The sequence below is a fragment of the Equus caballus genome, chromosome 12, assembly GCF_041296265.1.
Source record: "Equus caballus isolate H_3958 breed thoroughbred chromosome 12, TB-T2T, whole genome shotgun sequence".
Taxonomy (NCBI): domain Eukaryota; kingdom Metazoa; phylum Chordata; class Mammalia; order Perissodactyla; family Equidae; genus Equus; species Equus caballus.
This window is the reverse complement of record NC_091695.1, coordinates 24,880,122-24,952,210: the sequence shown is the minus strand read 5'-3', so window position 1 is coordinate 24,952,210 and position 72,089 is coordinate 24,880,122. Positions and strand designations below refer to the sequence as shown.

General features: G+C 39.1%; 1 pseudogene; it reads right to left on the bottom strand.

Annotated features, from left to right (window-relative positions):
• Positions 1-24,009: 24,009 nt before the first annotated feature.
• On the bottom strand, positions 24,010-64,122 carry LOC100066643 (fatty acid desaturase 2-like protein FADS2B; annotated as a pseudogene).
• Between the last annotated feature and the right edge of the window lie 7,967 nt (positions 64,123-72,089).

The window sequence follows — 72,089 nt, the reverse complement described above, 5'->3', positions numbered from 1 at the left end:
CACTTTTTCCTCTTTCACTGTGGTAGCTGTTGTCATTGTCACATACCATGAGGGCTCTCTGGGGCCCTACACAGCCAGGATCCTCAACTGAAGCTCTGCTCCAAGATCAGCAGACACATTCACATGCCTTCTTAACTTGATTAACTCCATTCCTCACTTTATTCACCTTGTGGTAGCTATTAGAAGACAGTTCACAGGCATTACCCTGTAGTTCTAGACCATCATTTCAGAAAGCTTTTTATGTATCCTTCTTGAGCTCAATTTCCAAGTGATTCTCAGAATTTAAATCCCTTCTCCTACACGCAGTAGATCCCCTGTCAGGGACTCTGGCCGAACAATGAGAGGTTATTAGAAATTTGTGTTTTACTGCCTACTCTTCTTATATTCAGTGACCTCCCAGTGTTTATCATGAAGTATTAAATGGGTATCTTTTTCCCTGGAGGCTGGGCAAGCCAATAGGCTCTATGGCATAGGGGTTTAAGGCATAAACTCTCAGAGTCTTTCTGCCTGCATTCAAATCCTGGTTCTATCACTTATTAACTGAGGAAACACTGACAAGTTACTGAACCGCTTGGAGACTTCAGATTTTAGGTTTCATGGGTTTAAGGACTGTATCACGTATTCTATTATTTAATCCATGTTTAGTAAAGTGTTTAAAACATTTGAACCTGTTGCCTGAATATCTATCAAGCAGCAGGCATCATTGTCTACCAGTAGCCAGCCCTGGTGGTCTAGTGGTTAAGATTCAGCCTCTCACTACCACAGCCCGAGTTCATTTCCCAGTCAAGGAACCACACCACACATCTGTCAGTAGTCACACTGTAGCGGCTGCATGTTGTGATGTGGAAAGCTATGCCACTAATATTTCAAATACCAACAGGGTCAGCAATGGCAGAGAGGTTTCAGTGGAGCTTCTAGACCAGACAGGCTGGGAAGAAGGACCTGGGCACTCGTTTCTGAAAAAACTGTCCATGAAAGCCCTATGAATAACCATGGAACATTGTCTTATATAGCACCAGAAGGTGTGAGGTTGGTGCAAAAATACCGGGCAGGGTTCTGCTGTGCTGTAAACAGGGTTACTAGGAGTTGTAATCGACTTGATGGCACTAACAACAACAAAGCAAGCATTATTCTAGTTGCACTTTGACCAAATGCTGACAGTATTAGAAGGATAATACACATTGAACACTGCTAGTGGTGACCATCATTGCTTACCATGTTTCACTCTCATCAACTGTCCCACCATATCTTGATCACTGGCTGTGCATAATCACTTTTGCATCAAATCTTAGAGCATGCCTAAAAGGAAATTTAATTTCTCAGTTCTAAATCTAATGAGGACTATGGTTCCCTTCCATTCATCATATTTGAGCTTCTAAAAGTGGTTTTGTTTGAATGCCTCATAAAACCCAGTTAATTCTACTTCTCTTTCATATGCTTCCTAATTTCTGTCTCCATATGCACTGCCTTAGTTCATATGTTTGCTACTTCTGCTCACAATTACAAACCTAACTTCCTAATGCACCTTCTACTCACAACTCTAACCTTCCACAAATCCAATATTTCTTAAATGCACGTCTGCTGATGTTATCTTCTCTGACTAAATTTTTTCCATGATTCCTCATTCTTTCAGGATAAAGTTCAAACTGGCTCAGCACACAAGGTTCTTCACTATTTGTCCACTGCTTTCTGCTCCAAATATACCAAAGGAACCACTGCTGCTCTTCAATCCATGGTGTTTCCTACAATGCCTTCTGAAAACCTCTGTCCCTTGCTTCCCTCCACTTTCCTACAACTCACTATTCTTCTGACTACTTCATACTCATCGCTTGACTCTTGGTTCAGAGAAATGTCCATCTGCTTGCTCTCCTCACTTGTGACTTAGATCTTTCTCTCTTTCTTCCCATAGCCAATAGGTTTATATCTATTCTTTATCCTTATATACTAAGTACCAATGTGAATCATTTCTTTTTGCAATGGATGGTAAGCTCCTTGAGGACAAGTATACTTGTTTGTATTTGTGTAGGTGGTGCCTGCATGGTGTGTAGAACCAGTATGAATTCCCACCTCCATGGAATGAATAAATGAATGAATGTGAATGAATGATGCAAGATCTTTGATAGAGAAAACTACACCTTCTACTTTATAGTGATGACTACTGCGAGCTCAAAACCAACACTGGCAACAGTAATAATGTTTATTGAAGACTTGTCATTTCAAGACATTGAGCTGAAAGGTTTTATATGTATTATCTTGTTAATCTGCACACAATCCTATGATGTAAGTGCTGTTATTATCTGCATTTTGCAGGTAAATGATCTGAGGCTCAGGGACATGAAAGGATTCAGACATGACCACGTGGATAGCAAAGAATGAAGATGGAATTCAAATAAGTCAGTTGGAATTCAGAATTTAAGATCTCAGTCATCAGGCTGGACCAGACCCAAGTTTGAAAAGAACTAGAATGGAGAAATCTTCTGTCTTCTTGAGGAAAAACATAAATTCAGTGATTCTATGTTAAATTATATGGTAATGCAATAGATAGTACTAGTACCTAATGTGTGCCTGGCAGTGTTCTAGGCACTGTGGACACACAGGAAACAGGAACAAACGGCTATGACTTTCACAAAAGTTGCATACTAGTGTGTGTGGAGAACAGAGTATAAACAAGGAGACTCACTAATAAGCAAGATAATTTCTAGCAGGGATAAGTGCTAGAAGGCAAATAACATACTATGGAGTGAAGGTGCCTGAGAGGAGGCACCACCTCAGTCAGGAGAGGCCTCTTTAGAGAGATGCTACTGTGGGAACAGCAAACCCAACTGAAGGAAAACATGGTTCAAAATCTTTAAAGTGGGAATTAAAATGAGCTTGGCTTCTTCGTACGTTCCAAGGACAAGAAAGCAGCCAGGAGGGCCTGAAGGAGAATATGTTACACATTGGGTCAGAGGCCCAGGCAATGGTCTTATCGTATATGGCCTTTGGGGTCTTGGTGAGGAGTTTGGGTGTCATTCTAAGTGTGACAGGGAGTCATTGTAGGCTAAGTGGGGAAAGTGACATTAGATAGATCATTGCACTGGACAGATTATTCTTGCTGCTGACTGGAGTCTAGATTATAAGAGCAAGAATGGAAGTTGGGAGACCATATATGAAGCTCACGCAGTCGTTCAATTGAGAGATAACAGTGGCTCATCTAGGCTAGTATATGGGAAATGGAGACAATGATACTTAATTGTACTGTTTTGAGAAGGTAGAGTTTATAGGAATTGCTTTTGATTTCAATGTAGGAAGTGAAAGAAAGAGAGAAATGAAGTTTGACTCTAGACTCTTGTTCTAATTAATTATGTGAATGGTGGTTCTATTTAAGTGTGATGGAGAAGATAGAAGGAGTAGGTTAAAACACATTGGAGATAAATCAGATAAGACATTACCAAAATACCCTACAAAAACAAGCCTCAGTATAATTGCAATATAAAATGGATTTCAAAGGCTTTGTAAGGGACTTTGTCAAAGCTGAAGATGGTGAAAAGCTGCTAACAGGGTTCCAGAGGGGTCCAAGGAGACAAAAACTAAATTCCTTTGGCCTCTTTTCAGAACTTCTCAATAGCTGAGTCACAGAGTAAACAATCCCCAGGAAGCCTACTGCTGAGGCAAACAGAAAACAAACAGCAAGCAACCATTCCAGCTGACCCCTTAGCTGCTTAAACTACCCTAGGGAAGGTTAGCTGAGTCCTTTCCAGCCTCCTGTGGAAATTGGCAGGTGACCCACAGTGAGACCAAAAGCTTTGAAGGAGGAGGAATAGCTGGTTTCCATATCCCTTCTTTTCTGACAGTTTATAGTCTGTTACTGAGGCAGCATAAGTAAGGTGCATTGATCCATTTCAGCTGAAACATCTGCCTATTTATTAATACTCCATACTACTATACAAAGAATGTCAGGCTCACCTGGACACTTGGCTCTGATTCATTTTGTTCACCCTCTTCATGTCAGCTGATACTATGCTGTAGCCCAAATTCCTAAAATATCTTTTTTCTTTTTTTGGCGAGGAAGATTGGCCCTGAGCTAACATCCTTTGCCAGTCTTTGTCTTTTTTTTTTTAAACTTTTTATTAAGATTATGATAGTTTACAACCTTGTGAAATTTCAGTTGTACCTTATTGTTAGTCATGTTGTAGGTGCACCACTTCACCCTTTGTGCCCTCCCCCGACTCCCCCTTTCCCCTGGTAACCACCAATCAGTTTTCTTTGTCTATATGTTTAACTTCCACTTATGAGTGGAGTCATACAGAGCTCGTCTTTGTCTATTTGGCTTATTTCACTTAACGTAATAACCTCAAGGTCCATCCATGTTGTTGTGAATGGGACGATTTTATCCTTCTTATGGCTGAGTAGTATTCCATCGTATATATATATGCCATATCTTCTTTATCCAATCATCAGTTTATGGGCACTTAGGTTGCTTCCACATCTTGGCTATTGTAAATAATGCTGCGATGAACATAGGGGTGCATGGGACTTTTGGAATTGCTGATTTCAAGTTCTTTGGATAAATGCCCAGTAGTCGGATGGCTGGGTCATATGGTATTTCTATTTTTAACTTTTTGAGCAATCTCCATACTGTTTTCCATAATGGCTGCACCAGTTTGCACTCCCACCAACAGTGTATGAGGGTTCCTTTTTCTCCACAACCTCTCCAACATTTGTCACTTTTTGTTTTGGTTATTTTTGCCATTCTAACAGGTGTAAAGTGATATCTTAGTGTAGTTTTGATTTGCATTTCCCTGATGATTAGGGATGATGAACATCTTTTCATGTGTCTGTTGGCCATCTGTATATGTTCTTGAGAGAAATATCTGTTCATATCCCCCAGTCTTCCTCTTTTTGTTTGAGAAAAACTATTACTGAGCTAACATCTGTGGCAATCTTCCTCCATTTTGTATGTGGGTCACTACCACAACATGGCTTGATGTGTGGTGTGCATGTCTGCACCTGGGATCCGAACTCAAGAACCCTGGGCCACTGAAGTGGAGCATGCTAACTTAACCACTATGCCACTGGGCTGGCCCCTAATATATCTTTGATAGGGACATTTCCTAGTTTCATATCACCATAATCATTTAAGTAGTTCTATGAACAGGAAAATGTACGATTTGTAGTGATACTGTTTTACTGGATTTTTCTGTTGTCCAAAATGATTGATGCCTCATAATTCCTAAGTGGCCCAGTGATTTTGTTAGAAAAGGTGGAAGAGGCTCAATCATTCAATCATTAAACAGATATTTATCAAGTACCTGATTTGATTCTGCCACAGTACTGAGGATGTGGTAGTGAAGAAGAGAAAAATTCTTGACTCTCAAGAAGTCTGCATTTTGGTAGGGTTGCTATAGGAAGTACTACTGAAATTATTAATGCAAATTTGCAAGCATGTTGAAGGGTGCACAGACCTATAGGTACAGGATAATCCATCTGGCTATAAAAATTATTAGAGTGTCAGAGCTAGATGAAAACTTTGCTATCTCCCCATCTAACTTCCTCATTAAATTTAACACATGAGAAATCCAACACACAGAGGCCAAAGCCCAGTAGGGATTGTTGTCTGTGCCTTCTTATTCTGGAAGACCACACTGACTCCTTCTCTGAGTTTTAATTGTTGCTATCACATCATTTTTAAAATTTTAAATCTGATGAATTTCTTGTCAAATTCAGATGTAAAACTAGTATTTCTGTTGTTTTTAAGAACTCTTACATTTTACGTGAATATTGAAATATTTATGAGTAAAATGATATGATATATAGGAAATGTATGAAAATAATCAGGTGAGGGGACTAGAAAGGGTGGCAGAAAGGAAGATTGGTTATGAATTAAGAATTATGGGATGTGTCAAGATGGCAGTGTAGGCAGATTCTGAACTCACTTCCTCCCATGGACACAACAAATTTACAACTCCTCTTGTAAACATTACCTCTGAGAAAGAACTGAAAACTGGATAAAAAGAACCCCCACAACAACTGAGATGGGGTGAGGCAGAAATTTTCCTCTGGAGAGAAAAAAGTCACCTTTGAGAGGTGGCGCTTCATGGTCAGCTGGGAGCAATCATAAGGTATGAAACCTTCCCTGCAGGAGTGGGGGACCTGAGGGGAAGCGTTACCACTATAAGCAGCTTTTGAATTCAGCACAACCAAGACAAGTGTCATATCTGGATTTGCTGGCTATTAACTACAGTCAGGAATATCCCTAGAAAAGCTTTCAATCACAAGGGAAAAAAAGTCTGCTCTTAAAAGGCCTATGCACAAATTCACCCATTTCAGGAAGCAACCTAAAATCACCAGGAAGAAAAGTGCGTAGCCCTGTGGTGAAAAGAGACTCACTTGATAGACTCTGGGTATGAAAGACTAGTGGAAATCACTGAAGCTGAACAGATAAAAGATAAAAAAATTAAAAACAACAAGGACCTCTGGGACAACATCAAGTACACTCACATCTGTATTATAGGTGTCCCTGAAGGAGAACAGAAAGATAAAGGGGCAGAGAACCTATTTAAAGAAACAATAGCTGAAAACTTTACTAACCTAAGAAAGGAAAGAAACATTCAGGTACAGGAAGAACAGAGAGCACCAAACAAGATAAATACAAGGAGGCTCGCACTGAGACACATTATAATTAACATGTCAAGAATTAAAGATAGAGAATCCTAAAAGCTGCAAGAGACAGGCAACAAGTTACATACAAAGGAAATGCCATAAGGCTATTAGCTGACTCTCAGAAAAAATATTACAGGCTAGAAAGGAGTGGCACAATATATTTAAAGTGCTGAAAAGGAAAAAAGGTACAGCCAAGAATACTCTACCTGGCAAGGTTATCACTCAGAATGGAAAGAGAGATAAAGACTTTTCCAGACAAGCAAAAACTAAAGGAATTTATCACTCAGAAACCAGACTTACAAAAAAAGCTAAAGGGACTTATTTAAGTGGAAAGAGAAGACTACGAATAAGAATAAGAAAATTATCCAAAAAAAGCAATAAAATCTCTGGCAAAGGAAAATATACAGTAAAGGTAGCAGATCAGCCACCTATGAAGCTAATACGAAGGTCAAAAGACAAAAGTACTAAAATTATCTATTTCCATGGTAAGAGGGCACTAGATGCACATGCACAATAAAAGAGGTTAGACATGATATCCAAAACATAAAATGTGGGAGGAGGGGAGTAAAAGAATAGAGCTTTAAGCAAGAGGTCAAAGTAAAGAGACCATAAAGTTAGTATAGATTGCTATATACATAAGTTATTATATATGGACCTCACGGTAATCACAAACCAGAAACCTGTAATGAATACACAAAATATGAAGAGAAAGAAACTCAAACATAATACTAAAGAATGCTATCAAACCACAAGGGAAGGGAGCAAGAGAAGAAGAAAAGAAGAGGGGAGAACTACTAAAACACTCAGAAAAAAAGTATCAAAATGGGAGTACGTACATTCTTACCAATAGCTATTTTAAATGTCAATGGGTTAAATGCTCCAATCAAAAGGCATAGGGTGGCCGATTGGAAACAAAAAACAAGACTCGTATATACTGCATACAAGAGACACACTTCAGACTTAAAGACAGTCACAAACTGAAAGTGAAGGGATAGAAAAAGATATTCAATGCAAATGGCAATGAAAAGAAAGTTAGGGTAGCAATATTTATTACTAGACAAAGTGGACTTTAAGATAAAAACTGTAACAAGGGAAAAAGAAGAGCACTACACAATGATAAATGGAATAATCCAACAAGAGGATATAATACTTACAATACGTGTAAATATCTATGCACCCAACATAGGAGCACATAGAGATATATATATATATATATAAAGCAATTATTGGCAGACATAAAAGGAGAAGTAGACAGTAACAAAATAATAGTAGGGGCTTTAATACTCCACTTACACCAATGAATAGATCATCCAAACAGAAGAACAATAAAGAAACATTGGCCTTAAATGACACAGAAGACCAGATGGACTTAGTAGATATATACAGAACATTCCATCGAAAAACTGCAGAATACAAATTCTTTTCAAATGTACATGGAACACTCTCCAGGACTGATCACATATTAGGCCACAAAATGAGTCTCAGTAAATTTAAAAGATTGAAATAATATCAAGCATCATTTCTGACCACAAAGGCATGAAATCAACTACAGGAAGAAAATCAGAAAAGCTACAGTTATGTGGAGATTAAGCAAAATGTTACTGCACAATGATTGGGTCAATGAAGAAATCAAGGGAGAAATAAAAAATTACCTGGAGACAAATGAAAATGGAAATACCACATGCCAAGCTGTATGGGATACAGCAAAAGCAGTTCTTAGAGGGAAGTTTACAGCAATAGAGGCTTTCCTCAAGAACAAGAAAAATCTGAAATAAACAATCTAACAGTGCCCTTCAAGGAATTGGAAAAAGAAGAACAAATAAAGCCCGAAATCAGTAGAAAGAAGGAAATAATAAAAATCAGAGCAGAAATAAATGAAATAGAGACCAAAAAAATAGAGAAAAATCAATGAAACGAAGAGCTGGTTCTTTGAAAAGATAAACAAAATTGACAAAGCTATGGCTAGACTTACAAAGAAAAAAATAGAGGAAGCTCAAATAAAATCAGAAATGAAAGAGGAGAAATTACAATGGACATCTCCGAAACACAAAAGATTATAAGAGAGTACTATGAAAAGCTATATGACAACAAATTGGATAATGCAGAAGAAATGGATAAATTCTTAGAACCATACAACCTTCCAAAACTGATTCAAGAAGAAATAGAGAATTTAAATAGATCAATCACCAGTAAGGAGATTGAAACAGTAATCAAAAACCTACCCCCCCCACCCAAGAAACATCCAGAACCAGACAGTTTCCCTAGTGAATTCTAGCAAACATTCAAAGAAGACGTAATATCTATCCTTCTCAAACTGTTACAAAAAGTTGAAGAGGAGGGGAAACTTCCTAACTCATTCTATGAAGCCAATATTAACCTGATATCAAAACCAGACAAGAACACAAAAAAAGCAAATTAAAGACAAATATCAGTGATGAACATTGATGCAAAAATCCTCAACAAAATACTAGCAAATAAAATACAAAAATACATTAAAAAGATCATAAACCATGATCAAGTGGGATATATTCCAGGGCTGCAGGGATGGTTCAATATCTACAAATCAATCAACGTGATACACCACCTTAACAATATGAAGAGTAAAAATCACATGAACATCTCAATAGATGCAGAGAAAGCATTTGAAAGATACAGCATCGATTTATGATAAAAACTCTCAATAAAATGTCTACAGAACAGAAGCACCTCAACATGATGAAGGCCACATATGACAAACCCACAGCTAATATCATTCTCAATGGAGAAAAACTGAAAGCTACCCTCTAAGAACAGGAACCAGACGAGGAGGCCCACTTTCACCACTCTTATTGTACATAGACTTGGAAGTCTTAGCCAGAACAATCAGGCAAAAGAAAAAAAAGAAAAAGAAAAGGAATCCAAATTGGAAAGGAAGAAGTGAAACTGTCACTATTTGCAGATGACATGATTTTATATATAGAAAACCCTAAAGAATCCACTAAAAGACTTTTAGAAATAATAAGTGAATGAGGTAGAGTTGCAGGATACAAAATCAACATACAGTTGCATTTCTAAACACTAACAACCAAGTAGCAGAAAGAGAAATTAAGAATACAATCCCGTTTACAATGGCAACAAAAAGAATGTTACCTAAGAATAAACTTAATCAAAGTGATGAAAGATCTGTACACTGAAAACTATAAAACCCTGTTGAAAGAAATAGAAGACACAAAGAAATGGAAAGACATTCCATGCTCTTGGATTGGAAGAATTAACATATTTAAAATGTCCATACTTCCTAAAGCAATCTACAGATTCAATGCAATCCCTATCAAAGTTCCAATGACATTTTTCACAGAAATAGAACCAAAGAATCCTAAAATTTACATGGAACAACAAAAACCCCAGAAAGCAAGCAATCCTGAGAAAAAAGAACAAAGCTGGAGGTATCACACTCCCTGACTTCAAAATATACTACAAAGTCATAGTAACCAAAACAGCATGGTACTGGCACAAAAACAGACACATAGATAAATGGAACAGAATCGAGAGCCCAGAAACAAACCCACAAAACTATGGACAGTTAACTTTCAACAAAGGAGCCAAGAACACACAATTGGAGAAGGAAAGCCTCATCAACAAATGGTGTTGGGAAAACGGTACAGTCACATGTAAAAGAATGATAGTAGACCATTATCTTACACAAAAAATAACTCAAAATGAATTAAAGACTAAATGTAAGCCCCAAAACCATGAAATTTCTAGAAGAAAGCATAGGCAGTATGTTATTTGAAATTGGTCTTAGGAGCATATTTTCAAGTGCCATATCTGGCCAGGCAAGGGAAACAATAGAAAGAATAAACAAATAGGACCACACCAAACTAAAAATCTTCTGCACAGCAAAGGAAATCACCAACAAAATGAAAAGATGACCTAACAACTGGGAGAAGATATTGGGAAACCATATATCTGATAAGGGGTCAATATCCACACTATATAAAGAACTCATACATCTCAACCACAATAAAACAAACAACTGAATTAAAAAATGGGCAAAAGATCTGAACAGACATTTCTCCAAAGAAGATACACGGATGGCCAACAGGCACATGAAAACATGTTCAAGATCATTAACTATGAAGGAAATGCAAATCAAAACTATAATGACATATCACCTCATGCCCCTCAGAATGACTATTATTAAGACAGGAAATAACAAGTGTTGGAGAGGATGTGGAGAAAAGAGAACCCTCATACACTGCTGGTGTGAGTGCCAACTAGTGCAGCCACTATGGAAAACAGTACGGAGCTTCCTCAAGAAATCAAGAATAGAACTACCATATGATCCAGCTATTCCACTTTTGGGTTTATCCAAAGAACATGAAAACATGAATGCTTAAACATATATGCCCCCTTATGTTCATTTCCAGCAGTATTCACAATAGCCAAGACTTGGAAGCAACCTAGGTGCCCACGAGGGGACAAACGGATAAAGAAGATGTGGTATATATACACATTGGGATACTACTCAGCCATATAAAATGATGAAATCTGGCCATTTGTGACAACATGGACGGACCATGAGGGTTTTATGCTAAACGAAATAAATCTGAGGGAGAAAGTCAAAGAGTGTATGATCTCTCATAAATAGGAGGTTAAAACAACAACAAACAAACACATAGAAACTAAGATTGGATTGGTGTGGTGATGGATTGTAATTGGTCTTTGGGTGGTGAACCTGATGTAATCTATACAGAAATTGAAATATCATGATGTACACCAGAAATTTATATAATGTTATAAACCAATGTTACCATAAGAAAAAAAGAATTATGGAAGCTGAGTAATGGTTATGTGGAGGTTCATTATAGCCTCTTACTTCATACATTATAGTCTCTTACTTTTTCATTTGAAAAAATTTTCTATGATAGAAAGTAAAAAAAATTTAGCTTGAGAATTTCTTGAGTACAGGTTCCCTGGGTACCCCAGTTCCTGGAGTCCTTCTCAGAAGCCACCTGCCTATAGACAGTCCCCAACTTAAGATCGTTTGATTTGTATTTTTTGACTTTTCAGTGGTGTGACTATACGCATTCAGTAGAAATTGTACTTCATATTTTGAAATTGGATCTTTTCCCAGGCTAGCAGTATGCAGTGTGGTACTTTCTCATGATGTTGGACAGCTGCAGCTCCCACAGTCAGCCACTCGATCATGAGCATAAACAACCAATACACTGACGACTATTCTGTTCCCAGACAACTATTCTCTTTTTCACTTTCAATACAGTATTCACTAAATTACATGAAATATCCAACACTTTCTTATAAATTAGGCTTTCTGTTAGACGATTTGCCCAACTCTAGGCTAATGTCAGTGTTCTGAGCCCATTTTAGGTAGGCTAGGCTAAGCTATGATGTTCAGTAGGTTAGATGTATTAAATGCATTTTCAACCTGTGATATTATCAACTTAATAATGGATTTATTGGGATGCAACTCCCTAATAATTCAAGGAATATCTGTATATACCTCTAACTGAGGCTGCAAAAAGCTTTGCAGAGCCCCCTGAAACAGAGGATATGCTTTCTCTGGGGGGCTCATGTCCAAGGGGCATGAAAACAAACAAACAAATTAACTCCCAGAGGTAAAAACAGAAAAAGAATGAGAGGATAAAGAAGGAATCCAAAAGGTGATGTTTTTTTCTCTCTGGGTGGTGGGAATACCTTCTTCGTGCCAGTGCCTAAGCAGTACTTGGCTATGGAGACAGACACCCTGGGTTCCAGTGCTGTCTCCACTACTTACCAGCTGTGTGACCTCAGGAAAGCTATGTAATTTCTCTGTGCCTCAGTTTCCTCATTTATAAAGCAGGGATAAGAGTATCAATTTTTTGTGAGGATTAAGTGTTAACACCTGGCAGATTAGTACTAAATAAGTGTTAGCTGGTATTATTACTATTATTATTGCCTGAACTTCCCAAAAATCTGTGGCAAAGGGAACGTGGGGGTAAAGACAGCATTGAGGAAACACAGAATGGGATTTCTGTGCTGCGCAGCCTCAAACTCAGGCTGGAAGGGCTCATTCTACTCTCCTGACCATCTGCGACACACCAACCAAAAGAAAGGCTCCCCGTGCCACTGATGTGACTGCTATTTTTGCCTCCAGCCTTGGGGGACTGTGCTGATGGTGGGGAGCAGAGGGTTCGTCCACACTGCAGGCCAATCAGGACCTCCCCTGAGAGAAGGGGCTCCCGGGGTGTGGGGACACAAGCAGTCCCCAGCGGCAAGTGGACTTCGTCAGATGAGGCAGGTGGCCCTGCCAAAGAGCCATCACCAACCTGTGCTGGACACAGTTACAGAGAGCTGAAAGGCGATGGTGGAGGAGGATGGTGAGGACGCCTCGGAGTCTTTCCCTCCAGCAGGGCCACAGGCAGCAGCAGGCTGTGGGCTTTGTGGGGGGGGGGGGGGGGGGCAGCGGGGATGACATTCTGTAGCAGGAGCTCATCCAGGCCCATGGTCCCCAGGTGGAATGGTTCACCCTCATATGAGAAGGTCTCATCCCAGATGGACGGCCTGAGGGAGGCTGAGGTGGCCACACAGCTGGCTGCCATGGTCTTCCTCTAGCTTATCCTTCCTCCCTTCCTTATAGAGGGGTGCCTGGTGGGGGTTTCGCTGTCAGCTTCTTCAGGACCAGTGGGCAGGAGCCTGGGAGACTCCTCTCCCCAGCAGGGTGCCCAGGCCTGGGGCTGGCCCACCTGTGGCTCAACAGGCAACTTCTTTCTACCGAGCATTTCAAGTCCTGCCCATGTTCTGTTCAGGCACCTCACCTCACCAGGCTGGCCTCGAGAGATGGGCCTGAGCCCTGTGACCTAATAGCAGATACAGGAAGCCACTGCACAGGCGCCCAGCAGTACAGCCGCCTAACCACTGCTATTTCTAACAATAGCCCTGGATTACCTTAATTTTATCTTCATTTTAAATTTGTTAGCCTTGGTTTCTTAATGAAATTGTCCGCTCCTTTAGGGCAGAACGATGGCGTGCTCATGTTCCACCACATGCCCATCTGGGTGAGCAGTGTGGGATAGGTTTCTGAGAGAACCAAGAAATGACCCAGAGACAGAAAATGAGACATAGGGGTTTATTGGGGAGTTACTTACAGGGAAGGTCCAGCGGCAGCTGGCTGGACAAGCAATGTGCACCTGCTACAACCGCCTGAGAGAAGCTTGCCTAAGTAGACAGAGGAACAAAGGCTGTGTGCTTCCCAAGTTGGATTGTCCCTGTACGACCTGCATTCCTAGGACCAGACCCCACCCCTGGAATGCCTCTGTGTTCCATCAGACAGTGAAGGTCTTTGGGCTAACTACCCCAAGAGAAAGCAGCTGGTTTGGCCAAGCTGAGGACTTATCATTGTGAGTGCTGGCATGTAGCCCAGACAAGGAGCCTCAAGGACACATGGTTTTTAAAGGGGCATGTCAGTTAATGCCCCTTCAGCTCATATTTCATGCACCTGCAGTACACGTTAGCCTCAAAATAGGTTCTCCATAATTGCTTGTTGAATTCTCTGAAGCCAGGCATCAGAAGTTCTTCTCCAAATACGACTCTACTGGATGGTACTGGTGGCTCCGCCCTTGGAAATTCCAGCCAGGCCTGGACTTTGTACCCCCTGAAAAACCACTCTGAGATGTGTTTGATGGCTTGAAGGGAGAAAAAGTCAGAACAGACCTTCAAGAACAATTATTTATTGAGCACCCACTCTGGGCCATGCTCAGTGCCAGAGAAATAGTAGTAAACAAATCAGTCAAAAATCACTGCTCTCAAGGAGTTGAAGTCTTTTTCCCAATTTTCTTCTCATTTATAAATGACAAGGATATACTTAAATTCATTCATTAATTTGTGAAGCACCCTTCCAGATTTCTGTATTAAAACTTGTCAACTTAAAAAGCAAATTTGCCTGGTATTTTATCTCAAAATAAATTTATTTGAGAATAGCCAAAAGAAGTGTAGTTTAGGATGTTCATGCTATGGTAATCCACAGGCAAATCCAGAAAACAAAGGAGGGGAACTGCCTTTAAGGGAGTAGGGAGAGGCTGTTCTAATGGAAAGTTCACTGGGGGAAACTAGTTCAGGGTGGTAACGGCTTCTCATTGACTGAGCTGTGGGATTTCTCATTGGCTGGGCTGTTGCTGGGTGGGGAGAGAAATCTTCCTTCAGTAGTAAAGTAGTTTTACTTCCTGTCAAAGATGCAAGCTTCCAGTCTCTTCCTGTTTGCTGTAATTGATGATGTGTTATAAGGCATGAGAGCTCATCCTACAGGCCTTCTCAACCCCAATTTAGTTAACATTTCTTTTACTAAGTTCCACAAACTTATATTGCAATGAGATGAGATGAATAATAAATAAGATAATTTCAGATAGTGTTCCATATTATGAAGGAAAGAAAAGTGGCTAACGATTAGAGAATGACAGGCAATTGTGGCGGGGGAGTGTACAGGGATTCTGTGCATGAATTGGATTGGATAGAAGGTGACAAGAATGATGAGTAAGTAGCACTTGTGCAAATATCCAGGGGATTTCAGGTAGAGAGAACATCAAGTTCAAAGGTGCTGATGAGAAAGAAGAGGGGAAGCAGAACGAAGAGTTAGGAAGTTATTGCAGTAGCCCTGAAATCTGACCAGTGCCAGGCAAGATACTGACCCTTTAACATACATTGTACTTTTAAAACTCAGAATGATTCCTTGTATTTCATTCATCATTTGTGGATGAAGGAGGGAGTCTCTGGAAAGGAATGGGCAGGCTCATGAGCACATTGTTAGTTAGGAGTAGATGTGTACCTATTAACAGAACCCAAGAACAGGGCTCTGGTCAGTGAATCCTCATGGCTATAAACTCCCCCTTGTGGCTTAGGGCAGCCTCACTTTCTGGTCTCTCCAGCTCTGCCTATTCCTTCTGTCAATAAATCATATGTCAGAACAAAAATTATTTGGGTGTGAGTCAACGTTTGAGTTTGCCCTGTTGAGAAGAGGATTCAAATGGCTCTTGTGCATCCTTTTGCAACTGCCTGAGCAAAGGATTCCAAATTACAGGTTTTAACAATTTCATCCACATAGGCATTTTCTTTTGATTCCTCTATTGAACAGGGAGCACCAGAATAACAGTTGCATTCCGGGCAGCAATTACCAGGAGTTTTTGGAATGCTGTTCATGAGAAGGAAGATTATTTATACTTTTCATCACTCGGTAGTAACATTTTGTGTCTTTGGTTGTTGCTCTTTATTGGGAGATTTTGTAGGTCATGTTGAAATGGTCAAGCTCAAATAATCTGAGGCCTAGAGCTTAAATTTTATTTTGGACAGGATACTTGTCTTTTGTAAATAAGCTGCTTTCTCAGTACATTGAACAGGGTTTAAAAGATATGGAAATTTACCACCACCCACTCATTCCCATTCCAGGCAGATGGTAAGTGTGTCCTTGGAGAAGAGGTGGGGTGTCAGGGAGAGAGAGTTGTGGGACTTAGGAGAGAGGGTAGTGGCTATTTGCCAACTGATATGGTAGTGTCTCTAGCCAGCCCTGGTGGCCTAGGGATTTGGAGCTCCTACCATAGTGGAACAGGTTCGCTTCCCAGTCAGGATACCACACCATCCATCTGTAAGTTGTCATATTGTGGGGGCTGCATGCTGCCATGATACTGAAAGCTGTGCCACTGGTAGGGTCAACCAGGGTGGGCAGGTTTCAGTGGGGCTTCCAGATTAAGACATATTAGGAAGAAGGACCTAACCACCCACTTACAAAAAAATTGGTCGTGGAAACCCCATGAATAGCAGTAGAGTATAGTCTGATATAGATCACTGAATAGTGCAAAAAGACTGGGCAGGGTTCAGTTCTGCTGTACATGAAGTCAGAATTGACCAGATGGCATTAATAACAACAACAGTGGTAATGTCTCAATCTTTTAATAAATGATACAGCTGAAGGGGCTGACTATTATCTCTCCCTGTCGGAATAGCAGTAAAATCCAGACATGTTGCTTGAGGTGATGTGAATCACAATTTTCCAACCTGTATGCTGGGACATTCTGATATGCTAAGATATTCATCCCCCCATCTTTCCCTTTAGCTGGATGAGGCTTGGGGAAGCCATAGTTCCCAGGTGGGTCATCTTGGTGGATAAGCATCCTATTCTATTTACTCTTATATTTCATATAAACATTCTAATTTTATGTTTGTGACATTACAGAAAAATTTTTGATGGTATGCAAATACAAAATCTTTATCTCTACTTTTTGTAAAAATGATAACACACTTTCAAACATTAGCAAAATAGTCCTTTTAGAATATCATGGCAACATGTTCAAGTACACATTGTTCCATCTGGATGTTTAGTTCCTTCTTCAGATGAACCCAACTCAACTTTGGCAAACTGAACAAAGTTAAGTGAAGTTAAATGGACTTTTCTCTGTATTAGCTTCTTTCAGTATTTGACTGTTCATTAGTCTCTCTCTAACCTTTATCCTCTCCTATTCTGCCTCATACATTATCTTGTGTTTGCTGTTAGGGCTCAGCTAATCTCATTTATTTTTGCTGTCCCCTTTTTCCTCAAATCTAACATCCTTAAGGAATCTTCCCTAATCCTTAATATCCTTAAGGAAATTCCTTAATATCCTTAAGGACAATCCTTAAGGAAAACATCCTTAACATTCTCAGTCAAATCAAGCCTCTTTCCCTCTACTCTTTTTCTTGATGATCTCTCTGGAGATTATGTCCAAGCTGGTATCTTTTATGTTTATTTCTCTTCCAAGATCCAGAAGGGAATTTCCTCCAATTACTTGCTAGACATCTCCACTTAGGTTCTCTTTCAATATCATAAACTCAAGACATTTAAAAGAAACCCTTCACTTTTCCTTCATCTTCTACTTTTTCTCCCCTAGTTAATGTCACCATCTACAATCCAAACTTTGGTTTGTACTTAGGTTTCCCAAATGTTTTATTACATATCATTTCACGGACCCAGACTCTACAATGTGTCTCTATTTATTCCTTTGTGTTTCATATTTGTAGCACCAGCCAAACTCAGGTTTCTTTGATCTCTCACCCAGGTTGTTGCAATGGTCACCTCTCTGGTCTCCTCACCTCCATGCCACTTACTCTTCCAATCTTCCCTTTGTGTGGCTTCCAGAAGGGTCTTTCCAGAGCCCAATTCCAATTCCACTGCTCTCCAGTTCAAAGATTCTCTATGGACCCATGTAATCTACTTAATCAAGCATATACTTTCCAGCCTGGCATTTTAGATTTTGTTCAATATGAACCCCAATTTAAGTTTCCAGGCTTATCTAGCATTGCTCTAATTAATTATTTATTTAAGTAATCATCAAAATATTTATTGAACACCAAGTCAACGTGCTACAATGGACTAAGGCTGGTGATAAAATGGTGAGCAACCACCTACTGTCCTCATGGAATTCAGTCTAGTGGGTGTAGAGGCAGAAATAAGTTTTACCAGTGAGGTGCACAGAGCACAACAGCTTATAACGGGAGAATTAACCTGGTCAGTTAAATCAGGGAAGAATTCTAAGAGAAAACTAGGTTCATACAAGTAACAGAAAATTATTTTTGAATGCTGCTGTAAAGCCACAGTGAAACATGCTCATGAAGAAATGAAGTTGAAGAGACAGTGAGGACAACACCTAGCACACTGTTCCACAGCCCTACAGGTTCCTGCTCTATTCTTTGAACAGCTTATTCTTGCCTCAGGGCCTTTGCACTTGCTTCTCATGATCATACTCACCAGGATCTCATGGCAGGAGCCTTCACACTCTTCTCACATTCATCTTTCCCTGATCTCCTTATCATTCTCTCTCACAACACTCTATTTTCTTTATAGGTAATCATCCTGAGTTTTCTTCCATTTACTTGTTTATTGACTCTCTTCTCCAGTACACTGTAAGCTCCAAAAGGCTGGGCTCCTGCCTCTCTTCTTCACATCACCTAGCCTCAGTGTCTAACACATGGTAGGTGCTTAATTAATGTTGCCAAAAGAAAGAGACTGAAGGTATATATATATATATATGAACACATGAAAAATAATGGAAGAGAAGTGTATGTATGAGAAGGTTTATTCTGTTTTGAGTTAATAATTGATTTTTTCAGAAAGTTAACTACTTTATATTCCCCTAACATATTCCCTTAACATAGCAAAATTCTCTTAAATATGAAACTGATACACAATTTTCACCACTTCTTTATTGAAGAGGAGAAACATACTTTGTTGTCTGCATAATCTGAGGTTTACTTTTAAAAGTAAGCCTCTGGAAATTTACTTTGAAGTGCGTAACAAAATAAGAGGGATTAATGGATAGAGACATAGGTAGATGGATAAATATGAAGTAAAACAAATTTACTAAAATGTTCAAGTTGAAATTTAGGTGATGGCTATGCAGATGTTCACTGTAAAATTCTTTCAACGTTGCTGTGTTTGCAGTTTCATAAATGAAGTTGAGAGTGAACAAGTACATTCTGAGTATAGTCCTGCCCTCAGCCTCCTATGCTTTCTGCATCTTTGTGGTTGGTGATTAGCAGGGAAATACTCAAGAAAGTCCTTTATAATATACCAGTTAAGCAACAAATGGTATAGTTGTATTTCGTATGATTTCCAACAATAAGAATTATGAGCTCACACTGTTAACCAGAAGTTTGGATAATTAGAACCCCTGGCTCTCTACTGTCCGGCAGGCCTGAGATGTGCATGCTGGTCCCAGGGGATTTAATATAGTCAGACAAGGAGGGTGACTCTGGGTGTTACTTGTAACAGAAGAAATTGTTTCTTCCCTTGTGACTCATAAGCCTCTCATCTATGGAAAAGCGCTCCTGTCATGGTTGAAAAGATTCAGTGTCTTTCCATCCTTCAGGTCTGTGTGACTCTATGGATTCCCTTGCTTTTGGTCTGTCTAGGATGGGGGGAATCATTATAATAACAACAGTAACCAGCATCAGAATGAGCATTCTTGGCTTACAAAACTGTTCCATTTGCCTTATTTCATTTGATTGTCCCAACCATGCTGTGATGCACAGAGGTTGGGTAATATCATGCCCTATGTCAGTTTAACAGATTGAGATAAGAAGTGTATAAATGGCCTGGCCAATATCAGTATGGAGTATTAAGTGAAGGAGCAGATATTGGAACCTAGGTTCCTGAATTCTAATTTAGGCACCCTTAATTAATGGTAAAATGAATATGCACACACTTTCTCACAGCCTAATTTTGCCAAGAAGAATGAAGCTTTAGAGGATACAGGATCCAGGAAAGACCTCCTGAAAATAGCCACAAGGAAGGTGAATTTCCCTTGGTTTGAATTCATGCTCAGCAATCACAAAAATCTCAAATCTATTTCTTATAATGTTCTTCCATGTTTAATGCAGTGTCTGTCCTTTCTGAGAGGTTAAATCTCACCTTGACTCCTCCCAAGTGAAATTTCTCTGAGCTGCGTACTCTTTCAGGATTGTTGAGTAGAAGGTAGTCATGGGGTGACTCTTTCTAAGTTGCTGCTGTGCCTGTCATGTGCTCCTCCCCTCCCCAGGCATCTGTTCTCACTGAGATGGAAAGATAACCACCTAATGCTTATTCCATCAGCTTCTGGGAAGCTATTACAGATATTGCAGAAATGCCAACTGCTCATGTCTTCTGCATTTGATCTTAGCCAAAAGGCCATGAAGTGATTGCCCTTGTCTTTTAATGCCTCTTAATTCCTCTTTATTTTGAATTTCCTGGCATGGTAATTCATGTTCATTGACTATGGAGTCAGTTGTTCCTGGGTCTGAAACTCTGTTCTGTCATTTCCTATCTGTGACATCAGGAAGTCGCTTGGTCTCTCTAAGCCACAAGGTTTTCATCTGTAAAATGAGGTTAATTACAAGGCTTGCCCCACGGGGCTGTTATAAGGATTAAATGGAACCATGCCAATGAAGGATGTAGCTCAGTACATATTTCTTAATGGATGCTCTTAAGTATTGGTAAGAATTTTAATAATTTAGAGTTAGGATATAAAAGTGCTTTTCATATATTTGATAAAATTTACCTTTGTAAATTTTTGTAATTGGTAATTAGAATGAATTATATTCATATACATCTATTCTTTTCTTACTCCCTCCCTCCCTCTCTTCTTTTCTCCCTCCCTACCTTCCTCTTTCCCTTCTTTCCTGCCTCTCTTCCTTCTTTCCTTCCCTCTACCTGTGTTTATTGAGTGTCTCTAATATGTCAGCCTGTCCTTGCCATCACAAGTATTGCAGGCTAGAGTGGAAGACAAAGAGGTTAATTAAGGAATCACACAAATAAATGTAAGATTATACCTGTAATAATTTTATATTACAGGAGACCTTCATTTAGTTCAGAAGCTTCCCTGGTCGTGTGATAATAGTACTGAGATCTGCAGGTGAGTGGCAGCTAACCAGGTGAGAAGGAAAGGGCAGGAAGGCTGACAGAGCAGTTCAGACACTGGGTTCAGGGGCAAAGACCTTGTGGCAGAAGGGAGTGTGATGATTTGAAAGAAGCCTTTGGGGCTGAAGTAGAGGAAGCAAGGGCCAGAATAGTACAAGGTGGAGCAGGGTGCATAGGGAAGGGCTAATGCAGGCAAAGTCAATCAGCAATCTTCAGGGTTGGTCCATCCAGAGCCACGGGAATCCATTGAAGAGTTTTAGGTAGAGCCGTAACATAACTCTCAGGAGTCATTTAGCTTAAAGAGGCAGAAACTTGGCTGATTAAGCTACCTTCATGCGTACAACCATAGAGCAGAGCCTTATAGTACAGAGGGCAGAAATGAAATGACCTACAGGAAGGATTAGCTAATTCTAACTCAGTGCTTAGTGGTCTGGGAAGTTGTGAAAGTAACAGGCGTTGGTTCTCCTCCTTTGGGAGGATTATTGAACAAGCAATAGAAATGCAGTCATTTGCCTCACTAACTGCAAATATCTGTCACCATAGGTAAGAAAGAAATCAGTTGGAAACTGGAAAACAATTATTTTATCGACTAGCACAAAGCAAGTTAAAATTTACTCCATCACACATTTTTATTCTCATCAAGCACATTTCTGAACTGATTTCACATTTTGCCTACATAATCTGTCTAAATACCCCAAGTTCATTCAGTTACACATAAACTAATCCATTCAGGCAGCTACAAAGCTGGCCAGCTTTGACACTGAGGAAGGAACACCTTGGAGGTGGTAAGTTTGTCCAGGGAGCGGTCTGGTTGATATCTCTTGTCACTAGGACAACAAACGATGCTTGACCATCTCTGGAAGTTGGACCAAATGAGACAAAGAAAACCAAGCACTGTACCCTACTCCCACTGGCAACCTTGATTTTATGTGGGAGAAATCATGTATAGATCCACCAGCATGAGGAATGTGGGCTCTTGCCAGATCCACCCAGGGCTATACAGTCCTGCATCACTTAACAACAGGGAAACCTTCTGAGAAATGCATTAGGTGATTGCATGACTGTGCAAACCTAATAGAGTATACTTACAGAAACCCAGATGGTATAGCCTACTACATACCTATGCTATATGGCATAGCCTGTTGCACCTAGGCAACATGATATGTATGAAGCTGCTGCTGGCTTAACACGGGATGCTATTTTGCAGTAAACTTTTTTTTTTTAAGTAGAAAGAGTACACTCTAAGATAAGGATAAAAATATGGCATAGTAAATACATAGACCAGTAATGTGTCATTTATTGTCATTATCAAGTATTATGTACTGAATGTAATTGTACAGGCTATACTTTTATTTGACTGGCAGAGCAGTAGATTTGTTTGTACCAGCATCATCACAAACATGTGAGTAACATGTTGTGCTACATGTTATGACAGCTGTGATATCACTAGATGATAACAATTTTTCAGCTCCATCACAGTTTTATGGTACCACTGCAGCATATGCAGTCCATTATTGACTGAAATATCATTATGTGGTGCATGGCTGCATTATGAGAATGCTGAAGTCAACAAACCCTTTTTTCCTTTTCATGCTTTGCCCAGTTTCTCTATTTGATATTTTTTATTTGACATTATTACCATTTCAATGTCCAATTCTCCAAGACAGCCAGTTGTTGTTTTCTTAGCTTTGACATGCTCCCCAGGACTGGTGAGCAATTTAATGCATTTTCCTTCATTGCTCCACCTTGTAGCACTCTGGCTTTTGTGTCCTCTGCCTCATCCCCAATGGCTTTTTTCAAGTCATTGCACTTCTTTCTGCCACAAGGTCTTTGTTCATGAATCCAGGGACTTAATTATTAAACAAACAAAGAAGAGTATTTTGCGGGGTTGAGAGTAATGGAATGAAATGCTCCCCTGGTAGAATATTAGACAACAGAGAAACCCATAATGCTGACTTGCTTGCAGCTAGGTATGGAGGTTTGTGCTGTTGTGCTTTCCCTCCCTGCAGCTAAGGTCCGCTTTAATATGCCCTCATGAATAGATGAGCAAAAGCACAGACACTATATATCTGTATAGTACTGAGAATGTCCACTCATTCTTCTAGCATTGAAACTTTCTCATCCTAAGCCAAGCTTAATTCGATGCCAAGCTTGAAAAATGACTTGACACAGCCTTGGGTATACATTATAGAAAACAAATCTCTTTCTTTCATTAAGGTCACCCAATAATGAGGTTCAATATTTCTGCTCTGGTGGGTAGAGATTAGGCAAACAAATCTTACACTCAGGGACACTCTATTCTTTAGCAGAACAACAGTCACCTTTAAATGTTGAACCTTAACCTGGTTGATCAGTTTCTATTGGTCCTGCATGTAGAAAGCTCCTTTAAGAGATTTTTATAACTTGGACAGGAAGTGTATATCTATACACGTTAATTACACATCGGCATGTACAATAATGAAAATCTAAAGTGAATATTGAAACATTTAAAGAGAGTTTAATGTCAATTATACTCAATTTTAAAGAAAATGAAGTTGACATATTTGAAAGAAGAATAAGCAAAAATTTGTACTTCATTAGGAACTTCTTAAATACATGATTCTCTTCTAAAAATGATTGCACTGTTTTCAAAAATACCCCATTAGAAGTCTCTGCTTTAGCCCATTTCTGCCTATTCCCTCTTCATCAGTAAAGCTTTACCTGCTCCCTGAATTTATGCCCAGTGACCAAGATAATCTGACTAAGGTATACTGGTAGAACTAAGTTCAAGATCCTATTGAAAAAATGAAAACGTTGGCTCCCATTTCCCTTTTGTCACCCTGGCCAAAGCCACCTTGTGTTTCCTCTGCTTCTTATTGGTAGGGAAAATCTTCAGGGAAGGGGGTTATCATGTGTCCTTGGAACTCACACTCCTGGCACACTCAGGTATGCCAATAGTGCTCACAGTTAAGCAGCAAAGATCTCTTGCACATTCACCAACCCTCTTCAGAGAAGCAATTACATGCATATTCAGTCTGAGATTCTGCATCATGTTTCTGTGTTTCGTAGTAAGCATCCTTCCAGAGGGCTCCAGATTTCTTCAAAGTCCTGTGGGAGGGGTAAAAAAATCATCAGGAGGTGAGACCCTAAGGTAAAAGAAGCTACTCCACAGATCATTTGTTCCTTTATCTGGTTCAAGGCAATGCTGTCATTTTCAACTATATCTGAATAACGTCTTTCTCTGTTGCCCAGTGGTAGGAGACAAATACACTGAACTGTTTTTTAGCAGATGTGTTCACCTTTTCTTTACAGAGGAGATTGAGCTTTTCTTTCATTTTATTCTCTTCTGTACCCCAAATCATCACCTATCCTTTTCTCTATCACTTAAAATAAAAAGGTTTCTCTGAGTCACTATAAGATAAAGCTGATACTTATAAACCACTCCATCTGATATCCACCTATGCATCCTATTTTATAATGCGAAAGATATTTTTCTAGGTTCTGGAGCTACAGCAATGAACAGGACAGATGTAAGTCCTGTTAACATGGAGGTCCTGATCTAGATTGGGAGACTCATTTTAAATAATTTATTAACCAATATGTTATTTCTTTTTTTCTTTATTTTTTTTAAAGATTGGCACCTAAGCTAACATCTGCTGCCAATCTTTTTTTTCTTTCTTCTCCCCAAAGGCCCCCCAGAACATAGTTGTATATTCTAGTTGTAGGTGCTTCTGGCTCTGCTATGTGGGATGCTGCCTCAGCATGGACTGATGAGCGGTGCCATGTCTGCGCCCAGGATCAGAACCAGTGAAACCCCGGGCTGAAGAAGTGGAACGCGCAAACTTAACAACTTGGTCACGGGCCGGCCCAACCAATATGTTATTTAATCACGATTGTGATAAAAGTCATGAATGAAGAGATCAAGGTGCTACAAGAGCATGGGATGGAATTAGTGTTGGGGGTCAGGGATGACTGAGATGAGGAAAAGGCATTTGACATGAACTGTGAAGAATGAATCCAAATTGAGAAGATGATATGAAAGGAGGTGGTAGGTTGGAAGAGACTTATAAGCAGAAGAAAAGGTGGGAAAGAAATAAAATAGCACAGAGCAAAGAATTATGTAGCAACTGAAGGGAGGCCAGATATCTGGAGGGCAGAGAAGGAGGAGGGGAGTGGCAGAGAGTATGAAACTGGAGCACTAGTCGGGGCTCAGATCAGACTGGGCCTGGCCTTGTTGGCCCCATTCAAGATATTGTTTTGTTCTGATATTTTGCAATCCTAAAAGAAAGAAAGTTATTAAACCTAGAGCACTGGCTGTTAATTTGAGCAGTACACTTTTCTCTTAGGAACTGTGAATGCTTTATGATGAGTATGGATTTTCAGTTTCCCCAGGTCTCATCACTCTTGCTTAGTCATCCCAGGGGTCAGTATACAGGTGGTCAATCATCCATGCCTGATTCACAGACTTATGTCCCACCAAACCCTGCAGGCATCTGAGTTTGCCACCCTGGACCAGATGACTTGGCCGTCTCTTCCACCACTTAAATCTAAAGCAGGTAGAGGTTCTGCAGGTGGATACAAAGACAAGTAATACACAGCCCTGATTTTTAAGACGCTTGAAATTTAGTATGGCAGCAAGGTAGCACCTAGAAGGCATTAGGTAACAGTAAGAATTATTATTATCATTGCTGTAATTGATATTGTGCCCTGGAGAGTCTCATGTCCATAGGGGGCATACACAGGTGTTCGTGATGAATGGTTGTTGGGTGAATGAATCCTAAGCCAGGGAATAGTTTGGGGAGCAGCTGTGAAGGGAAATGAGGGCTGTGAGTTGAAAGAGACTCTATTACCTGAAAATATCTCCAACCGCCTTCAACAAGGGTTTTTTCACATACTGCAATCCATGCTTGGCACACAGTGACTTCACCAGAGGTGCCACCTTGTGATAATTATGGCGTGGCATTGTAGGGAAGAGACTAGCGAAACAGAGACAGGAGATATAAAACTTAGACCTAACGAGAAACTCGAAGGAAAGATGCCTTTTCCCTATTACTTAACAAAATTATATCAGCAATGCAGACCCAATCTTGACCTTGAGCAATACTTCTGTTCTGGGAAATTCAAAAATTCCTGGAAAAGCGCTGTCATTTTAGCTCTTAACCCTCTATGAGCCCTGTGGGTGGCAAATGTTTAGGAAGAGCTAAGAGAATAAATATTAGCTCCCTTAAAAGTGTTTATTTTTGGCCAGGTCAAATGAAAGCATGCAGTTTTACACCATTTTGAATGACCTATAGACGTGAATATAACCACCCTCCATCTCTGTCTCTGTTTCTCTCTATCCATCTAACTGTTGTATCATGAATAGTTGAGTATTCAATGAGCTCTAGTCATGATATGTGCGGAAAAGTCCTAAGATATGAATAAGAAGTAAGGAGAGGTGGGTTTTTACCTAAGATTTTCACTAGTCACCAGATGACCTTCTAGGGTTTTAACCTCCTCCTTGGTAAAATCTGAATAATCATCCTTTCATTTTTTTTGCTGAAATTTTATAAGACTAACATGAGAGAAAGAATGAGAAAATATCATGAATAGATATAATATTTCATTCCCTCTCTGACTATTGCAGTATGTCTTAGACAGAGTGGATCTGGAAAGTGCCCCTCCTGAATATTCTAGACAGATTGACTCTCAAAGTATCATCATTTTCTCTTTCTTTAGGGCATGTCTACACAACTGACCCATTGGTAAAGTGTTTCCAGGTATCATTTGCAACTTGCAGGAGGGATTGGATTCTCTCATTGATTATTTTGTAACCTTAGCTCTAAAGATATAGGTATAGATAGATAAAGAAACTAAACTGTAATTAACTTTCAACAAAACTTTTTACTCAAGTGGTATAATCTTTCTTGGGTTTTGTCAACAAACCAAATGCAATTAAAACAATCACCAATTCCTAAGTCCATAGGAATCTGGAAACTGAGGTGCTGGTATTTTTCCAAGATTTCACTGCATTTACTCAAAACTGTTCTACCTCCTTTTCTTTCTTCCCTTCCTTACCATTGATCTTAAGAGAGAGAGAGCAGCCTTTAGAGAATTCTGGTTCATTTTTTCCTACTGAGATCTGGAGCCTAGGGCTCTGCTCTGGATTCTATGGGGATGCCGTGATAAGTGACAGCCCTGGGCCCTGTGATCACTACTATCACTTTTCCTATTACTCACTGGTGCTCAATTTGGAAGTTCAGGTGCCCAGTGAACCAGTCGTTGAAAAAGGACTGTTCAACATTACAGGTGGCCAAGACCTGCAAAGAAAAAGCTTACATTAGATGTAAATGAGCCCAAGGGTCAAACAGAGAAAATGTTTACTTATTCTTTTATTCAGTCAATCATTCAACAAGTGCTGATTGAGTACCTATTTTGTGTAAGAAACTACGCCAGATAAAAAGGATACACACTCCTAGGTCTCAAGGAGTTTACAATTTAAAAAGGCAATAAGACATTTGCTAAGAAGTATATGCAAGGCAATAGATATGAAAACGTATGTAGGATTTAAGGGGGCTAAATCACTATCTGCCCTTGGATACAGAAGACTAAGGTGTCATGAATGAAGACTTTGGAAGACGGAAGTGGAGTTGTAAGATTTTGGTAGAGATTGTAGGAGTTAGAATACCGTTTCCATCAGGTGGACTTGAATGACTTCTAAATTGAGAGGAAGGCATTCAATAGTTCTGTGCAAAGAAGTGCATTCCAATACTAGTGGCTTCCTTTGTAATCTAATGTATTCTAAAAAGATTATTCTGAGAAGGAGTTCATAGGCTTTTCCAGACAGCCAAGATTAAGAACCTTCATGAATGTCATTTTATTCAATGCCTTTCTAAGCTTTATTAGCAGTTGGGATTGCTGTCATCTTGAATGCGATTTTTGTGGTTGCTCTATGTCAATGTTTCTCCAAGTGTACTTCAGAAAAACTTGGGGTTCCCTAGGATTCTTTCAGGGGATCTGCAGTTTCAAAACTATTCTTGTAATTCTTCAAAAACATTATTCGCCTTTTTCATTCTCATTCTCTCATCCACATACAGTGGATTTTTCCAGAGGTCACTCAACATGGGATAGCATCATGACTCTGATGTTTATGTGCAATGGTTTTATTCTCGCTATTTTAAAATTAATTAATATTTTAAAATTTCTCAGTTTTATTTTCAAATACAGTAAATGTTAGCAGATATATTATATATGTACTTATATAGGTTATCATATAACCTATGCAAACAAAACTTGTTTGAGGTTCTCAGTAACTTTTAAGAATGTAAAGTAGTTCTATGACCAAAAGGTTTGAGAATCACTACTCTATGCTCCCTGAAATGTCCACTCAGTTTGGGAAAGAGTTTGGAGAAGGAAGCAGGATAATGACTGGATTCTGGAGTCAATCACAGCACAGCCAGTGGAAGGCTTAGGAGGCAGGGGTGTTGTGCATTAGTCACTTCTCTGTTAATCATTAATGGCATGCTTGAAGACCACGTCATATCTCCTCTCTAGGCTTCTCTATCTATACAATGAAATGAGGTGAATTCTAGGGTCCTTCTAGGTGAGACATTCATTCTGTAATTCTAGGAGTCTCAGATTCACTTGAAAGGCTGTGTCATGTGGCAGTTTAAAGCAGGGGTCAGTAAACTTTTTCTACAAAATGCCAGACAGTAAATATTTTAATCCTTTGTCACAGCTACTCAATTCTGCTGTCATAGCATGAAAGCAGTCATAGATAATATATAAATGAATGAGCATGGCTGTGTTCCAATAAAACTGTACTTCTGAAAACAGATAGTGAGCTGGATTTGGCCCTTGGACTGAAATTTATTGACCTTTGCTTCAGTGCAAGAGCTCTGAAATACAACTGCTAAGGTTTAAGACCTGCTTCTACCACTTATTAGCTGTGTGACTTTATGCAAGTTACTCAACTTCTTCATGCCTCAATTTTCTCATCTATAAAATGGGAGTAATCATAGCACATACCTCATGTAGTTAGATGCAAAGCAGTAGACACTGCCTGGCCCCTGGACAGTATTCAATACATATTATTATTATTTTTCGGGGGTGTAGGGATGATGAAGATTGGCCCTGAGTTAACATCTGTTGCCAATCTTGCTCTTTTGGTTTGAGTAAGAATCACCCTGAGCTAACATCTATGCCAATATTCCTCTATATTGTATGTGGAATGCTGTAACAGCATGGCCTTATGAGCACTGTGTAGCTCTACCCTCGAGATCTGAACCCGAAAAACCTGGGCCCCCAAAGCAGAGCGTGCAAACTCAACCACCATGTCACCAGGTCAGCTCCTGAATTATTATTATTTGAGGTAACCACATTCTAAATCAGTGTTGTTTGAAGTATCTTCTTCCAGGATTTCCCTTATTACCTGAGTACTGAGCCAGTCCTGATTCTCTTCTCTGGTCGTTATGTGGCTCAAATTGGTAACACATTATCCAGGGACTTTCAAGAAACCTTTAAGAGAATAAAAAGGGGAAGAAATGACTCCTTGGGGTGTTATGGTTCCAATCACCAGGCTGGAAGAGATGGCTGAGCAATGGAGGAAATGGAAGAGACCCAAAAGTTCCCCCAAAATGGTGGTCATGTGTTTTCCTCTCAGGAGGCCTTTATATCAGGAGATGACACTTTAAGAATTTGGGCACATAACCTGTCATACTGTCTAATGTATGGGAACAGTGCCCCAATAATTTGCTGTAAACATTGATGCAGGATCAAAAGCTATCTAGGGAACTTAACTGCACATACAAAGTGATTGACAGCCTAAGCTTTGTCATCAGTTAGAGCTGGTTCCAATGTCTGGTTTGGCACTGCTAGTGGCCCTTACTGGCTCTATAAACTTGGGAAAGGGATTTAATCTCTCTGATTTTAGTTTAGGGAAATTCTCTAGTAATAAAGTAACTTTAAAATATTCCTCTCATTCCGTTATCTTTGGGAAGGGTTATGATATCTATTGGGATTAGATGGAACACAGCAATTGTGAATGAAGAAAGCGGGGAAAAAAAAAGATTGGGTAACATTTTTTCCAAGGAGCTCTTCGTATTAAACTATTTCCACCAATGTTTTTCACATTTTCTTGGAAATGTCACTGTTATAGAGAATGGGGCATAGTGTCATAATCTTCTGCTAATCACAAATTCATTAGACGAAGAAGGTAAAGGACCATCCAGGTTATGGGAATAAGAGGAGATTCTTGCTTTCTTACTTCACAAAATAGATGAGCAACAGGCTTCCAAAGATTCCATAGGAAGGGCCAAATATGATGAAGTAGTGGATGTAAAAACTGCTGACCCAGGGCAATTCCTGCAGAAAGAAGCGCTTGAAAGTTAGATGCCATGAACACAATTGCAATTCCCCTTCATCGGGCTAGGGTCCCTTCACATACTGGCTAAATAATATGTCCGGTTACTCAAGGAAGCTACATCTGGCAGGGACCAAGCATTTTCATATTTCATTTTCTACCTGATCTAGCTTTAGAGAATGAGTTGTTACTCACCTCCCAATGCTTTCGGCTGTATATATGTCGCACGGTTTGCATGCTGATGTATCCAGGCATGAAGAAGGGAAGAACAACTGAAGAAGTCCAGAAGAAAAGATGGTGAATAAATGAGCAGATTGTGACCTCAAATGAGCAGGAGTATATCTTTTCCCCATACCACCCCTAGAATGTTGCCCCTGAGAAAGAATGCAAGGTGGAGATCCACAACCACCTCCTAGACTCCACTGGGGTTTTTTGAGTCTCCGAGGATGAACCAGGAATTTGGTTCATACTCCCTCAAGGAGACTAGACAAGCTTTGAAGATTTGAGTCATTCTTGATGGAAGCATCCTGGAAGAGCTTCTTCTGCCAGCTTTCAAGTTTTCTCATGGTCTGTGGAATCCTTCTGTCCTTCACAATCTCTAGGATTCAGCCCTGTCACAATATATCAAGGTGGCAGAGATAAAGAAGGTTTACTCATTTCCTGGGTAGACGGTTATGTACCTGCTTCTCCCCTAAGACCAATGAGGCTGTCCGGAGCACAAGGGCATCTTATGGAAACCCTTTGGGTTTTGACTGACTCTCTCCTTCACCAAACTTTAGTCAAGTTCTCTGAATCCTCTTCTTGACTAGGCCTCAGAATTGGTCTACAAACTCTCAAACTCTGCAAATTCTCAACATAAATGATTTCATCCACCCTCCACACTAAGAGACTTGAACAAACACTAGCATAGTTTCTAATAGCTCAAGGCCAAATTTCTAGGTTGACCGCAGCCCCCTTAAAGATCATGCCTAAGAAAGTTCAACACTGTCAACAAAAGGTACTGTTTCTTCAAGCCAAAACCTGACTATGGGCCTCTGACTTCCCTTTTCTTGGACCATTTCTGTTAGAAAATTTAAAATTATAAATCTTTCCTATGTCCCTTTGAGATGTATCTTCTACAATCCAGAAATATCTTTCTCAAGGACATAGGAGTCATCCTTTTGAAATATAATCATCAGGAAAGATAGTGCCCTGCATCCATGTTTCTGTGGGAGGGTAAGAGCCTAACACAGATTCCCTAATCACAGTGACCAGCGTTGCTTCCCCTCAATATCTTTCAGTAGTTTCCTTTAGCATGCCCCAGCGTTTAAAGTCTCCCACATTTTGATTCGCCAGAGTTGATCTCAGCTTATAATGAAGTCTCTATTTCCTGCAGCAGTTGCTTGAATAAAATCTGTCTTGCCACCTTTGAAAACACTCAGCTCTGTTTCTCTTTGACAGTTTGAGTGTGACTCATTTGTACCCAAGTTGCTAAGTTGACATTTGAAAGGAAAGGACACAGTGAAACAGCTGCTGAGAGCCCTGTGGTTTGTGAGGTGGGCATTCTGCAGTGAATCCACACCATTCATTCATTCTTCATAAGCTAAGGGCATATTGCAGAACTATAGACATGGGACGTGAGTTCAGAAAAGAAACTCCAGCTGCTTTTTTCTTATGTGAACACACATCTAGTTAGGCTAGGAGTCAACTGCTTTTCAAAATGGGGCACCAATGTCCTCACCCCTCATTTTGGTCATGCAAGAAAAGGAGCAGGTGACTACTATAGGCAGAGGCTGCAGAATTCCAGCAGGAGCAGCAGGGCCAGTTGCCCCCATATCACAGAAATTGAGCCTACAGGCCACTCTGTTCAGGCATGTTACAGTTGAACAGTGGCAGTCAACATCTCAGCAAATTGGATTGTCTGCAACAGAGTTTCCCAGCCTTACCACTGTGGGCATTTTGGGCCAGACAATTCTGTATTGTTAGGTGCTATCCTATGTTTTGTAGGATGTTTAACAGCATCCTTGACCTTCTATCCCCTAGATGCCAGTAGCATCCCTCTGTCTCTGTTGTGATAACCAAAAATGTCTCCAGATATTGTCACATGTCCCATTGTGGGTTACATTGCTCCTAGTCAAGAACCACTGATCTACAGGAAATGTTTTGGACTTTCCCTGATTGGGGCTTATCTCTTGGATGTTTTAGACAAGCATATTTTGGGGTCCCGTGAGACCTTTATTTGTGAGCTGTTATTAGTTTGATTTTTATTAAGAGAAAAGCATTTTTGCTGCTGATGTTCTTTATTGGTACCAGCATTATTCAGCTATGCTAGTTTCTTTTAAACCTGGACCACATTCAGACCTGTTATATAAATCTGTATCTATGCCTAGCTATCAACCTATTTATCAATTGATTAATAGAGATAGATATAAAACAGGTACATATATGTATATCAGAACTATATATATACAACTGTCCACCAAGATATCTTCTACAGCTGTGTGTAAGCCCTAGGAACAGCCAGTTTTCTTTCACACAGAAGCTCTACAGGTATCTTTTATTCCCAGGCCTCTGCTTTTTCTGGCATCATCCTGTCAATGCTTTGGCATTCTTTTCCTATTTCTCTTTCCTCCTGATCCAAATACCACTATTCTTTTCCTCTTGACAGGTGTTTAGTCTATCCAGGATGAAAGTCCCAGATGCAAATCCCCTTGATTGGCATCCTTCTTTCCATCCTTATTGGAGTATCTCCTTCCCTGCCACATACCCAGAGTGATGAGACAACTATTAAATATTCCTATTTGCCTTTCCATTTTCCTTTTCAGGTCTTCACCCCAAAAAGTCTGAAAGAAGACATGCTGCTTTTCTCAGTCACAATAAGACATGGGCTGGTCTTTGTCAGAGGGTTCCAGTCTGCATTTTGGCCTGACAACTGCTTGCCTCAAGGAAATAGGATGACAAGAAATGTGGCTGCAAAAAGACTCACTCATTAAGAAGTACAGGTGCTGCTTCTCATAGTTGATGTATTTGATTTTCCTCTTGCCATACTGAATGGAGAGAGAAGAAAACATAAAAGACAACTTCTAAGCACTACACACGAGGACATCTGTGTGTGTGAATGAGTGTGTATGTGAGTGTCTAAAATCTCTATGGAAAGAGCTATCTGATCGAAGTTCACTGGTGGTAAAATTTGAGATAGTAGAAGAACCAGACCTGGAATGGGAGGTAATATTGTAGGACCTTTTGCTTTAATTAAATGTGGGAAATTCTTGCATGGATGGTTTATTAAACTTGACCATGGGGATTGCAATCATTTTTTTCTTTTTTATTCCCATGGAAGCCATTTTGAAATTTTCTGTCCTTCTGTAGAGAGGAGTGGTGATTGGGAAGGGAAATTTCTGATGAGTTTTCCTAGCTCTTCTTTAACTGGGGTGTATAGAATTCTTCTTGAGGCTGAGTCTCCATCTATATTTATTCATTCAAAATATATTTATTGAATGGTAATGTCAGGAAAGATATAGGCATGGGCCTTCCTATTTATCTCATCTTTCCTCCTTTGTGTTATCATCATGGATCTCATGCTGTGATTTTCTATTTCTAAGACATGATGATATTATATATAACCTCATGACAGGGAATTTGATTCGTTTTCTTGGGGTCTCCTCAGTTAATTTAGTCTTTCAGTGCACAAGACAGCAAATACCCTGAGAGGAAGCATAGAAGTAATGGTTATATCTCCAGTAACTAGCAGACATTCAATCAATGCTGAATTGAAGGAATGAATGAATAAATGATAATTCACATTCACTCTGTATTTTTGCTGTGTGTTCACTGAGTTACAACATCATGGGTGGTTACAACATCAAGACACCATGAGATCTTGCTTTCCTTATTCCCTTGATAACTTCACTCCTACGAACAGATTTCCTATCTTGTGGATAGTAGAGTTTTTCCATCCTTCTCTTATTGTCAAAAACAAAAAGAAATATCATGGTGATGAAGTAATAATAGCTAATTTCAGTTACTCTCAAACTTACAAATATTTAAGAAGTGGGAAGCATGGAAGAAAGAGTAGGTAGAAAATGCTTGGGAGTTAGCGAACCGAGGTGAAGGGCTGATTTTGAATATCACTCCAAAGGAGGACTCTGTGTCTTTCAGGTGCACATGACATGGCACATTGAAGATTTAATTCATACTTGTTGAAGGACTGAATGTTTGGAGAAACTAGTAGAAAGATTCACAGTAAAATGAGAAGAAAGAATAAGTTCCAGACTCATCAGAACTATTTTTTGATGTGAAATAACTGAATTTTAGAGTTTAAATAATTTTAAGTAATGTCTGGTATGGTAGCTTTGAAACTATAATGTACAGATGTCTATGTTTTAAGGCATAAAACTCCCAAGAGCATCTGTAAAACATGGAGAGGTAACCATCATTTGTGAAGGGCCAGCATGTGTATTGAATATGGCTCTAATGAAGGAACTTCTGGAGAAGGTCAGGTCGCTTCATGAACTTCAGTGAGATGAATCTCACAGATTCACTATATGGGGGAATGATTAGAGAAATTAAAATGTCACAGTTTTGTGATGTGCATAGGAGTCCAGTGACATCAAGTTGGTCCAAATTGTTTGCGGAGCCATGGTCAAAAGCAAGTGATTTGTGATCACACCCAAGGATTTTCTTTTTAAATCTAGGCAGCATATTTCATCTCCTAATTCAGCTGGGGAAGAGGGTGAGTTCCCCAAAGCTGACAAAGCCTATTTTCAAAGAGTTGTACATAATTTGTGGTTTACGTACCTACCACAGGGCTTGGGCAGCAAGTGGTAAAACTATGTTCTCCTATTTTTATAAAAGTCCTAAATTCTTCTAGAAAGAGATAGCACCCTTGTCCTCAGTACCTGATCCTCAAGATTTATCATTTCTTCCTGAGGAGAGATACTTCTGTGGCTGTCTTTATACCTCCTTTGGAGTTGAAAGAAGACTACCTCCTAACAACCTTGGCAATTGTCTTTTACACAATGACTTTAAGTTGAGGTTTAAAAACAAATCAACATGTGATAATTTCTGGAGTTGACTTTTCCCCTTTTATTCCTGTGGTTTAAGAAGTCCAGAGGTGGGGTCTCTAAGTGTCTTACAAGGCATTTGGTCTGTGGTTTATGTGTAAATGAACCAAAAGGAACATTAACTAAAAACAACAGCACAGTATCTTCTAGCTGAGCTGGAATTAGTGAGATGACTAGATATTTAGTTGTTTGTGATTTAGTGATTGTTGAATACACTGACATGTCTTCTCTAAGTGAATGTTTCTATATGATTGTTAAATTTTGAAGAGTCATCGCCAACCTCAATCATCTAGTTTCACTATCTAACATTAGCTTGAGTTCTCTCAGAGGTAGTGACAGGCACTGGGCAGGCATCCCTCTGCCACCAGGATTGAAGCAGAGTGATATGAGTTATCATATTCCCCACTGTAGGAGGTTGGACTTAATGACCTGTATGGTCATAGAGTCATGCGCTCCACATCTCCTATTCTTACATCCCCCGATTCAGTTATTTCAAATCTGTAACTTGGATTCAAAGGAGTGATGCCCTCAGAATATGCTTGAAGCTGGAACCTCCAGCTTGATCTTTCCAAGACAAGGCTGTAGGCTTTTCCAAGAACCACTTCCAGGAACATTTCTCTGATGCTGTTTGTTTCAAAATATACCTCAACAGGTAGTAAATCTCCAAACAGAAACAGTGGCTGAAAACTAATATCTGGGTCTTTGGAGTAGATGTTCGGTTTTCCATGATGCTGGGGGTGTGCTGAAATCCACAAATTTCTTGATACACCCTGAGGAGAAGAGAGAGTTCATTAGCTGCAAGATTTATTTCCTGAAATATCCTTCACTACCGCAGTTTTCTGAATGCATCTCCAAAGTCAAAATAAGATATTTGACCTTCTCAAACTTATCCCCACAGCTGGGTCACAGAATGATTCACTAGACGGAGGCTCTCCAAGCCTACAAACAAATAATTATCTGATTCAGGAACATAATTTCAGGCTTAAACAACTCTGGATAACGAAAAATCATAAAAACCTGTTGAAATAAAATGTTTTTCCATATTTCTGTTTCATGACTCTCATTTAAATGAAAGCCTGAAGGTAGGTGGGGCAGAGAGTATTCTTCCCATTTGACAAATAAAGCAAGCTCAGCTCCAAGACTGGAATTAGTTCTGGGGAAAAAATGGCCCAATCATTTTGAAGAATCCTACTTCAATGAATATTTCAAGGAAGTATGGATCTGAAGTGATCCCCTAAGGGAGCTTGGCTCACATCATTGTATTCACAGGCTTCAATGTTTTCATATAAAAATAAATTAGAATAACAATATTTCAGCTAATGTCAAGCCTGAGTCATCTCTGACGAGGTTGTTTGCGGTTTTATCTCTCTTAATGAAAGTCCGAAGATCTTAATAGAGCAAAGGATCTAGAGCCGCATCAACCTAGTTTTGTATACTAGATGTATAAATACTGCTATGTGTTTTGGACAAATTACTCACCCTCTTTGAGGCTCAATTCCATCTCCAGTAAATATAGCATAATGACATTTATATCCTTGGGTCGTTTAGGGAGACTTGATACGCTGTACATAAAATGTTGGCACATTGAAATATTTAATTTCTCCTCCTTTCTCCCATTATGTTAAACATTTACAGAAGAATAAACAGTAGCAGTAGTTTTTTATTGAGGATTTGACGTCTCTCAATAAGTGGCCAATATGTGTTTTAGATCTGCACTGTGCAATACAGTAGCCACTAATCACATGTGGCTATTGAGCACATGAAACGTGACCAAATTAAGGTCGCCTGGAAGTGTATAATACATACTAGATTTTGAAGTCTCTGGATGAGAAAAGAATGTAAAATATCGTATTAGAAATTTTTATACTGATTACAAATTGAAATGATAATATTTGAATATATATGGTAATAAAATTCCCTTTTAAAATGTGGCTATTAGAAAATTTAAAATGACATGTCATTTAAGTGTGATTGGCATCATTTTTCTGATGTTGGTTGATTCATCTATGGTAGAGTGGGGTGAGTATGCTTCAAAATCTGCAAGTGTTGCCTTTTCATAGTCTTCGTTGAATCTTCTCTTAGCAACCCACCCCCCTACCCCGATCCATTGGGAGAGGGATTCTCTTCTCACCTCTAACACTCTCTAATATCCTTACAGTGGAATGTCTGTCTCTCCAGTCCCGATCTCTCTCTTGAATCTCATGCTTGAATGGCAGTCGCTTTCCAAACATTTTCTTTTGGATGTCTCATGATATTTCAAATCAAAGTGTGCTACTCAATTTCTATTCCCCCTTCTGAGGCCCCACTACACTCCACACTGCTGTCAAAGAGCATACCACACTCACTCTTAAAATCGCGTATTCACTCATTTATTCACCCATTCATTATTTATTCTGAAGTATGTCTCATACATCAGATACTGAACTAGGCATTTGGAATATAGACATGATAAAATAGTGTTCCCACACTTATGAAACATTCAATCTAATGGGAGTAGTAGGCAATTAAACAAAGACCGTATGATAAGCAATGATTCTCTTTTTCGATTAAATCTTCTGAGAGCTATCATTTGGCCTCTTCCACTAGCTGATTGCACACTTTTAGCTAATGACTAACTGTGGAAATTGCTAATATGAGAAAAACGTTTTGATTCGTGATAGGTCAGGGAGCAGATCTTGACAACTCAAGGTCCTGGAGCTTAGAACAGTCATCAGAGTAATTATTGGTGTGATCTAAAGCTGCTGGCCCCACCCTTGCCCCTCTATCTGGAAGCCACTCTTGCTGGAGACCAAGGAGAGTGTGATCCATAAGGAAGTAAGGATTATCAGCTGCATGCAAAATGGGCTGATTCTGCACCAAGTTCCATGCAGAAATCACCCTAAGTCATTCTTTATTTCCAAGGTAGACCCTTTCTTCATAAAGTATAAAGAATCTAGACTCTGGACTGAAACCATCCTGAGTTTAAATCTCTGCTACTAGGTGCATGGCCTCGTGCAATTTCCTTATTGATAAAATGGATGAGGTTACCGGAAGGATTACAGGAAATGACATGCTTAACACTCCTCCCCCCAAAAATGTTTTAGGATGTAGTCATGGAAACAGTATGGGCCAGATTTTCAAGGAAGGTTCATTTTAAAGGTTCTGCCTCTTTATCCCTAAAATAACAATAGATTTTTATAGTTTCTGAAATATACACACTGGGGAGGACTTGAAAAATATGCTACAGGGAGTCCATTTTGATTTTAGGATTGCACAGAAGTTCCTATGGGTGACATATCCTGCTTTATTTTCAAAAGGGCTCTTTTATTGTATAAACACTGCAAAGAACAGAACATACGTATTTTTGCACAGCTACTGAATGAAAATTTTAAGAATTTCCATGTCTGTGCGTTTTTCAGGGCGAGGGCAAATTGATACGAAATCAGGTTTTGAAATTTGAAATTGTGATGTGTATATAAGGCAGAGAAGTTGATGTTTATATGTTAATTTTCCTTGATACCTCCCTCCCGCTCACTTTTCCTTCTGACAGGTAATTGCTCTCCTCACATAGCTGAAGCCTATGTTCATATTGCTCATGAATCATTGGTTTTTCTACAAAAAGGCAGAGTTTACTTGATTTACTTTCAGAGCTATTTCCCATTACTCTGTTCACAAGTCATGAAAGTCATATTTATTTCAACCAGAGCAAACTTATTTCTGAAAATACAATTGATAGAGAGAACTGTGTACAAATTTGAACCAATGAGAAAGCAGTGATTTTTTAAAAAGCATCAGCAAGAGTGGGGCTGATCTGAAATATTCCATACACTGGCACCAAACCAACTCCATGGCAGATGAGTCTCACTTTTCCTCTGACGTCCTCAGAATTGGGGAGAGAGGGTGGAGGTGTCCATTACCTGGATCTCACGATGACGTAAGAAACCATCTCTGCATTATTTCCGTGATAAGGATTTTTGAGTGAACCCAGAAACACTTCAACTATCCAACACTGGTGGATAAAGGGCAGAATAGGGTGCCTACATAAATTTTCTGGTAAAATGAAGCTTGTCACATATAATGACAATATATTATTCATTTTAACCATTTTGAGTGGCAGACATATTTCTAATATGAATCTGGATCCAACCCTGTGTTGTTTAATCTACTTAAGCCTCAGTTTGCTCAACCAGAGTGAGAGTAGATGAGAAGACTAGGTGATTCTAAGATTCTTCCAATTTAATGATGCCATGATTTATGGTCTAATTCCCTATCTTCTTAGTGACATAATTCAACATTTTTCTTAATGATTCTGGGTTCTTGTTTTGATTATGGAAAGATTGTGCTTAATATTGTTACTAATAATATTAGTAACAGCTGAACATTATTGAGCATTTCCCATATGTCATGCTTTGTGTTCAGCACAACACAGGCATATGACATATAATCCTAACAATATCCCTGTCGGGTTGAAGCCATCATCTATCTCCATTTTACAACTGAGGAAACTGAGGTTCATAGACATTAAGTAATTTGATCAAAGTGACCCAGCTAACTAGTGGCTGAGTTCCTACAGAAGGCAGGTCTGATGTTAGAGCCACAGTTCTTAATCCTGGCTGCAGGTTAGAATCACCTGGAGAGCTTTCAAAACAGTGCTGACGTCCAGACCCCATCACAGATGAATTAAATCAGAACCTCTAGAGAGGGTACCTGTACCTGGGAAGCAGTGTTTTCTAAAAGCTCTTCAGATGACTGTAAATGACAGCCAGAAAGGAGGAGCCAGAATGACTCCTCAATATTAGCTCCTAATATGAGAGATGGGAACACTGAGGGCCAGAGATAGTATGTGACTTACTCAAGGTCACACGATAAGCATTATAAGAGGCAGGGCTAGAAGCCATTCTTAGCAGTCCTGTTCTGTTACCAAAGTTTCTTCATTCATGCATGCATTCATTCATTCATTCATTCAACAAATACTTATTGAAGACCTCCTATGTGCCAGGTACTCTGCTAGGTGCTGCACTGCAATGTGCATTGCGTAGGAGTGTGTGCCTCCCCTCCTGGAGCTACGTTAGGGGGGATAAAACCAACTGCCATCATCATCACCTTTTTTTCAGCAGTCTAGGTTTTGTAACCCAAGAATCTTGAACAGAGCCATCTGTAATTTCTTGCCCATCCTTTCTCTTTCTCTTCATATTTGTCTATTTTCCTGCATTTTTTCCTTTATTTCTTCATAGTCCCAGCCCTCTGGAATTAATCACGTTTGCTGGCATCCCTCAGCTTCCCAACGATAAATGTCCAGACCCGTTCTAAGAATACTCCCTCTCATGATTTTACAGGCACACCTTCATTTGTAAAGATGCAATCCTTCTCCCGTGAGGTGGCTCCTTAATGAGGTACCAGGGATTGGGCCAAATAGTTTACTGGGATAAGGAAAAATATTAGAATTTCTTGAATAAAAATAAATCTTATCCTTCTAAAATTCTAATTTTAGCATGTATATTATAATGTTATATTACATATTAGTATATATAAATATATGTATATATAATACCTACATTGTTAGCATATTTATTTTTATTTGTGGGGTTGTAAAAACAGTTTTTATTGAGATCAGTGAACAGTCAAGGAAGCTTGGAAACTGGTGCCTTAGCAAATGACATTCAAGAATCCCATCGCACTTCCTGAACATCTCATACCTCGAGATGACATATCAAATTTGTGCATCAGGCGGTTGCACTTGGACTTCTTAAATATGGATAGGTGTTCTGCATCATGCGTAAAAACGCACTCTGAACCTAGAAGAGATCAAATTGTGGTTAGAGAAATTGGGAAGTCAAGAGGTAATTAATAAATCAGCCTGCTAGTAGATTCAGGAGTCAGTTTGAGAACAAGAGTGTGAGATCTTCTCTGACCTCAAGCTAAGTTTACTTTGTATTTCTCACATATGTCGCTTTCTTTCCCAACTCCGTGCTTTTGCACAGATGATTCTCCAGCTGACAGTGCTCTCCTTGCCACCGTCAGAATCTTTCAGTGTGGAGTGGAAAGAGCATGACCTGTGGAGTCAGGCAGATTTGGGTTCTAAACCTTCTTCACCATTTATGAGCTGTAAGACTCTTTGTAAGTCATTAGTAGCTTGAACCTCAGTTCTTCATCTGATAAGCAGGGATAATACCATCTTACTGATGGAGCTGTTACACAACTTAAATACATGTAAAGTGACTGGCTTATGCTAACCACCAAACAAATGTTTGCTTCCTTTCTTGTTTCCAAAAGTTGCTTTTCAAGGAATAAAGCAAGTTAGCTTTTCAAAAAAAAATTAACGTATGAAATTCTGGAATGAATGTTGGTGTTAATTCTCCGTAAAACCTTCCACAGTTATTCCAATTAGAACTAAAAGCCTCTTTCTGCCACAATAGGACATGTTTTTTCCTCTCTTTGACATCCATGTCATTGTGTCATATAGTATGTTAGATATTTAAATGATGGTCTCCTCCAGTGGATGACTTATTTTCCACAGGCAGGGTCTAGATGCATTGGTATTTCTTTCCCTAATACCATGTTGTGCTCATAGAAGGCCATGCTCAGAGATTCATTGATGGGGTCCCGCCCCGGCGGAGTCCAGGTTCCTGAGGGATGGACAGCGTCAGCACAATGAGGGGAAAATAAAGGGGACGTGAGACTTGGGTTGGTGTTAGCAAGTCCGACTTTACTGTGCACAAGTGTCGTTTATATATTTTTCAGGATTAGTACAGAAATAGTTCTACAAATATTCTCAGAGAGATAAGGAAGTAAAAAACGAGCACAAGAATATTTATTAGCATTCTATTCTATAGAGCATATGGTTAATGGTAGTCTTCTCCGCAATTAACTAGTGTTTGTTGTCTCTAAGCTAAAGGAGATAGGTACCTAGGCATCTGTTGTGATTCACGGTAAAGTTAAATCAAAGAGAGAAGGTCCAGGCCTCCGGACAGGACAGCAGTCTGTCTGGTTACATCCTGGTGGAGCCATCCCTGCCTCCCTCAATCATTTACGCCATTAGTGTAGATGGTTAATGGGAACAAAAGGCGACTCCAGGGTGTCTTATTCCCAGGGCTATCTGCATTCTCAACGGGCAGTTAAACCTCTTTACATTTTTGCGCCCTTTAGGGGGTGAAAGCATTCCTTTGTCTTTTAGATTGTGGAGCTAACAGTCCCTTAAGCACACTGCCGGAGAAAGTATCATTTTGTTAGTAAAGTAAAGGGCTGAAAAGCCAAGCTAAACTGTATATCTTCAAGAATAAAAAACAGAAATAAGTATAGACATAACCTTGCTAGAAAGCATGCATATAATTCAGAAAATATCAGGGGTGTTGGCTGGCCATTCTTCACCGAGGGACATCCTTGCACCCCTCGGCCCTTCTACTCATCAATTATTTATTATTTATTGCTTTTAGGAGAAAACCTCTATAACATTTTAACAGAAAGCAGAAGGTCAAGAATAATATATAGATACTTCTTGATCATCCAATTAACCAACAAACTTAGAAGGACAATGCATATATATATTTAGACAAAGAACTGGAGGGAGAAGGAAACATTAACCAGATAGAGGCCATAAACCTAATTCGACATCTTATCTGGACAGGATTCCTTTCTGCTTGTCTCAAGTGGGACTGTGTGCTCCTCCGTTAATTAACTGAAAAATATGTTGAAAGTTACCTGCAGGTGGTCACATTCTCTTACTATATTTAATTTTCCCAGGAGGTAGTGCCTCCCAAGCAGCCACCCAAAGGAGTGAAAACGGGAGGTTAAGAAAGGAAAAGGAACGAAGGGCAATTAGAAGCAGCACAGGTTTCAGAACTACGTGAGAGGCTGGCCGGTTATTCTTCACCAAGGGGCGACCCTGCACCCCTCGGCGTTAATTGGCTGGACCCTGTCAAACAGCCGATCAAATGATGTAGCCACGGCTCCCAGCAATTCATATTTGATTCAACAAGGATTCATCAAATGTCCTGCTATGTGCCACTTGCTGGTTGTCCTTTATGGCAAAATCTATGCATTCTTAATTTTCATATAATGAGATATAACCTCTGCTCTTGAACAATTCATGATTCGATGCATTGATAAATCTTGGTTGCTAAATGAATGAAAGATAAGAATGAGTGTTACCTGGCTGAGAGTAGAACTTCAGTTACTGAAGTGGTGTGGATAAAATTGGGCAGAGAGTAGCAACAGTCATGAATTAAATATTTACCATATACTAGGTCTTTTACACATTAACTTGGTTAGCTCTGTTTAGAATATTTCCATAAAAAAATTGTTATGCCCACTTTACAGACAAGAGAACTGGGGCCCAGTAAGATTTCGTGACTTGCTGGTGTGAGACACTGATGAGTAGCTTGCTAGGAAGCAGCAGGCAGCAGCTGAAACCAACCTAAAGAGAGAAGAAAAATGTCTAAGCTTTCCCCTGAAGATATTGCCTGGGCTTAGGATGCCACTTACCTGAGAAACTGTGAGAAGAAAGGAAATGAATATTGTAATAGTCCAGCTATTGCCAAAATGCCACAACATTAGCCAAGCCAGGGCTTCCAAAATCAAGATCTGGGCAAGGTGAAGGAAAAAGAACCCGAGATTGGCATTGAACATATTCATAGCCTCTAATTTCCTCCGCAATTCTTGGAAATCTTCCACCAACTGGGACTGCGAAATAAATGTTCAAGGAATGAATTAGTGCTATAAGGGGAAAAGAAACACAAATGAACATAATTAAGAGTTTATTTTATTAACTTACTAATGCCTTAACTTTGTGAATAGAAACTTGTTAATATTAATAAATTTAATTGGGAAGAAGTATAAGCAAGAAACAATGAACAAATAAAACCTTTAAAAAGGTTATGATAGGGGCCGGCCAGGGTTGTTATGGTTAAGTTCTTGTGCTATGACAGCAGCAACATGGCAGAGTGAACTGTTCCCTTTGTCTCTCCCTCTTTTGAATTACAAGTAAATTGACATTCACTGACCAATAGAGGAAGTCCACACAGCACAACAGGATGCCTGAGAGACATGCAGCTATACATCTGAGCATGGATAGACTGGCCCCACGGGAAGTGACAGACAGGTGAGCACTGCCTACTCTCCCCTGGTGGCCCTGTGTGTGCACAGAAACACTTCCCAACCTGGAACGAGTGCTCTGAAAATGGGTACATGCACCAGGGCGACTGTAGGAGGAGGTGGTGACAGCCATTAGCCTGCTCATGATCACTTTCCCAGCAGGGAGGTGGTGCCCACTGGGCCCCTAAGTGCCAAAGACTGGCCCTAGCTTGGTCTCAGGGAGGAAGCCCTGCCTGCCAAGCACAGGAGCCCCGTGGACTGCAAGCAGAGACTACATCAGATATACATGCTGGGGCAAGCACATTCCAGGCCCATGCAAGTGCCCACAGTGAGCACCAAAAGAGGAAATGGGTCCCAGTGTGGCTGTGGGAAAAGGCAGCGGCATCCCTTAGCCTGCTGGTGATCACTTTCATGGCAGGGAGGGGGAGCCCACCATGGCCCAGTCTCACCAAGGAATGGCACTAGCTCAGTCCAGAAAGAAAATCCTGCCGACCAATCACAGTCTCCACAAGCACCTGAATGCACCTCAGGCTTGGGCAAGCACCCATTGTACTCCCACAGCTGCCAGCAGATGAGGTGGGGCAAAAAACTCTGTTCGAGCTTCTTCCTAGCAGTGACAGATGGAGTCTGTGACCCAGTACTACCACAAATGCTGTGACAAAAGATTGGTTTCAGGGCCAACAGGGTGGCCTAGTAGTTAAGCTCACGTTCTCCACTTTGGTGGCCCAGGGTCCACTGGTTCAGATCCTGGGCACAGACCTACACACTGCATATCAAGACATGCGGTAGCAGGCATCCCACATATAAAATAGAGGAAGATGGGTAAGCCATTTGCTCAGGGCCAAGCTTCCTCAGCAAAAACAGGAGGATTGGTGACAGGTGTTAGCTCAGGGCTAATCTTCCTAAAAAAAAATCAATCAATCAATCAATAAAGATTAGTTCGTCAAACACTATTAGAAAAAGCAACAACAATTCAGACCAGAAAGAAAATGACAATTCTCCAGAAACCAACCCTGAAGCCATAGAAGTTAACAACCTAAATGACAGAGAATTCAAAATAGCTGTCATAAAGAAATTCAACTATTTACAAGAGAACACAGAAAGACAGTTCAAGCAGCTCAGGAATAAAATGAACCTCTTCAACAAAGAGATTGAAAGTATAAAAAAAGATGAAGCAGAAATTCTGGATATGAAAAACGCAATTAATGAGAAAAGAAGTAATCTAGATTCCTTAAGAAGTAGAGCTGATGTATGGAGGAAAGAATTAGTGATTTAGACAATAAAAATATAGAAATTCTATAAGTGGAAGAGGAGATAGAACTAAGATTTAAAATGAAAGAACTAATTCTTTGAGAAATATATGACACAATTAGAAAAAGCAGGATAAGGATTACAGGTATTCCAGAGGGAGAAGAGTTGGAGAAACGAGCAGAGAGCTTGACCTAAGAAATAATAGCTCATCACTTCCCAAACCTGGGGAAGGTTCCAACTTTACAAATACATGAAGCTAATACAATGCCTAATTACATCAATGCTAAAAGACTTTCTCCAAGGCATATAATACTAAAAATGGGAAAAGTCAGTTACAAAGGAGAAATATTAAGTCCAGCAAGGCAGATGAAAATAAACTGCAAAGGACATCCTATCAAGCTTTCAGCAGATATCTTGGAACAAACACTACATTCTAAGAGAGAATGGAATGATATATTCAAAATACTGAAAGAACGTTCAGCCAAGAATACGTTATCCAGTAAAACTTCCCTTTAGATGTGATGAAGAAAGAAAAGTTTTGTCAGCCAAAAGCTGAGGGATTTTATCACCACTAGACTTCACCAACAAGAAATAATTAAAGATGCTCTCACACCGGAAACAAAAAGGCAAAGGTCTACAAAGCTCTGAGCAAGGAGACAAATAGACAGACATGATCATAAAACTGCAGCCCTGTATCAGAACTGGGAGGCAAAGATACAATTGTAAGTTAAAATATAAAGGGGAAGTAGGCATCAAAAGTAACAATAAACACTTCAACTTGGCCTCAAAAACTCACAACATTTAAAACAGAACAATTTGTAACAGCAATAACTCACAAGGGGAGAGGAAAGGGAAGGAAGTTGCTTAGATTACTGGAGGTAAGAGGCTATGAGAAAATGTACAATCTCATCTATGAGATCGTTTAGACAATCCTGATGGTAACCACCAAAGAAAAAATCAGAGCAGAGCTACAATTCACAAAAAGAGAGAAAAGTGAGAAAACCTCCTTAGAAAACCACCAAAATGAAATGGCAGTCAGAAATACAAAGGGAGAGAAACAATGGAAACATAGAAAAATGAGAAAACGGGATAAAATGGTAGTATTAAGACCTCATATATCAATAATCATTCTAAATGTAAATACATTGAATTCTCCAATCAAAAGACACAGAGTAGCAGGATGATTAAAAAATAAGACCCAACAACATGCTGCTTCTAGGAAACACATTTCACCTCTGAAGACCAATATAGGCTTAGAGTGGAGGGATGGAAGACAGTACTCTAAGCAAATGGCAAACAAAAGAAAGGAGGGGTTGCCATCATTACATCAGACAGAGCAGACTTCAAGTTAAAAAAGACAATGAGAGACAAAGAGTGGCAGTGTATAATGATAAAAGTGACATTCCACCAAGAGGACAAAATACTAATTCATATATATGCACCCAACACAGGGACACCAAAGTACATAAAGCAATTATTAACAGACTTAAAGGAGGAAATTAACAGCAACACAATAGTAGTAGGGAATCTCAACACCCCACTACATCAAGGGACAGAACATCCAGACAAAAAGCCATGAGGAAATAGTAGATTTAAATGAAGCACTTGATAAGATGGATTTAACAGATATATACAGATCTTTCCATCCAAAACCAGCAGATAACACATTCTTCTCAAGTGCACGTGGATCATTCTCAAAGACAGACCATATGTTGGGAAAAAAGGCAAGCCTCAATACATTTGAGAAGGTTGAAATCATCCCGACCATCTTTTCTGACCATAAAACTATGAAACTAGAAATCAACTACAAGAAAAAAACTGGGAAGGACAGAAATATGTGGAAACTAACCAAATGCTATGGACATCCATTGGATCAAGGAAGAAATCAAAGTGGAAGGAAACTAGAAAATACCTAGAGAAAAACGAAAATGAAAATACAACATACCAGGTCTTACAGGATGCAGCAATGTCTGCCATAAGAGGGAAATTCATAGCAATACAGGGCCACATCAACAAGCAAGAAAAATCCCAAGTAAGTAGTCTTAAAATGCACCTAATAGAAGTAGAAAAGAAAAGAAGAAAAAAAGAAGCCCAAAGTCAGCAGAAGGAGGTAAATAATGAAAACCAAGAAGAAATGAATGAAATAGAGACCAAAAAACAGTAGAACTGAATTAAGGAAACTAAGAGCAGTTTCTTTGTGAAGACAAACAAAACTGACAAACCTTTTACCAGACTTACCAAGAAAAAAAGAGAGAAGCCTCACATAAATAAAATTTGAAATGAAAGAAAAGAAATTAAAACAGTACTACAGAAATACAAAAGATTATAAGAGAATACTGTGAAAAGCTATATGCCCACAAATTGAATAATGCAGAAGAAAGGGATAAATTTCTAGACTTATACAACCACTTAAAACTGAGTCAAGAAGAAACAGAGAATCTGAGTAGACCAATCACGAGGAAAGAGATTGAAACAGTAATCAAAAACTTCCCAGAAAGCAAAAGACCAGGACCCGATGGCTTCTCAGGATAATTCTGCCAAACACTCAAAGATTTAATACCTATCTTTCTCAAACTATTTCAAAGAAGAAGATGGAATGCTTCCTAACTCTTTCTATGAGACTGAAATTACTCTGATACCAAAACTAGACAACGATGTCACAATGACGGAAAACTACAGGTCAGTATTGCTGATGAACTTAGATGCAAAAATCCTTAACAAAATATTGGCAAATCGAATATGGCAATGCATTAAAAGGATTGTACACCGTGGTCAAGTCAGATTTACTCCAAAGATGCAGGGATGGTTCAAAATATGCAAATCAATCAATGTGATACACCACGTTAACGAAATGAGGAATAATAATCACATCATCTCAATAGATGCAGAGAATGCCTTTGACAAAATCCAACATCCATTTATGATAAAACTCCCAGTTAAATGGGTATAGAAGGAAATTACCTCAACATAATATAGGCCGTATATGAGAAACTCACAGTGAACATCATACTTAATGGTGAAAAATTGAAAGCCATCTGTTTCAGAATAGGAACAGGACGAGGGTGCCCATTCTCTCCACTCCTATTCCACATAGGACTGGAGGTTTTGGCCAGAAGAATTAAACAAGAGAAAGAAATAAAGGTATCTGAACGGGAAAGGAAGAACTGAAATTCTTGCTGTCTGCAGATGACATAATTCTATGTCTAGAAAAACCTACAGAATCCACCAGAAAACTATTAGAAATAATCAATAACTGCAGTGAACTTGTAGGGTACAAATCAACATAAAAGACTCAGTTGCATTTCTATACACTAACAATGAAATACCAGAAAGAGAAATCAAGAATACAATCCCATTTACAGTCACAACAAAAAGAATAAAATATCTAGGAACAAACTTAATTAAAGAGCTGAAAGACCTCTACACTCAAAACTAGAAAACATTATTGAAAGAAATTGAAGGAGATATAATGAAATGGAAAGATATCACATGCTCATGGGTCAGAAGAATAAGCATAGTTAAAATGCCCACACTCTAAAGAAATCTACAGATTCATTGCAATCCCAATCAGAATCCCAATGACGTTCTTCCCTGAAATAGGACAAAGAAACCTAAAATTTACATGAAGCAGCAAAAGACCCCAAATAGGCAAAGCAATCTTGAGGAAAAACAACAAAGCTGGAGGCACAACAATCCCTGACTTCAAAATATAATTCAAAGCAATAGTAATCAAAGCAGTATCATGCTGGCACAAAAACAGACAAGCAAATCAAGGAAACAGAATTGACAGCCCAGAAATAAAACCACATATATATGGACAGTTAATTTTTGACAAAGGAGCCAAGAATGTACAATGTAGAATGGAAAATCTCTTCAGTAAATGTTGGGAAAACTGGACAGCCACATGCAAGAGAATGAAAGTAGACCATTATCTTGCACCATACACAAAACTTAACTCAAATTGATTAAAGATTTGAACGTAAGACCTGAAACCGTAAAACTCCTAGAAGAAAATATAGGCAGTACACAAGTTGACATTGTTCCTAGCAAGATCTTTTCGAATGCCATGTCTACTCGGGCAAGTGAAACAAAGAGAAAGTCAACAAATGTTATTACATCAGACTAAAAATCTTCTGTAAAGCAAAGGAAACCATGAACAAAATGAAAAGAGAACCCACCAACTGGGAGAAAAATATTTGAAAATCATTTATCCAACAAGGGATTGATCTCCAAAATATATAAAGAACCCATAGAACTCAACAATAAAAAAAACGAACAGCTCAGGGCTGGCCCTGTGGCCAAGTGGTTAAGTTTGTGTGCTCCGCTGCAGGAGGCCCAGTGTTTCGTTGGTTCAAATCCTGGGCGCGGACATGGCACTGCTCATCAAGCCACGCTGAGGCAGCGTTCCACATACCACAACTAGAAGGACCCACAACGAAGAATATACAACTATGTACCAGGGGGCTTTGGGGAGAAAAAGGAAAAAATAAAATATTTAAAAAAAAAAACAAAAACGAACAGCTCAATCAGAAAATAGCAAAGCATATGGACAGACATTTTTCCAAAGAAGATATACAGATGGCCAACAGACACAGGAAACAATGTTCAACATCAGTAATTATTAGGGTAATACAAATCAAAAGTACAATGAGATATCACCTCACATGGGTCAGAATGGCTATAATTACCAAGACAAAAAGCAACAAATGTTGGAATGGATTTGGAGAAAAGGGAATTTTCATCCAGTGCTGGTGGGAATGCAAACTGGTGCAGCCACTATGGAAAGTAGTGTGGATGTTTCTCAAAATATTAAAAATACAAGTAGCATATGACCCAGCTATCCCACTACTGAGTATTTACCCAAATAACTTGAAATCAACAACACAAAGAGATTTATGCACCCTTATGTTCATTTCAGCACTAACAATAGTAAAGACATGGAAGCAGCCCAAGTGTGCATCGACAGATGAATGGATAAAGAAGATGTGTGTATATATACAGACACACACACACAATGGAATACTACTCAGCCATAAAAAATACAAAATTTTCCCATTTGCAGTAACATGGATGGATATTCAAGGTATGATATTAAGTGAAATAAGTCAGACAGAGAAAGACAAATATTGCATGATTTCAATAATATGTAGAAGATAACAAATACAAGGAGAAAGAGAACAGATTAGTGGTTACCAGAAAAGGTGTTTGGAGGTGGGCGAAAGATAAAGGGGCACATATGTATGGTGATGGACAAAAATCAGGCTACTGGGGATGAACACAATGAAGTATATTCATAAATAGATAAATAATAAAGTACACCCAAAATTACACATTGTTATAAAGAGTATGATCTCAATAAAATTAATTGAAAAACAGATAGAAGAAGATTGGCACAGATGTTAGCTCAGGGCAAATCTTCATCACACACACACACACACACGCACGCGGACACAAAATGTTATGATAATTTTTTTCTCTGGAGGAGAGAAAGATGAGTAGTGATTTGTAAACTGTCCTCAAACTGTTACAGAATTCTGTTAGTTTCTTTTACTGAGTGGGGGTTGGTCAGTAAAGACATACATAAGTCTAACAGTTGTCTATAAAATCATCAGTATTATTTCAGGTGTCGAGTGATCTCTGGCTAGGCTCTGGGGAACTCTGTTGTCTATATGGACCTGTGTTACTGTAGTTAGTGGTACAGTTTACAAAGCGTTTTCAATGTCATCATCTGTTTATATGTGCACATGGCTCTTGCATAGAAGATGAACAAGACAAATGTAATTCACTTAGATTAGTTCAAAGGATGCCTTTGCCGTGAGCTGCTCAATGGATCTACAGAAACAAGATACAGAGTCTCCAATGACATTAGTGTGTGTCTGCTGGCTGGAGGGGTCCTGGTCCTGTGGACAAGTAGTATGCATATGTGTGTGTGTGTGTAGGTATAATGCCAGCGTTCATTTACAAGTTTGCCACATTATACTGGAGAGTCAGTGCAAAGGCTGGAAAGAACTATATCTTAGCTTAATGACTAGAATGGGTTTAAAATCAGGACAGTTGAGAAAGTGACCAGGGTATAATAAAGAGAGCAGGATTGTTCAGATGTAACAAAGGTGAGAAATTTGAAACAAAAAAGAGAAAGAGTTATGAACATAATTCTAGAAGGCAAAAATTTTATTTCAAAATTTACTGATGCAATTTTTAAAACATCTGCCTTGGAAAAGTCTGGATGGGCTAATCTCTCAAGACCCCATCAACCTTGAAATTCTGATGGCCATCGATAATTATAATGTCATGTCTAGAGTGCCTCTCAGCCTGGTCATCTTTTCCAACTCACTTATTGTACGGAGTAGGGGATCACCAAAGCCCAGAAAAGTGACAGATCTGAAATTTTCAACAAGTCAGTGACAGATCCTGGAGTTAAACTTATGCTTCCTGACCCCCACATGCATGCTCAAACACTAATTTTCTCTATATACATATTTCTGTCTGTATATATATATGTAGACGTATTAAAGAAAATTTATGGTAGACTTTTAGCCCCAGAGTCTAACACTGTTTTAGATTATGAATGATTATCTCATAGCTCTCAGCCACTAGTGGCAATTTATTTTTCATAGAGAAAGTTTATTTGAAAAATAATTGTGCTTTGCATCCTCTTCCCTTTTTAACCTAGGACTACCTGCCCTAAATGATGGGGACATATCTAGAGGTTTATCGACTACTAGTGTCACCACTGAGTTCATGTTATTGACAGTATCTAAAATTTGTTTAGCATTGTCTATGTTCCAGACCCTGTGCTTTTAAGGCCTTTAACTCTTTCAACAATCTCCCAATAACTTTTGTGAGTTTGGTGCTATTGTTGTTGCGATTTTATAGACAGAGAAACAGAACCACAGAGAGGTTTGGTAGCCGACCTAAATGCACACAACTTGTGACTGAGCTGGGTTGTGAGTCCAGGCTGTCCACTCACAGAGCACACTCATCTAAATAAAGAGCTGAGCTTCCTGACACACAGCCTTGTGGGATGAACGGGATGCATGGGGACCTAAGGAGGGAGCCTGAGTGTTCCTCTCAGGGCTGCAGCTAACCAGCTCTGTGACCTCAGATGCCTCCTGTCCCTCTGTGAGCTTGTTTCCTCATTTCTTACAGCAGAAACATAATCTTTATTCTATCTGCCTCACAGTGATATATTATCAGCACTTTGTGAAAATTATTTTACAAGAATTATACAAATGTAAGCTAATTCAAAAAACACATTGTTATAAAATGAAATGTTCAATATTAATAAAAATCCCTTCAAGGTTAATGTAAAACAATCCTAGGGAATTTTTAGTCTTCTAGTGACCCTGTCCTTTGAAAGATAATATATCAGGTAGCTGAAGTGTTAGACAAAGAAAGAGTTGTGCCTTGACTTGGGAATATCTAAGGAATTGGTCCAGAAAGAAGTGACTTGGAGTCCCAGTTCTTTGACACACCAGCCATGGGAATTTCAGAGAGTGATTTATTTGCCCTGAACTATAATTTCTCAAATGTAAAAAGGGTTGTAGATAAGATATTCACATCTTTCATTCAATGGCTATTTATAAAGTTCTCAGTGCATGTCTGATCTTGCACCGATAGATCCTGAAGACAGAGATGAGCAAAATAGACATATTCTCTGCTCTCATGGACCTTTGTTTCACAGCAAACATAGATACAAACGTCAAACAAATAATTACAAGCAGTCACGGGAAAAAATACAGCCGCAATTTGCCTGACATCAAGCAGATGCTTAGAGACCTGCAGTTACTGTTTGGTTGGGAACCAAAAATTCCATTCCTTTGATTTACAGAGGTTTAAGAGCTCTGAGGGTTTAAGGAAGAGGACATTGTTTTTGATACATGCAGAATCCACTCCTTCATGCTATGGTAGGTCCACCTTGGCATGTTGACTGATTTCTCACAGAAAACGATAAGTTGGCCGTGAAATATACCTTGTCCCCATCCTCTCCATACTCTTGAGTCCTTAGACCTCATTCACATTTTTGTTTCTCTCCTGGCTGGGCTCTCCTGGAGCAAGCTCTCCGATGAGCAGGGGCTTAAGGTACAACTGCACAATGTCAAGCTTCGGGTGTGTGGCTCTGAAGACATCCTGTAAATCAGAGAGGATTGTTAGAGGCTTAAAAGAGACCTGTTGCTCCATAGATTAGTCCCCTTCCTTATCTCATCCTCTGCCCAACTTCGGAACCAATACCAGCTCTGTTATAGAGGATTTGTTTCTCACTGCAGGTTGATGCTTCAAGTTTATCAATGTTACCCTTGGAAACCCTCTCTGAAAACCTCATGGTGGAGATCCACCTACTGAATTCACTGCTTCACTAGGCAAGTCCAACGTAGCCAGGTTATCCCTAAGTGTTAAAAGAGATCACTGATCATTTTATTGAGCACCAGAAGAAATTGTTGGCTTCAGTTAATGGGCCACGATGAAACTTCAACGTCCAACATCAGGGTTGGTGTGGAAGTTGCTTACACTATCTGAGGCATGCAGCAACCAAGACTGTCTGTGCAAATCATATCTCCCACCAAAGTCTCCCTCTTGTGTCTTGCTAAAAGCCCAGGGGAATGAGACTCTTGAATTAAGTTCTTTCTGAAGAAAGGTTAAATTTGATGATGGTAGCTTAAAACAAATGCATAAGAGAGCCTAGGAGCAAAGCCGTTGAGCTCTGGGTTGTCCAAAGTAGCACACTCTTGGCTAAGTTTGTTATTGAAGGAGTCTTCTCACTCTTCCTAAAAAGCACCAAGGCAGTCTCTGCAGGGTTTTTGACAGTCAGACACAGAAAGGAGTTGACCAACTATATTTACTATGTCAGGTCCCACATTGGGTAGCAACTTCAAGTACCTATGAGAAGCAGAAGTGGTTCCTATATCCTGCTTATATTTGCAAGTAAGAGATATTCTCTTCCAGCCTAGGAATTTAAATAGTTTTGGGGGAAGGCTGTTTCTCCAAGAGAAAGATGTTAGACTTCTTGCTATTATGGCACTTGGGACAGCAGAGATTAAAAATGAACTATGATCAAGGTTGTGACTTGAGTACGTGGAAGCCATAGATATTATTCTGGAGTGCTGGTGTTTCATAGTACTAAGAAAGTGTACCCTGGAGCAGCCTTCCTACATCTAAATCTGGCTTTGCCACTTACTAGCTGTGTAACGGTGGACAGGTCTCTTGACCTGTCCCTGCTTGTATTTTGTCTTCTCCAACATGGGGGTGATGATAAAAATAACACAGTTCATTAAGTTTTTGTAAGGATTATGTGACCTAATTAGAATCTGATTTGCATACAGTAAATTCTCATTGTATAATAGCTATGTTTCTTATATTTATACCTGTAGTGATAAGAACTCATTACCTACCTTCTCTTCAATACAGAATCCAGAGATTTTATGCCTAAACTTGAAAGCCTAATGGAGAGTGAGTTCTGAATTAATGAATATAATGAGTCCTCCATGTTCAAATGGTATGAGAAGAATTATATACAAGCCTATTCATAAGAAGGTGCTCATAGAGTGAATAAGGTTAACTAGAATGGTGAAGTTACCTAAGCCAGATATTCATGTCTGTTTGACTCCTCCAGCCTGTTTACTCATCCATTCCCTCATCATTTATTATAATTTATGTCTCCTAGATATCCTTGGCACTTATCCAATCTTCTCCCTTCCTGTTGCACATGCCTTCCTCAGGCCTTCAACATGCTCCCTGGACTCCTTCTTTCACTTTGAATGACTCTTCTCTTAATTGCCAGGCTGCGCTTTCAGAAAGGCAGTGTCTTCTCGTGCCTTATTTTCACCTATTAGCCCTTTGGTACTTCTCTCTTTACTGCTCTACCTACTTTTCAGTTTGAACCATTGTTCAAAGGAGAATCAGGTTATTTAAGTCATTTTGACAACCCAGAGGAGATGCACTTATAATTTTACTTTCATCAACAGCTTAGAAACCTTGGTGGATTTTGTTGTTATGATTGTGGATGGGGAGCGATGCTGTGCTAGAGAAATGTCATGTGTAGCCAAAGGAGAGGAAGACATGCAGTCAGGATAAAATGCAGACTGCTTAGCTCAGCACCCAAGACACTTCCTCCCTCTCCTCCTTCTCTTTATTCTTCCCCCACCTCATCCCTCAGTTCATCTTCTCCTTCTCCTTCTCTTCTTTTCATCCTCACGCCATGACAGTCACTGACATTCACTGAGGACGTACTATTTGCTGATATTGTGCTAAGACAAAGTGGTATCCATAAACTTCCTTTTAAAGAAGTGGCTAAGCTGGGATGCCCATTTTGGCTGTGTGCTTACTCATGACACCAATCATATGTGTACTCCACCTTTGTGGAGTTATATTATGTATTTAAAGCAACTGAGGATACTACTTAACTGCTGTAATGTCACATAAAGTTTTTAAGAGTAATTGTTAATACTGGGTATGAGTTTTAAGTATAATAATTATGTTTTATAATCTGCATACTTAAAAACAGGTTCCGAAATCTTTTTGGAAACTTAAATTTTATAACTTTACTAAGTTAAGTTAAATAATAACAATTTATTGGGTAGCTAGGTAATTTCCACATAAGATAAAATATTAAAGGTTAGCTACTAAGCATATATTTGTCTGCCTTTGGTTTCTTATATCAAAGAGACTAAAAAATGCTTAGTTTTATTGATAAATGTGTTTTATATATGCTGAGAAATTTTCTATGAGAAAACATGTATTTCTAAAATGTCTGTATACAAGGAGAGTAAAATATATGTTTTCAGTAAAAAGATATAAAGAATAGAAATATTTTTGTTTCTTGAGTTGAGAAAGATAAATTTGTCCTAAAGTGCTGGGACAAATTCTGAATGTAAAAAAAGTAACCAAAAGTTTGTAAAAGTAAAACCCTAAAGAGATTTATATATGGTCAAGTTGGCCAGGATTAAAGTATATCCAATTAAGTAAATAAACTTATATGTCAAAAGTAAACCAATACAAAATTAAAACTTGGTTTCCTCTTTCTTAAAACGTTAATTTTCCTAAATTTTTTAACTTTTCTTGATAAAAAGATTATAAAAAGGCTTTTTTTTTGACTATTTTAACTCTGTTTCCCCTTGACTGTTTCTGCTGTCACTTTGAATAGATACCTGAACATGGTTTTACAGTGAACTTTGTTTCCTATCTGAAAAAATGTTTTAAAGCTCTTAATACTTTTGACAAGCTTCCCCCCACATACAAATATTCAAGTTTTCTATAAAAGCTTTCTTTTGACCTGGAACAGGAGGGAAGGTTTCTCTGGGGATTTTCAGAGGGCCCCTGGGACTTCTTGGAGAAATTTGCTCTCTTCCTATAAGAAAAGAATGCTAAACTAATAAGGCTTATTTTGTATGTTAAATTACATGAGAAGCATTGTCAAATGAGTAATGATAAACTTTCTTAAATGGTATTATGTAAATGAATGTTATTGACATAAATATTTTAAAAATTATCTGATCTATTCCGATTGTCAGCTATAATCCTGGTTATTATCTCAAAATGTTATATATCACAGACATGGTCAAATGCCTTTGTCAGTTACCATTTTTGAATGTTTTGTTATTTATGAACAGTGGCTGTTTTACTCTGATGTTTTTGCAAGTACGTTTCATTTTCAGAGAAATTCATGGAAAGGACTCTCACACTCTAGAACACAGGTTTCCAATAAACGTTCAGATTGTAAAACCAAACTGGGTAAAAATTACAGAACTCCAACAGAGAAACTAATGACCTCACAAACTGCCGACAGAAAATTAAGATCAAGAACCAATTACACAGGACAGAATAAACTGATAGGGGTGATTATAATTTTTATGACTTTTTAATTGAGATATTACTGATTTTTAATATTTTGCTTTTTTTTCAGAGTTAAGAAGACCTTTTTCTCTATTCTCTTAAAGAACTATGTCTTGCAGCAATTTATAAACAAAATTGAAACATTTGTCTTTTCCTCCCTATCTGAGTCCCCCAAAATGCAAAGACTTCTGCTAAGCAAGTATTCTTATTCTTATGGCAATATAGTTGTTTGCATAAGTCCAATAAGAATCTGTTCTTCTTTTAACAGGACACAATTGGAAACACTGGTTTTATTACCAAGGCTTTGACTGGAACATCATATTTTAAAAGAACATACAGGCTTGGATACAGCAAGACAGCTTTTGAGGAATGAAGGTTGACATTCTGGAATAAAGCCACTTGGAAATATTGGCCTGGTACTGTGCTTATGGGTTCTGTAACCTGGTAAGGTTGAGCAAAGAATGTCGCTCCCTCTGGCAGGTACAAGGAACCTCAATATTTTGGGGAACCTCACGAGGAGAGGGATTCCCCCAAATCTGTAGGTACTGCAGGCAGAATGTGATAACAAGTCCTTTGCCTGGCTTTCCTTGAGAGACTTTTAAAGTTCAACCTGAGATTCCTTATAAGGTTCCAGCAAAGCAGATTAAAAAGAGCCTATATGATCAATTACTATTCTTGCTGTACTTAGGTAAATAATTATGCCAAATTTATTAAAACTTGACTAATTTTGCGAACCACTTAGTCTTAATTTGGCTATGTCTAGTGAAATTGAGGGTGATTTTAGGGAGGAAGATTATGTTTCAATAGAAACTATAATACATGTTTATAAATATTGAATTTTAATTTTTTCAGTTGTCTTTAAAATTTTTGTTTTACTTCTGTTAACTGGACTGGATCTTGAATTCTTCATCTCCTGAAATATCTGGCTAAAAACCTCCAAACTAACATTTTCAGGGGTTTTTTTCCCCCATTATTTTCATTTAGAGTCATTGAAAACTAAATCTGCACTTTTTCCTAAAGCCTTACAAACTGAAGCTGGAAGACCCAATATAAACTTAAGAGAGATTCATGTTTACTGCTGTGTAAGCCACTCAGAAAGCTACCTGAGTGTCCGATGACACCATCAGAGACATTTCAAACTGCAAAAGATGCTTTGACCCTGACTTCTAGGAATCTTGATTGGCTGCCCCTGGGCTCAGAAACTGGTTTATAATTTGCCCCAATCATTAACTTTGTTTTTCTCTTTGTGTTTCTCTAGAAAAACTTCTTATTAAATACCTGGTTACTTACTTACATGATACAGGCCTACTTTCAGGAGCCCACCAGCATCAGTGCCTTATTAAAAGACTGGTTCAATGAGATGAAACAACCTATGCCCCATTTCAGCAAGAAGTAGCTAGATTGGTCATCCCCCAAATCCCTCAAGATTGAGGGATGGACAAAAAATAGGGGGGAGTTGATACCGACCCTGATGTCAGTTTCCCCACATTAAACCCAGCATATATGGGGTTAAAACCAAAATACTCATTCCCTGCTTACTCTCTGGCTTCCTGGCTCCAGAATCCACTATCCTCCATGGAGACAGGCACCGTTAAGGACAAGCACCTGGACTATCTCCTCCCACAAAGAGATACGGGCTGGTGGGAAAGCTGCTGACCAGAAAGGTCATGAGTTCCCTCCTCTCTGCAAGTGCCTCAAGGCCAAAGACAGGCCGGTGGGAAAGCTCTGACCAGCAAGGCCATATGCTCCCCATCCCCTACCTAAAACCCCAAATAAAAACCCTTCTTTTTAGCTTTTTGGGGAGTTTGGGATTTCAGCATTAGCTGCCCTCTCTCCTTGCTCAGTGCTGTACAAAAATAAAATTCCTACTTTCTTCCACCACACCCAGTGTCAGAGATTGGCTTGCTGTGCAATGGGTGAACAAACTCACCTTAGGTTCGGTAACATTTGTACACATCCTCTCTTCCCACTGCCCTAGTCTTGCCTCTATTGGCTTTGCTCATTTCAAGCAATTTGGAATTCCAAGCAATTTGGAATTCTCTTTTTTGGAGCTGTACACAGCTCTACCCTCCTTCACAATGCAATCCTCCAGATAGTTGAAATGGACTTTGTTGTATTTCCTCTAAGTTTTTGTCATTCATTCCCTATTACATTGAGCTTTGACTCTCATGAAAAAGAACTTGAGTTTCTCACTGTCCCTCCTTGAGTGTGGTGTCCAGAGATACGTTTGGGCTGCTCAGCACATAGGATCATAAACCTGCTTTCTTTGTTCCAAACGTGCTGCTCATGGACACACATCACCAGACTGCAAATATCTCTTTCAGGGAGGCTGGAACACACCATTGCTGCATATAAAAATTGCAGCTAATTTGCGTATGGGCTCCTTTACCTCCTTTGCCCTTCCCCACACCTCTTACCCTCTGGTAACTATCTATCTGCTTCCTTATCCGTTGCTGGTGAACATGATGCAGTCTACATGGAAACTGACATATAATAATGTACACCTGAAATTTACACAATTTTATAAGTCAATATTACCTCAATAAAATGACTTAAAGGAAAAGAAAAGTATGCAGCCATATTTATTTAAGAAAACTGCAATTGTTGTGTATATGTTATTATATCCTACTTAAAAAATTGATTAAATTCAAGCATTTCTGAGCAAAAACCAAAAAAAAATATTGTGACTATTTATTTGTATGTATTTCCTGTCATCTAATGCTTCTTGATCCTCATTGTAATGATTACAAAATAGCCCAACATGTGGATATATTGTGATCCATATAATCAGTTCTTGGTCTTATAGGTTGTTTCTGAATTTTCTGAGTTGAGCTATTCCAGGTAGGAAGACCTGGCCTAGGCTCTAGTTTTTGGCACTGAGTCAGTAGCTTTAAATCATGTAGTTTGAAAACAATCAGACAACTCATATGTGCCACAATAGGAGCTGACATGCCAATTTTTTTTATGAACTTATTTCCCTCAGTATGGTCTTTGGAGAAAATTACAACCCATCTCAGGAGAAGTAAGTAATAATAAAACACAGGAGGGGCATTTTTTGAGTGTTTAAGCTGTGCCAAGCACCAAAAGGATCACTTTATTTTATCTCCACCGATTTTTATAACAATGCTGAGATGAAGGTATTCTTGTTCCCACTTTCCAGAGAAAGGATCCAAGGCTCCAAGAGCTTTAGTAACCTCCTCAGGAGATTCCTAGTGATGGAGCCCAGATGCAAACCAGTACTGTTTCATTCCCAAACCTCTACTCTTTATCCTTAAAAAGGCTGGAAACCTAATAAGGATTTTAGAATGGTGACTACATGAATGAATTAATTAATGACCCTATGGGACAGAGTACTTAGGTATTATGATTCACCTTTGATGAGGATGGACGATTGAAGAATATTTCTGTGTAAATAAGAAAAGGGTACTCGTTCTGGGCAGATGCAGCCATGGGTCCAGGGCTGGCACACAGAGTCCATACTTTGGTCCATATTTGCCTTTCAGGGTGCAACCTGTAAACACCTCAAGTTCTAGAGTAAGCATTGACCTCATGCCCTCTGACTTTATGTTCTGCTCCCTTCACTAGAGAGCACGATGCCTCTCCACCCTTCCAGGACCCCTCTGTTCCCAATCAGATGACAACAAATATAATCAGATTTCTAAGCTGGTATTAAACAGGATGTAAAATTCACAAGCTGAGGTACGGATAGTGGTGATATGAATAATAATAGTTACAATTTAATAAACTTTATTAAGTGTCTGACATTATGCTAATCATTTTATGAGCATTAGTCATATTTACCATAAACCAGTTATAGGGAAGGTCATTGCCATTTTGAAGATTATGGAACTGAGGTTCAGACCCTGTTAATATATTACCCAGGTTCACATAACCGATTCTAAAGCTCAGGGTCCCCATACTCTGAGGAGCCCTGGAGTGTGGTGCTTGTCAGAATTCTCCTGCACCTTCACATTCTTCTTGAGTCACCTTCCTTTGGAGTAGATTGTCTATGAACATTTTTGGCTTTACATTCCTAAAGTCTGAGGTACATTGCTGGCCATGCCCAGAATTTTCATTCTAAAGTTATGAATTCTAAAGTGGCATGGATATTTTTCCCTAAGGTTCCGATGATTTGATTTTATTAATCAATTCCTCCTGTTGACTAGAATTGGATTCAGTATCATGGTCTTTTCCTAAGTTCTGGGAGATGAAAGTCACCACCAAATTACAGATTTATCAGCTGACCTGCCTCAAGATGAATGAGTGTATCAGTTATTTTCATGGTGGTCTGACTTGTGTCACAAAAGCATTATCCACATTATCTCTGAGTTGTGGGAATAATGGGATGGGTTAGACAGGGATCTGTAGTATTTTTTTCTCATTTTATTTTTGTTAATCTTCTTCCTTTATTTTTTTATTTTAGTTTTTAAATTTCCTTTTGGTGAGGAAGATTGGCGTGGAGCTAACATTTGTGCCAATATTCAACTATTTGGTATGTGGGACACTGTCACAGCATGTCTTAATGAGAGGTGTACAGGTCCATGGCTAGAATCCAAAGCTGTGAACCCCTACCACCACAGCAGAGTGTGCCAACTTAGCCACAACACCACTGTGCTGGCCCCTCTCTCTTATTATTTTTGCACAACCGCTTTCCACCTTGCTTCTTCTACCCTCAGCTTTCTGGATTCCTACACAGCAAGTATCTTCCTGACACACACAATACTCCTCTCTCTTGCTCCAAGCTCATGCTCCTTTTACCAGGAAAAGGTTGAACTTTGTTTAAGAAATAACAGATCTGACAGAAGTGGTGAGGAACTAGCAAGGTATGTTCATGGAGGAATAAATCTGACTGCAGAATCAAGACAGAAAGCTAGAAGAAGATCCTGGCCAGAGAAAGGAGATGAGAATTGTGGAAAAAAGATGCAGATCCCATCAAAAGACAAAATCTTGCTTACTTTGCAAATTTGCCCAGCGAATACTTAGTCTGTTATTGTTAGCGCAGTACCATTTGCAGAGTAGTGCTTAGTGAATCAGTGTTTTCAATCCTATGCTTTGAAACCAGCTGGAGAATTTATATACTATACTGTGAAAACAAAGGAAATAAAGTAAAAAACTGCCAGGTTTTATATTTCTGCCCAATTACATATTATTTTCAGAGTTTGGGTTATTTATTTGGCTCCTCTAATTCTCTGTTTCTCTATCTGTACAATGTGCAGAATAAAATTCCTAACTGGGATAAAACAAACTTACTTGTAGAATATTGTAAAAGAGATTCCTAAGTGAATTAAGGGTTTGAGAGAGCTCCCTATGAAAGAGTAAATGGAAATTTAATTTGGTAAGGACTCAGCTGTAAAAGGCTCTTTGGTCAAAAACCTACCTAATTCCAAATTTGGCACTATTACTTGCTAGCTGTATGACACATTATTTACCTCTTTGAATATTAATTTTCCCTCTGTAATATGGGATAATATCCACCTTCCTCATGGTGAGGTCAAAGTGAGGTGAATCATTTGAATGTGTCTAGAGTATTCTAGGCATCCAATAAACTTCTAGTTGTTTTTTCCTTAGCCATTTTGGTGGCGGACGGTGATGAGGAGAAGCAGTGAAGAAAAGTAGAAAGACTAGAATTTCAGAAAGATAAAGGTTTTGAATCTGAGATCTGCTGCTGGGTGACCTTGGGCCAGTCACGTAATGTCTCTCATTTCAATTTTTTCATCTGTAAAAGAGCGTTGTATTACCTGTATTACACTGAATCAGCTGCAGGATGCAAGAGAGCTCTAGAAAGTTTAAAAACCTATGTAATTCTAGGTTTTCGTCATTGATGTTAACCTTTTGATGCCTAACAGGTGAACCTCTGTCTTTACTTTAGACACTCCAATTATAAGAGTATGAGAAATTTTTACTTGTGTGTAGACATATTTGTCTGGATTTTAATCACCTATTGGTAAATTTCTTGTTACAAAAAAAGTGACTCCACTTCAAAAGGAAACAAAATGTCAAGAACACAACAAAACTCAGAAGACACAAACATGCTATCCACAACTTCTGAGTCCATCCCCAAACTAGTGCTAGATCTTAAGGCTTAATTTGCACCCAAATTCCTGTTGGATAGGAATCCTGAAAAATTGGTTTTGGGGGAGAGGAGCGATTGTGGTGCCTGCACAGTTCTCGAAGTACTTTTGGGAAGAGAACCAATGTCCTAATCACACAGCAGCTGGAAGACAGAGAGGACAGAACTTTGAGTTCCTTACCATGGCATCGTCCCCGGCATAGTGGTTGAGGACCCAGCGGCCACCTGGATGCCTCTTGGCCCAGCCAGTGACGTCGTAGACCTTGTGATTGATCACCAGCCACTGGTCAGACTCCTGATTGTGTCTCTGGATCTCCTGCCAGCTGTATGTGTTAAGGATTTTTCTGGGTGTGTCACAGCACTTCCCAGTTGCCTCCTGCTTTACAGAAGCCTCGGCTTTCTCATTTCCTACTGGTTTCCAGTTCCCTTGAGGTTTTTCATACAGGTAAGGCTGACTCTTTCCTACAAGTCTCCCATTGCCCTCATATTTCTCCTCAAATTTCATCATCACTGAACCTCTGGGATTTCTGAGTTGACTCTTGAAATTTCTAATCCTCCCCTGTGACTGGAATATTAAAATGACCCTTTTCCTCTCCTCTTATTCCATTGCCATGTTATGCCTACACAGAAAAAATTTCAGCTTAGTTGTCTGCTCACAAACCTGACAGTAAACACTTTCCCGGCCTCTATCTTCTCTATCCTGAATCTTTTCTGCCCTGATGGAGCCTGTGTCCCCTTTTCTCCTGGGAGGTTGGCCCACCTGTCTCTCTTCACTTCTCTCCTTCTTGGCTGATCTCTTAGTAGCATCCTCCTTCTTCATTAAATGTCCCTTAGTATGTATCTGAGGCCAATGGCAGTGGGGCTGAATGTTGTGGTGTGACCCAGGAAGGAGGGGCTAGGCTCGGGTCACATGACTGCCCTGTTAGGTGTCTTGCTGGGTTGGCTTCACCTGCTCTCTGACCTGCATGTGAATGGAGATATTTAGATTTCTTAATTGAACATGTGAGTGTTTCTAATCTTCTTCAAAAACATTTTTTCAAAGACAGGTTTAGGTTTACCCAAAAAGAAAATCAACAGTAAACCAGTTTCTCTCTTTTACTTCCCTTTGAAAGCTGACTAAATCTATCAATATGCCTAAAGAAAATAGCAACTCACATTTGCTAGCACACAGGATGATTTTCACAACCCTTGTCACATGCTGTGTCTGATTGAATTTACACAGTGTTCTTTTCAGGAAGGTGCTATTAGTGTCCCATTTTCCAGGTGAGAAAAGACAGGCTGAAGATCTCAGGTATCTGCCAGAGTCATCCTGCCAGTGAGAAGTAAACGGGGGCATGAATTCAGATTTTCTGATTAAAATCCCAAACTCCTTCCACTCTGTTCTCCAAACCAAGTGTCTAGACATATACATGTAATAACAACTTGATTCAGCGGTTTAGAAAAGAGGCAGAAAGAGACATTCCAGGGTGGTGGTGGAGGTGGGGTTAGGACAAGGGTCTTAATTTTAAGACAACAGGCATCATGAAATAATAGAAAAAGCCCATTTTCATATTTGGGAATCAGTCCCAAGTGAATGAGCAGTAACTCGGGCCAAGATTTATGTACTAAGGGTTTTATTCTAGTGCTATTAATAATTGTTAAAAATCAGGGCCGACCCAGTGGTGCAGTGGTTAAGTTTGCACATTCCACTTCTCCGCAGCCCAGGGTTCACAGGTTCGGATCCCAGGTGTGGACATGGCACTGCTTGGCAAGCCACGCTGTGGTAGGCATCCCACGTGTAAAGTAGAAGATGGGCACGGATGTTGGCTCAGGCCCAGGCTTCCTCAGCAAAAAGAGGAGGACTGGCAGTAGTTAGCTCAGGGCTACTCTTCCTCAAAAAAAATAAAATGATAAAATAATTGTTAAAAATCAGTAATGGCCTAGATGTCTAACAATAAAGAACAAGGCTGATTAATTATGCATATATTGAATATTATATAGATATTAAAAACAAAGCTTTAAGAATTTTTAATGGCGTGGATTCATGTTTGAGATACAACCAGTGAAGAAATCATTTGATAAAATGCTATTTACTGAATAGTATATGATTGGAGGGGAAAATGCCAAAATGTTGGCATTAGTTCTCTTTGGACTATAATGTTATTGAAGTTTGTTTCTTATTATTCTCCATGGTATTTTCCAGATTTTCTACAAATGAATACATGCTATTTTTATAATTTGGAAAAAAACAAGGTTTTTAAAAATAAAATAAAATAGGGCACCAAAGAAAGAAAGAAAAACATGGAGTTTGGAGCTGGTTGGGCCTGGGATCCTTTTTCAGCTCTACCACTTATTATCAGTAGAACATCATGCAAATTCCCTTACTTCTTTGGGGTTTGGTTTTCCTATCTGTACAATGAAAGAATAAGCACAATTTTCAGGATTATAGTCAATTAACATAAGTGCCATGGTATTTACAAAAACCCTCAGTAGTTTCCATGATTTCTGGACAGGAGTCTCACAAAGCCCTCATATGTACATTTGGTTCACTTGGTGTGTTAAATACATCAATTCATGATAGCTCCAGGATTTCAGTGTAAGTGACATTTGAGGGCAACAGTCTGGTTGGAAGTTTGTTGGTGACAGGTAAGGGGCTTGTTCAGGGGAGATGGCAGACACCTCATGTAATCTTGAGATCATGTCATTTTGTCATAACACACAATGCAGACACACTGGTGGGAAGCATGCGTGTGTGTTATTCGAGGGAGGTAGCTAACGACCTTCACATCCCTCCTCTGGTGTTACCATTGGCAACACTTGGTGCATAGCAGGGGCTCTGGAATTGCTAGTTTCCTGTCTGTGCCTGCTCGGATATCAACTAGACTGCAAAGATATCTACCCATTCCTTTAAAACATTTGCTCAGGTTTTATTTTGGAGGCAGGGAGGCTGTTTGCAATGCTGGAAACAACATAAACTTTGGAGCCAGAAAAATCTAAGGTGAGCGTTTTTGCACCAGATTCTTATCCTTGTACCTCAGCTTTCTTTCTGTTAAAAAGGATGAGCAAAAACTCTATTTATAAATTTGGAGAGATGGTTAAATTGTTATATATTGCACTATGCTTGGCTATTGCATAATACTTGGAGTTACTCAATAGATGTAGCAGCTGCTATTATTATTATTGTTCATGTTTCAGTTTTTGCTCAACTGAAACAGTTGAAACAGTTCCATTTTTGCTCAGGAATGTAGTCACCTGTGTCTGTTAGTTATTTTCTCAGCTCCCTGGGCTTCACTTCATTTTGTTTGCTTTTTTCAAAAGAATGTCCTTTAAATGACCATGGTTATTAAGGCCAAGGAGCCTTATCATTTCAACAAAGTTTGTGTGAAAAACACCCCAATTAGCTACTGGTGCTTTGGCTTTGAAGAGTCTTGTTGTTTTAGTGCAGAGATTCAGGAAGGACTGCTTTAGTCACAGAGGCTCCTAGCACTCAGCTGGACTCCTGACAGCTGGTGATTGGCTGGCCCTGGTCTGGTCCTGCCGTGAGCAGGATTCAAGTGGGGCCGCATGGCCTCATATTCATACAGCCTCATCAAAATCACTTACGTTTTTGTCTCAGCTACTGCCTTATTGCATGCAGAGAATGGAGAACTGGAGACGTAATCCCGAATAGGAAAACAGGAACACCCAAGATTTTTTCTCTTGGACTCACCAAAGAAGAGATGAGAATTGCTAGAGGACAGAGCAGGAAATTAAATTCTGAGGTCCAGGAGGACAGTAATTTTGCCTGTTTGGTTTGTCACACTGTTTGTAGAGTCTGGCCTAGTATTAGGTTCTCACTAAATATTTGCTAAATTTCAGTTTTACATTACTGTTTGTCAGGCACCATATAAGTGTGCCCCTTCACCCTTTGTGCCCACCCCTCAACCCACGTCCCCCTGGTAACCATTAAACAGTTCTCTTTGTCCATGTGTTTGTTTCTCTTTCATGTATGAGCAAAATCATATGCTTTTTGTATTTCTCTGTTCTGCCTATTTCACTTCACATGATACCCTCAACGTCCATTCGTGTTGTTGCAAATGGGATGATTTTGTCCTTTTAATGACTGAGTAGTATTCCATTGTGTATATATATACATACATATATATACCACATCTTCTTTATCTAATCATCAGTCTATGGACAGTTGGGTTGCTTCCAGGTCTTGGCTATTCTGAATAATGCTGCAACAGATATAGGGATGCATAAGCCTCTTGGAATGGTTGATTTCATGCTCTTTGGATAAATACCCAATAGTGGGATAGCTGGGTCATATGGTTTTCCTAGTTTTAATTTTCTGAGAAATCTCCATATTGTTTCCCATAGTGACTTCACCATTTTGCATTCCCACCAGCAGTGGATGAAGATTCCTTTTCTCTACAACCTCTCCAACACTAGCTATTTTTGTGTTGGTGATTATAGCCATTCTTACAGGTGTACAGTGATATATTAGTGCAGTTTTGATTTGTATTTCCTTGATGGTTAGTGATGTTAAACATCTTTTCAGGTGCCTATTAGTCATCTGTGTATCACCTTTGTAGAAATGTTTGTTCATATCTTCTGCCCATTTTTTTCATGGGTTTTTTTTGTTGTTGTTGCTGTGCGAGTTCTTTATATACTATGGAATTTAACCCCTTGCCAGATATATGGTTTGCAAATATTATCTCCCTGTTGGTGGTTTGACTTTTTCTTATCAGCATGGTGAGAAAAACCCTGGCTTTTTAGGTGTCTCAATTCGAGATATTTTTAAAAGGTCAATCTAAAAACACTACAGAGGATAAATCAGACAGTAGATGGAAGGCTAGGAGATTAGCTGGTAAATTTCCTTAAGAAGAGATTATAGAAGGAAAATAAGGGTGAATGAGGGTGTCAAAGAGAAACCCTCAATGTTTACTTTTATTAGGTATGACTCTCAATAAACTATTTTCCTGGGAGGATAATTTTCAAAAGGTCACATACCATTATTAAAAACCTTTAGTGGATCTTTCATTATTTATAGGATCATTTCTAAACCCATTAGCCTGGCAGCCAAAATTTTGGCCCCACTCTATCTTTTACTTCTCCCAAACATATTCTCTACTTCAGAAGAAGCAACTTACCAAACACCTTACATGACACCTCTGTAGAACCCAGCTTACTCATGATTCTTATGCTTGCTGTCTCTTTCATTTCTCCAAGGTCCAGCTCAGATAGTTTCTTCTCTGAGAAGCTTTTCACAATCACTTAGGCTGGAAGTGACCTATTTCTCCCATGATTCAATAAATTGAACTAGACTCCTGAAAGAAGTATCCCTATCAGTACTATCAGTAATGACTCCATGAGTTGAAAGACAAGCACAAATCAAATTGGTTTAAGAAAAAATGAAACGTATTTCCCCCAAAATTAAGTTAAAAAGGTAATTCATTAGCTCAAAAAAAAAAAAAGTCTAGAACTACACATGCCTTTAAGCACAACTAGATCTAATAGGCTAAAGTCAATTTTTCAAGACCTGGTCCTTGTCATTTTTCCTCAACCTTCAACTTGGTTCTTCTCCATATTGCCCTCATTCTCAGCCATATTAATTCCTTGGTAAATGCAAGCAGTTTGAGCTTTAAATCCATATAAAGTGCATCACTTTACCAATAGTGCCAAAAAAGGGACGCAGATTGACTCTCACTCTATGGCTCCAGGAAGAGAGAAACCAGGTTCAGAGACCTGGATCTTGAACCCCACTCATGACTTGAGCCCAAGAAGTCATGAATCCACCTGATGAGGTTAACTCCCTAGAGTCACACCATGTCAATCCAGGAGAGGTAGTTACCCAAAGGAAAATGTGTGAGTACTATTGCCAGTGGAACAAAGAATGAAACAGCAGATGTCTGACTCTATAGAAAATACAAAGAAGAAAATAAATGACCATTAATTCTACCACACAGAGATGGTCATCTCGCTTTTAGATAGGGCATCATATTCACACCTATGCACAGGGACACTTATACGTACATATATACGCAGATATGTATGTATGTCTTTTTAATAAAAATGAGCCAATTAAATGACATATGCTATTTTGTTTCCTGGTTTTATTTACTTAAAATATTTTTCTTTATCATTTCCTCTCTGTAAAATATTCTTTGAAAGTACCACTTTAAACAGCTACATAATTTTCCACGCTAAGGATGTAACATGCTTTATTTTTCAATATACCTATTATTGATTAGGTGATTCTTATTTCCATTATTAATAATGAAGTCAGGAAATCCCTTCAGATAAGTATATATCCGCACTATTTCTATAGGAGAAATGTCTTTAATGGGAAGTGCTCTGTCAAAGTGTTTGACTATTTTTAAGTTACTCATACCTTTTATCAAATATCCTTTGAGAATTTATGCTCATTTGTCTCATTAAAAATTTAATAATTTCATCCTTATTAGAATTTCAATGACATTTTTCACCAAAATAGAAAAAAGAATTCTAAAATTTATGTGGAACAGCAAAAGACCCTAAAGAGTCAAAGCAATCTGAGAAAAAAGAAAAAAGCTAGAGGCATCACAATCCTTGATTTCAAAGTATGCTACAGAGCTATAGTAATCAGAACAGCATGATACTGGCAGAAAAACTGACACACTGATTAATGGAACAGAATTGAGAGCCCAGAAATAAACCCATACATATGTGAATAGCTAATTTTCAACAAAGGAGTCAAGGACATCCAATGGAGAAAGTCTCTTCAATAAATGGTGTTGGGAAAACTGGAGAGCCCCACGAAAAAGATTGAAAGTAGACCATTAACTTACACCATGCACAAAAATTAACTGAAAATGGTTTAAGGACTTGAGTGGAAGACCTAAACCCATAAAACTCCTAGAAGAAAACATACGCAGTATGTTCTTTGACATTGATCTTAGCAGGATCTTGTTGAACATCAAGTGTCCTCAGGCAAGGGAAACAAAAGAAAAAATAAACAAATGAGACTATGTCAAACTAAAAAGCTTCTACGTAGCCAAGGAAATCATTAACAAAAGGAAAAGGCAACCTACCAACAGGGAGAAGATATTTGCAATTCATATATTTCATAAAGAGTTAATAACCAAATGTCTAGAGACCTCATACAACTCAACAGTAAAAAAACACAACAGAAAACAAAACCCCAAAAAATCACAATTAAAGTTGTTTCATTCTAAACTGACATTTTTCCAAAGAAGATATAAAGATGGCCAACAGGTACAAGAAAAGATGTTCAACAAAACTAATTATTAAGGAAAGACAAATCAAAACATGGTGATATCACCCCACACCTAGTAGAAGCGTTGTTAAGAACAGAAGAAATAAGCATTGGAGAGGAAGTGGAGAAAAGGGAACCTTTGTACATAGCTGGTGGGAATGCAAAATGGTGTAGTCACTATATAAAACAGTTTGGAGAGCTCTCAAAAAATCAAAAATAAAACTACCATATGATCCAGCTCTTCCACGTCTGTGTGTTTCTCCGAAAAACGTGAAAAGACTAATTCAAAAAGATATATGCACCCCTTTGTTCATTATGGCATTATTCACAAGGGGTACCTTCTGGATTAAACACTCAAGATGGTACATATATTCAGCTAACATTTATGGAGTGTCTACTCTTGGTTATGTCTTTCACATCTGTTATTTTGTTTTTTCTTCACAATAGACAGCTAGGTATTTTCACTCCCATCTTACAGATGAGGAAATTGAAGGTCTGAGAGGTAAAACACCTCATTCTGGATCTTAGAGCAAGGGACTGAAGTGTGATGTGATCCCTGGTCTATATGAATCCAAGGTGCTCTGTTAACTTTACCATAGGTAACTTAATATGGATAGTGTTAAATTACTCATGCCTAGTGTATTTGGGTGACATGGGATTTGTCAATCATTGCAATTGGTTGCAAGAGTTCTTATTTTGCCCCTTCTTTGCTTTAGTAATTCCAAGTTGGTAAATGGAATTCCCCTCAGCAAAGATGGAACATGTTTCTCAGGAAGGCTTTCTGAAAGGCTAAAGGGAGAAATATTGAGACATAGTGTTCGTTAGTTTATTTACTTAAATATTTGCCAAGATCCTTTGACAAGCTGGATGTTGAGGATACCAATAAGAACAAGACAAAATGCTAACTCTCAAGAGTCTTGGTTCAAGGTGAGAGAGAAGCATTTATAGGATGTTATGATAACACAGAAAGAGAGGGCCCAACACTGTCTTTGGGAATTGAGGGAAGCCTTGATGGAGGAGACCCTAAGCTGAGCTTAGAAGAAAGAAAGGGCCCCGGGACAGACTTTTTGGAGATGGAGATTCCTAAAAGAAAGATGTGTCCTGCAAAGCTGATACTGGGACATGATCACTGCCTTCTAGCCTAATCTAACTTTCAGAGATGGTCCTAAGACCAGGGGCTTCCTTCACACGGAGATGAAAGGCAAGTAGAGAAATAGGCTATGACACAGCCTACTTTCTTGCTGTCTATCCAA